We start from the raw sequence: 72,089 nt of genomic DNA, 5'->3' as shown, positions 1-72,089 counted from the left end.
CCAAATTCCCAATATCTTGTCAATAAAACTCAACACTTTCTCATCAACCCAAGTTTCCACAATTTTTTCACACTTAGTTAACACACAATCTCTATCTTAAGCCAACCAAAAATTCAATGAGATAATTAATTATTTTTTCGCTTAAGGTTAGTGATGTGGTAAAATATAGAACAAATGGGGATAAAAAGGCTCAAAGTGGCAAACAAAGGTAATTAAAATGGTAGGCTATTTGGGATAAGTGAGCTAATATTAAATGATAGCCTCAATCACATATAAGCATGAATATATTAAATAATGGACATATAGAATGGAATAAAGTAAAGATTGCAATCATAGAGAAGAAATACATAAGAATAAAAATATTTATGGTTAGATAATGTAACCATGCAATTAAGCTCAAAAACTCACGGGTTGTGTGTTCTTGACTCAAGACCATATTCCAATTGTATATATGTCATGCATGTTTCAAAAAGTTTTAACTCAAATCAATGTGAATCTTTAATTGCCTGTTCTAAGAAAAAGATATATTCCTTAAAAATTTCATCAATTGACCAACATTTTTTATTATTATTATTATAATGAGAGGTTGTGATTATAAAAAGCTAAAATATTTTAGTTTATCCCTATTTTCAATCAAACCAAATGCTCATATGCAAAATGGTAAACTAATCTCAATAATCCACATTTTTCCATATCACAACTAATAGACTAAAAGTGCAATTCAAGCTAATTATCTAAGATATATACAAGCCTAAAGTGCATAATGCAACCCAGTAAAAATAACCAAGAGTACAATAAAATATAAATGTGCAAGTACTATAAGAAAAAATAAAATAAAAGAAAATAAAGCAAAATACAAAATAAAGCAAAATAGGATGAAAAGTCTGAAATGGTTCACCAAAATATAATTCGCCGGAGACGGCGACCTCCCCACACTTATATCATAGCATCGTCCTCGATGCTCTAGTCAAGCCGGGTGTGAAGGGTCATTGCCTACTGAAGGATGTGTTGGTGGCTCTGTGGGCTCTGGCTGTGTAGTTGCCTGAGGCTCTGCAGGCTGCTCAAGCTGAGGCTCCTCGTGCTGTGCCTGCAGCTAGTCCTCCCCCTGTGCATCCTGCTGCTACTCATCCTCCTCCTCCTCCTCAGAGTGCTCCGATGGTGTGTCAGGCTCGGAGGGGATGTCAGTACGCCCAGTAGTCACAAGCAGCTTCAGATGGGCATAACGTCGCTTGTTGCGATGCTCATACTGCTTAATACACCGCTGAGTGCGGTGCTCCATCTGATCAATGCGCTCAAAGAGGCGGTGCACAAGATGGTAGACTGGCAGAGAAGCGGATAATGGTGCTGTGGATACGGGTGGTGCGGCAGGCACTGAAGGTGCTGCTGAGGATGTGGCCGCATCATTAGAAGTAGTAGAAGCAGGTAAGCTGTGGCCTAGAGGTCTGAACCGCCTGCTGTGCAGAATAACCTTCTTCCAGTCGACAATCAGTGGCCTCTCATCCTCTAGCTCCCAAGGCACCTCAGCTCGGCGAGCCAGCTGAGTAATCAGATAAAGAAATGGTAGGGTGCCGCGAACATGAACTCTAGCCATGTACTTTCTGATGAACCATGGAAGGTATAGTTCCTTGCCTTCCATAACGCACCAAATGAGGATGATCATAGCAGCTGGCACCTCTAACTCGTGAGTGCTAGGCATAACATAGTTACTCAGTATTTGCTGCCACAACCTAGCCTCATCATTTAGATAAATAATCTTGATACCCCTGGGAGTTAACTTCGACTTTCCCATAGCCCATGGAACGTCAGGATCAATGGCGATGATACACCTGACAGCATCCCAGTCAAAACTCATGAATTTGATGGACTCCTCAGCCTTCTGATAACCATTTGCATCGTCTGGTTTAGGCTAGAAGTGGAGGATATCCTCTATGGCCTCCTCTGTGACCAAGATTTGCTTGCCTCGAAGCTGCACAACATCAAGGGTTGTCTTGTAGTAATTACAATAGAATTCAAGGACCCATGATACGTTTACCTCTGTCAGATTCCTCTCCAAAAATACCCAACCTCTCTGTTTGATCTGCTCTTCAGTGTACTTCTTTAATTCAATTGGTATTTTGAGCGTCTTTTTCAAATAGAGATGCCTCTTTTCCGCAAAGACCGAAAACTTGAGTTCGCAGTAGAGATTTCCAAATTTAACTGGGTCATTGGCCGACACAATCTGATCAACCTTTTCTTGATTAGTGAAGTTCTTTTCCCGCCAAGATTCATCTACTAGAATATCCGCTAGAGCAACGGACGACTATCCTCTTTTTCTCTTACCGGTGCTGGCCTTAGCCTTGCCTTTTCCTTTCAGATCAGACATCCTGAAAAGCAGAAATCTAGGATACAATTTATCACTAAAGCAGAGAAACAGAAAGGCAAACAATATGCAAGCATAACAAACAGTAGATAGGCAAAAGAGGGATGAAAGCCAAAGCATGAAGTGAGTTATAAAGAGATAGAATCTTGGAATGAAAGAAAAGTAGGATTCACATAAATCAATCAGAAATCACAATCCAAGAAATTATACAATGAAATCTATAATGCTTGTCTGTTAAGAAACAACAATTAACATGCCTTGAAAGTGATTAAAAGAGTTAGTTTGAAAACTAAGAGAAAATTTAGAAAGTTAATGAAGTCAAGAGTTAGAAAAGTATGTTAGAAAAGTATGTTAGAAAAGTATGTTAGAATTAGTGGCATGGTGATGTAGTTCCTAACTAAGAGAAGTTCAAAAGGTTTAAGGACAAGCAATCTCACATTCAAGCAGATAATGCAGATTATTGATAATAAATCATGTAATGATAGAAGCACAGAAAGAAATAAAATCATCAACAATGCAATTCAAATAAGAAGGGAACCAAAAGGAATGGAAATGCTAACCCCTCATCCCATGAATTGGCCTCGGTTTAAACCAGATAAATCACAATTTAAAAGCACTTAAGGCAATTCATGAGTGGCAGTTGAGGAAAATAGTTTTCAGAAAAGTTGGGCAGCATGCCGGCAGTAAAATGAACGTTCCCGGAATAAATAAACACCAGCCGATCAACAAGTCAAGTCAAGCTCATATGAAGTGCAACATTTGTCAATTAGCATGAAGAACAAGACAATTCATATGATGCAGGCATCATTAAGCAGAACAAAGCAGCTGGCTAATCCCCAAACTCAACCAATCAAATTGGATTTCTTATGAATTCATTAACAATTAGAAACACCAAACCAACTGTAAATTCATAGGAATTAAACAAATGAGCCAACAAGACAGCAATGAGCATTTATTTCCTAATCAATCAAGCATAAGCAGCATTGAAATCATGACAGAATATCAACATCATCATCACTGCAAACATAATTCAGACCTTGTGTATTCCAAAAAGCAGCCAGTAGCATCAATAAATCGATTAAGCATAGGGTCAAATCAGTGGCATAAACAGAGAAGAATTAACCAGTCTCAGATAGCAAGAACAGAGCAATTATCAAACCTAAATCCACTAACCACATCCTAGCTATCTAACCACCTAAAATCCACTAAGACATGCATCTCTAACTATTCTAATCAAAATTCAAACGAAGCTAACTTAACGTAATTGAACAGACGAAGAGTTGAAAGGCAGAGATGGATACAGGGAAACCTGGGGTATGCAGAAAGGGTATGAGAGGCGAATTGGGGGTGGCACAAAGTAGTGCTGGCCCGAAGGTGGCAGTAGCACGGCGGCGCAGTGGAATACAGAGCAGGGAAGTGTGACTTCTGCTCCGGTTGCAGCGACGGGAGGGAGGAAGGGAAGAGAAGTAGGAAAAGAAGAAGAAGAAAGCAGGGAGAGGGAGGGGTGATCGGCGGCAGTTCTGGGTTGCCGGAAAGGGGCGGTGAAGGGGCATTGATGGTGGTGGTGATGGAAGTTTCAATGGAGGGAAGAGAGAGAGAGAGAGAGAGAGAGAGAGAGAGAGAGAGAGAGAGAGAGAGAGAGAGAGAGAGAGAGAGGGAAGAGACATTGGAGGGAAAAGAAGAAGATTGGGCGACGCGAGGAGGTAGGGTTCTCGCGTCAGGGGTTAATGAAATCAAATCCACGCATACGCGTGGATCACACGTGAAACTAAGTTGGTGGGTTGTCTCCCACCTAGCACTTTGCTTTTACGTCCTTAAGTTGGACGTCTTCAGCCTCATTCTGCTTCTGTTGGTGGGTCTTCCAAGAGGAAAATCTCTAGTTCTTTGTGATCCTTCGTCTTCTCTCCATGATAAAGCTTCAGGCAATGTCCATTGACCTTCAGGAATTTGGAGCTAGAAGGGTGACGCAGGTGAAAAACTCCGTATGGCTCTGCCTTCTCTACTCTATAGGGACCTTCCCATCTTGATCTTAGTTTGCCGGGCATAAGCCTCAGTCTGAAGTTATAAAGAAGAAATAACTCCCCTGGTCTGAATTCTCTCATTTTTATGTGTTTGTCATGGACAGCCTTTATCGTCTCTTTGTATCGCCTGGAATTGTCATATGCTTCTAGGCGAAGATTCTCTAATTCTGCTAGTAGCAGCTTTCTTTCAGCACCAGATTCTTCAAAATTCATATTGCATTCCCTTACAGCCTATAAAGCCTTGTGTTCCACCTCTACTGGGAGGTGGCAAGCCTTTTCGTATACTAAGCGAAAGGGGCTCATCCCGATGGGTGTTTTGTATGCTGTTCTATATGCCCAGAGTGCATCTTGTAGCCTGGCACTCTAATCCTTCCTATGAGGCTTTACTATTTTCTCCAGAATGCGTTTAATCTCTCTGTTAAACACTTCTGCTTGTCCATTGGTCTGAGGATGGTAAGCGGTTGCTACTTTGTGAACTATCTCATACTTTTTCAGTAATCCTGTTAGTCTCCTGTTACAAAAGTGAGTGCCTTGATCGCTCACGATTGCTCGTGGTGATCCAAAGCGACAGATAATATGGTTTCTAACAAAGGAAACAACAGTGTTAGCATCATCCGTACGGGTAGGAATTGCTTCCACCCATTTAGAAACATAATCTACAGCTAACATTATATAAAGGTAGCCATTAGAGTTTGGAAATGGACCCATGAAGTCAATGCCCCAAACATAAAAAATTTCACAAAAAAGCATAATCTGTTGAGGCATCTCATCCCTCTTGGATATATTAGCAAATCTTTGGCATGGGGAACAAGATTTACAAAATTCAACAGCATCTTTAAAAAAAGTGGGCCACCAGAATCCACAGTCTAAGATTTTTCTAACTGTTCTTTGAGGGCCAAAATGTCCTCTACTCTCAGAAGAGTGGCATGCCTCTAAAATGTATTAGAATTCTGATTGTGGCACACATCTTCTAATTACCTGGTCAGCACCACACCTCCATAGAAATGGGTCATCCCATATATAATATTTAGACTCGCTTTTCAACTTGTCCCTTTGATGTTTAGTAAAATTTGGAGGGAAGGTATGGCTAACTAGATAATTAGCTACAGGTGCATACCAAGGAACTACTTCAGATACTGGATGCAAGCTATCAAATGGGAAAGCATCATTTATAGGAGTGGAGTCATCCTTAATGTGCTCAAGGCGACTCAAGTGGTTTGCCACTAAATTCTGGTTACCACTCCTATCCTTAATTTCTAAATCAAATTCTTGCAGTAGCAGTATCCAATGTATTAACCTTGGTTTGGACTCATTTTTAGCTAATAAATATTTTAGAGCTGCATGGTCTGAGTATACTACTACTTTAGTACTAAGTAAATAGGCTCAGAATTTATCCAGAGCAAAAACAATAGCAAGAAGCTCTTTTTCAGTAGTAGTATAATTAGATTGAGCAGCATCTAATGTTTTAGATGCATAAGCAATTACGAAAGGATCCTTACCTTTGGGCTGAGCCAGTGCCGCTCCTACTGCATGGTTGGAGGCATCACACATAATTTCAAATTGCTGGCTCCAGTCTGGTCCTCTCACAATCGGAGCTTGAGTCAGGGCGATCTTTAGCTTATCAAACGCTCTCATACAATCCTCACTGAACTCGAACTCAATATCTTTCTGTAGTAGTCTGGATAAAGGTAATGCTACCTTACTGAAGTCCTTAATGAATCTCCTATAAAAACCTACATGGCCAAGGAACGAACGGACTTCCCTCACGGAGGAGGGGTAAGGTAAACTAGAAATGACATCCACCTTTGCTGGATCTACTGAAATACCAGTTTTAGAGGCAACATGTCCTAGAATAATCCCTTGTTTTACCATAAAGTGACTGGTACACGAAATCATGATCGCATACTTTTCACACAACTCCATGCAACTGACCAGCAAGTGCACTGGGTCGTCCAAGTAATACCTTACGTGAGTAAGGGTCGATCCCACGGAGATTGTCGGCTTGAAGCAAGCTATGGTCATCCTTGTAAATCTCAGTCAGGCGGATTCAAATGGTTATGGGATTTTGATAATTAAAGTATAATTAAAACAAAAAATAAGATAGAAGTACTTATGTAATTCATTAGTGGGATTTCAGATAAGCGTATGAAGATGCTTTGTTCCTTCTGAACCTCTGCTTTCCTATTGCCTTCATCCAATCATTCATACTCATTTCCATAGCAAGCTGTATGTTGGGGGATCACCGTTGTCAATGGCTACCGTCTGTCCTCTCAGTGAAAATGGTCCAAATGTATTGTCACCGCACGGCTAATCATCTGTCAGTTCTCACTCATGTTGGAATAGGATCCATTGATCCTTTTGCGTCTGTCACTACGCCCAACACTCGAGAGTTTGAAGCTCGTCACAGTCATCCCATCCCAGATCCTACTCGGAATACCACAGACAAGGTTTAGACTTTCTGGATCTCAGGAATGGCTGCCAATAATTCTAGCCTATACCACGAAGGTTCTAATCTTAGATTAGAAACCCAAGAGATATGCATTCAAGCTCGTTTTCAGGTAGAATGGAAGTGGTTGTCAGGCACGCGTTCATGGGTGAGAATGGTGATGAGTGTCACTTGATCATCACATTCATCATGTTGAAGTGCGAATGGATATCTTAGAACAAGAATAATCATGAATTGAATAGAAAACAGTAGTAATTGCATTAATTCATGAGGAACGGTGGAGCTCCACACCTTAATCTATGGGGTGTAGAAACTCCACCGTTGAAAATACAGAAATAAAAATAGGGTAGACATGGCCAAGTGGCCAGCCTCCCATGGAGGTCTCATAACGTAAAAGTTACATAATGTGTTTCAGAGATTAAAATACAATAGTAAAAGGTCCTATTTATAATGAACTAGTAACCTAGGGTTTACAGAAATAAGTAAATGATGCAGAAATCTACTTCTGGGCCCACTTGGTGTGTGCTTGGGCTGAGCATTGAAGCTTTTTCGTGATTGGGCTATTCCTAGAGTTAAACACCAGCTTTTGTGCCAGTTTGGACGTTTAACTCCAATTCTGGTCCCAGTTTGGGTGTTTTACGCCAGAAATTTTAGGCTGACTTTGAACGCCGGTTTGGCCCATCAAATCTCGGGCAAAGTATGAACTATTATATATTGCTAGAAATCCCAGGATGTCTGCTTTCCAACGCAATTGAGAGCGTGCCAATTGGGCTTCTGTAGCTCCAGAAAATTCACTTCGAGTGCAGAAAGGTTAGAATTCAACAGCATCTGCAGTCCTTTTTCAGCCTCTGAATCAGATTTTTGCTCAGGTCCCTCAATTTCAGCCAGAAAATACTTGAAATCACAGAAAAATACACAAACTCATAGTAAGTCTAGAAATGTGATTTTTATTTAAAAACTAATAATTATATACTAAAAACTAACTAAATCATACTAAAAACTACCTAAAAACAATGCTAAAAAGCGTATAAATTATTCGCTCATCAGTGACATTTTTCAAAATTCAATATAAGGTTTGAACTAACACACCTGTCTAATACTCTAGCTAAACTATCCAAGCAAAGGTCAAATGAATCACCATATATGCTAAAATCATCCATAAATACTTTCATACAATTCTCAATAAGATCTGAAAAGATACTCATCATGCATCTTTGGAAAGTAGCAGGTGCATTGCATAAGCCAAAAGGCATTCTTTTATAAGCATACGTTCTAAAGGGACATGTAAAAGTGGTCTTCTCCTGATCCTCAGGAGCTATATAAATTTGAAAGTAACCTGTATAACCATCTAAAAAGCAATAATGGGATTTACCTGATAGGCGATCGAGCATCTGATCAATAAATAGCAAGGGGTAATGATCTTTGCAAGTAGCTTGGTTGAGACGCCTATAGTCAATGCAAACCTCCATGAATTCTGCATGCTCATTCTTTATTGTTGTGACTCCAGACTTCTTGGGCACCACTTGTACTGGACTAACCCATTCACTGTCTGAGATGGGGTAAATGATATCTGCTTCAAGTAGCCTGGTCACTTCTTTCTTGACAACTTCCAAGATGGTTGGATTCAATCTTCTTTGGGGTTGACAGACAGGTTTCGAGTCCTCTTCTAAATATATTCTGTGCTCACAAACTTGAGGACTGATGCCTACTATATCCTCCAAGCTCCACCCAATTGCTTTCTTATATCTTTTCAGCACACTAAGCAGTTGTTCCTCCTGTTGAGAAGTGAGTTCCCTTGCAATGATAACTGAAAACTTCTGATTATCCTCAAGGTAAGCATACTTGAGGTGTGGAGGAAGAGGTTTTAATTCCAATTTCTGCTCATGGCTAGGTTCTGGATCATCCGGGGCTAGTGGTAATGATAAAGTGTTGACATGATGTTCAGAAGGTGTCCCCACACATGGACCTTGCTCTATGTGCTTCTCTTCTAATTCTTCTTGGTGAACTTCAGCTATAGTTTTATCAATGATGTCGTACTGGAAGATAGAATGATCTTCTGGAGGGTGCTTCATAGCTTCATTTAAACTGAAACTTACTGTTCTGCTATCTATTTCAAAAGAGTAAGTTCCTGAGAATGCATCCAGCTTGAACTTTGAAGTTTTCAGGAATGGTCTTCCAAGCAGAATTGATGATGGTCTTCCTGAGTCATTAGGGGGCATTTCCAGGATATAGAAGTCAATGGAAAATGTGAGCCCCTTAATGCTCACTAATACATCTTCAGCAATTCCAACTACTGTAATAATGCTTTTATCTGCTAACACAAAATGAGCTGCCGACCTTTTTAAGGGAGGGAGCCTTAGAGTATCATATATAGACAATGGCATTATACTAACACACGCTCCTAAGTCACACATGCAATCAGAAAATATTACACCTCCAATGGTACAGTTAACCATGCATGGACCTGGATCACTACATTTTTCAGGTATACCTCCCATTAAAGCAGATATAGAACTACCTAAAGGAATAGTTTCTAATTCATTAATTTTATCTTTATGTATGCATAAATCTTTCAGAAACTTTGCATATTTAGGTACTTGCTGAATAACATAAAAAAGGGGAACAGTTACCTCAACCTTTTTGAAAATTTCTACCATTTTGGGATCAAGTTCCATCTGCTTTCTGGACTTCCTTGCAAGGTGTGAGAATGGGATAGGGATGGCGCCACTTGTAGCCTCTTCATCCTTTGGTGCTCCATTCCTTGGCTGAGCCGTTTCTTCTTCAACCTTTGTCTTGTACTTTATCTTCCTCTTCAGCATCTTCTACTTCTATCACATCCTCAGCTGAGGCATGTTCTATTGGGCTTAGCTCCTCCTGATTTCTCTCTGGAAGTGTGGTTCCAGACCTCAAAGTGATGGTATTGATGCCACCCTTCGGGTTAGGTAAGGGTTGAGAAGGAATTCCACTGGAGTTTAAAGGTTGGTTAGTGGAAGTAGGTAATGAATCTATCTGGGCGGCGAGAGCTTGTAAAGTGGCGTTCAGACCATTTAGAGTAGAGTTCAGTGTAGTCTGCATATCTTGTTATCCTTGTGCAAGAGAACAAAGCATCTCGTCATTTGATGAGGAAGTAGGATAAGTGATCTGTGGTACTTGTTGTTGGTTTTGCTGGGGTCCTTGTGATTGTCTTAAGTGAGGAGCTCTGTAAGGTTGGTTCTAATTCTGCTGCCTGTTGTTGTTATTCCACCTCTGGTTTCCATAGTTGTCTCTGCCTCCTCTGTTATAGTTGTCCCTCCATCCATAGTTGCAAGTATAGCCCTTAACCAGCTAAAATCCACCTCACCAATTTAAAAAGGGTGTCACAAAAATTTAGAATAAAAATACTGGGAGTATGAATCCCAAGTCGTCTCCCAACGAGTTGCAGGAAAGGGTGCTATTTTATTAATTAGGAATTTTCCAAGAGTTTTGAGAGTTGAATAATGAGTAATTAAATAATTGTAAATTTAAGCAGTAAAAATAAACTAAGAATAATTATTGATATTCTAAATAAAAAGCCTTGACTGGAGGAATGATTAATTGGAAGTTCTATCCTTGTTGAGGTCTCTTAAATGTAGTATTAAAAAGGTTGTTGTTTTCACTTAGTTAACCCTTACTAAATAAAGGAAAGTCAAGTGATTAAGCTAACCCTTATTCGCAAATCCTAGTCCTCTCCCTTAGGAAAGTCTAGCATTAGTAAATACAGAACTAGCCAACAACTTCCTGTTTAATCAACACCTAAGCCTTCCAACTCAAGTGTCTCATTTTAATCAAGCCCCATGTCAAGTATGGAGTCTACTCCATTGACATGAATATAAAACTCAGAAAAATATAAGAAGACATATTAAATTAATTAAGATAAAATAGAGACTGAAAATTAATTAAAAGTAAAAGTAATCCCTTTATCAACAATCCATGAAAATAATCCAATTAGAAATCTAAATAAAATAAATAAGGATATGGAAGAATAAGGGACAGAGTAAACAAACTAGAATAATGTCTTCAACGGAGGTAATGACTTCTTCAATATCCCAAAGCATAAACTAATTAACTATGAATGTAAAGAAAACCTAGAGGGGAAGTAATCCTCTCTAAATTCAGATCTAAAAACCTAAAACTATCCTAATGAGAATATGTGAAGTTGTGTCAAGTTGCGTAAAGAGGTGTTTTGAGTCTCTGTATGTTCCCTGTCTTTATTCTGTGTTTTTGGGCTGAAAACTGGGTTAAAACGCGGCCCGAAATTGCCCCCAGGATTTTTTGTTAATTATGCAGATCGCGCAGGTCACGCGTACGCGTCGTCCATGCGTTCGCGTCATTCAGGGATTTTCCTTGTCACGCGAGCGCGTCGTCCACGCATTTGCGTCATTCGTATAGACTCCACGTGCACGCGTCGCTTCAATTTTTCCATTTCGCGCGTTCGCGTCACCCATGCACGCGCGTCGATGTTCGCTGGTCATCTCCTTAGTTTCTTGTGTTCCTTCTATTTTTGCAAGCTTCTTCTTTATTCTCTAAGTCATTCTTGCCCTATGAAGCCTGAAACACTTAACACACAGATCACGGCATCGAATGGTATAAAGGAGAATTAAAATATACTAATTAAAGGTCTCTAGGAAGCAAGTTTTCAACCATAAAACAATTCTAGGAAGGAGTTATAAAATCATGCAATTAGTATGAATAAGTGGGTGAAGACTTGATGAAACCACTCAATTAAACACAAGATAAACCATAAAATAGTGGTTTATCAACGCGTGGCTCGAATTGTGCCTCTAGCACACTAGCCGCACGATTCCATCACAACTTTCTGTTCGTTAGATGGAGGCGCCGAATTGGTATCGACGCCCACGCGTGGCCTACGCGCACGTGTGGGCTATCTTGCATTTTTTTTATGTAGAATGCAAAATGCAAAATGCAGATGAATATGCAGAAATTATGAATGACTATTGTGGAAAATAAAAGAAAATAAAACTAATAATAAAAATGAAAGACCGTATCATGGTGGGTTGTCTCCTACCTAGCACTTTTAGTTAAAGTCCTTAAGTTGGACACTTGGTGAGCTCCTTGTCATGGAGGCTTGTGCTTGAACTCATCCAAGAATTTCCACTAATGTTTGCAATTCCAATAGCCTCCGGGTCCCAAACTTGGCACATAAAGCCTTCAAGCAAGTTAAAGCAAGTGACAATGCCCCAGGAGTGTTGATTGGTAGAATGAATTTCGGGGTCCCAAACCTTGCTTTTGCACCCGTTTTCGCATTGATCATCATTGTTCCAACCGGGTGGCACGCAATCTGAATTCCCACTAAGATACCCAAACAACTTCCTAGACCCATTCAATCGAGCTCTGCACCAATCCTTGCATTTCAACTTAGAGCGTGCAACCATATTGAACCTTGCAGGACAACCCCTACCACTAACCATCTCCCTTTTACTCTTAAAGCCACAAAGAGCTCTAAGTTGACCATCCGTTTCCAGTAAACCATATTCAAGTCGGAAAGTAAAGGTTAAGGATGAGAATTTTACCCACTTGAATATTGTATTGGATGGTAATGGCTTCGGGAGAGGTGGTTCCAATGGTCTTGCAAGCTCCACTCCCTTGTGCTCTTCTTTGAATTCTTCCACCTCCTTGCAAACCTCTTCGACTTCAACCGCAACTTCATCAAATTCTTCTAATTCTTTCCCGTCACTCAAATCATAAGTTGGAGGTTGAGAAAAGTCCACCTCTGCATCACCTTCAGATTCACTCGGAGAAGGTTCTTCAGAATCAAGGGGTCCAGTCGCGGATGCAAGTTTATTACTAGGGGGTAGTAATGTGGGAACTTCATCACCAAAGGGATTTTTTTCGTGTTCTATTCCATCCAATTCTTCATAAGGGACATGCTTTGGAGGTTATGCGATGTCCTCCTCAACATCAATTTCAAGCTTATTGGAGGAATACTCTATAACTCTAGATTCCCATGGAGGTTCAGCATCTCCTAAGTCTTCGACCACTTCTTCCTCTTCAAAAATTATAGCTTCCTCCAGTTGTTCCAATACAAAATCTAACTCCTCCTTGATGTCTTCCTTCACTAATTTTTCAACTACTCCTTCATCTTCAAGGGTCTCTACTTCCACATTTTGGGCCTCCTCGTGCTTCTCTTGGATTGATGCATCCACATGGGATATAAAAGCTTGGATAGTAGAGGTTAGACTAGTGAAAGCAGAGGTAATTGTGGTTTGAAGCTCTATTTGCCTTTGGCGAATAACATTAAGGGTGTTGTCATCCAGTGGAGGTTGGGGTGGATAGGAGGGTTCATTATTTTGGAGAAAGGGTTCATAATAGGAAGGTAGTTCTTCTTGGTAAGGGTATGGAGATGGTGAATATTGAGGTGGTGGTTTTGGGTATGGCTCATATGGTTCGTATGGTGATTGGTATGGTGGAAATGGGTTAGGGTCATATAGAGGTGAATGGTGGAAAGGGGCTTGTGAGTATGGTGGTTCAGAGTTATATTGAGGAGGTGGTTCATAAGCATATGGTGGGGCTTGTTGGTAACTACAAGGGGGTCCACCATATCCATTGTCTTGGTACGCACCCTAGAATGGCTCTTGACCATAATAATTTGGTGGAGGTAGGTTGTCACGAAAAGGTCCAGCATAACCATTGTCTTGGGATGCATCGTAGAATGGTCGTTGCCCATGGCACATTGGAGGAGGTTATTGCCGAAAGGGTTGATCAAATCCTTGTGGCTCCTCCCATCTTTGATTGTTCCGACCTCGATGCATGTTCTCATTATAGCTTCCATTCCCTACAACATAATTGGAACCAAACTCATAGCGAAAGGGGTGAGAATTCATAGTAACAAAGGAAAGTAAAAACAAAAACTAATAAGAAAATATTGAGAATAAACTCCTAAAACTAGAAACACTAACAACGAAACGAAAGAAAAGCAAATTTATTCACAATATTCACAATAACCAATAATAAGGCACACATTTGTAATTCCCTGGCAACGGCGCCATTTTGATGAATGGATTTTTGCTAGTAAAGAATTCACAATAAATTCTCGTTGCTAGTATAGTTTCTAAACCAACAAAAAATCCTTTCATACAAAAATTTGGTTGTCACTAAGCAAACCCAATAAAATTAAACCGAGTATTCAAACCTCGGGTCGTCTCTCAAGGAATTGCAGGGAAGTGTGTTATTATCGATTATTAGATTGTATCTTTTTGGGTTTTTGAAATAGGAAACAAGGAAAGTAAATGATAAGAGAATAAACTAATAATTAAGAAAGCTCTTGGCAAGGTATGAGAATTAGAAGTCCTATCCTAGCTATCCTTATCAATTGTGATGAGAATTGTCCATTGTTCCCACTTAGTTAACCTCTAACTATGAAGAAAAGTCAAATGGATGAATCAATTTGATTCCTCAAGTCCTAGTCAACTCCTAGGGAAAGACTAGCTTTAGAGGGATCCAAATCAACTAGCAACTTCTCAATTATCAATCAACAAAGGAGTTTGATAACTTAAGCGTCTCCAATTACTCAACCAAAGTCAAAAGGAGAAAAATATATTCTAAAATCTAACCAAGTATTTTATCAAACACTTGGAAGGCATAACATAAAAACATAGAAATTAATAATAGAATATAAGATCTAAAACCAATAATTGCAAGATCAATGATAACAAATAAAGGAAGAAGCAATAAACATGAAATACCTCAAATTGTATTAATAAGGAAAATCAAATCTAACATGAAGTTCATAAACCAAATTGGGGAATAAATAAATCAACAAGAGAATATAGATAAACTAAAGGACTAGAACAAATAAGAGTAGAAGAGAAACAAATTAAAGCAAAGTAGAAATCTGAATTTAAGAAAAGCTAAACCTAAGAATCCTAAAACCAAAGAGAGAGGAGAGAGCCTCTCTCTCTAAAAACTACCTCTAAAATCTAAAATTATGTGAATGAATGTATGAATGATTCCTCCCACCTGATTGATTCCCCCATTCTGCAGTCTCTATTCTGTGTTCTCGGGCTTGGACTTGGGCCAAAAAGGAGCCCAGAAATTGCTCCCAGCGCTTTCTGCAAATTCTGCACGTGGCGCATATCACGCGTACGCATAGGTCACGCGTACGCGTCAGTCACGCGTACGCGTCAGTCACGCGTACGCGTCGCTTGTCTTTTGCGCTAGTCACGCGTACGCGTCACTGCCAGCTTCTCAAAACTTCATTTTCTTGCGTTCCTTCCACTTTTGCATGTTTCCTTTCCATCCTCTAAGTCATTTCTGCCCTATAAAGCCTGAAAATATTTAACACACAGATCACGGCATTGAATGGTAATAAAGGGTAATTAAAATTGACAGTTTAAAGGCCCAGGAAACATGTTTTCAACTATATCACAGAATTAGGAAGGATTTGTAAAATCATGCAAATTATATGGATAAGTGAGCAAAGGATTGATAAAAACCACTCAATTGAGCACAAGATAAACCATAAAATAGTGGTTTATCATACTCACCGAACCGAAAAGTTACACACAATTACTCACAGTTAGTCACAGTTACTCACACTCACAATTACTTACAGTTACATATTATCAATTCAATTGAATTCAATTCAGATGTAGATCACCTCAGTCCATTCAATTCACTTCAAATAAAATTAGCTATTTCATTCCATTAAATTCGATTCAGAATTCAATAATCCAAACCTCATTAAATTGATGTGTTTCAGAAGAATCATCCAAATCGCAGTCATTCAACTGATTTGAAGTTAATTCATTCATTGTCTCAATTCAAAAGTGTAGATCGAAGAAGAAAACGAAGAAGAAGATGAACGACGAAGCTAATTGCGTTGAATCAATCTAGATCTATAATGCACAGAAGAAAAATATAAAAGAAGAGAACAACGAATTTAATTAGGTTAAAGAAGAAGAAGGAGAACAGGAAGAACGTGAAGAAGAACGCGAAAGAGGTTTATGTTGTATGAGAAGGTTTATGTTGAGAAACGTTGATAAAACAAAATAAGAATTCGTTATATAGGTTATAAGTGACGCGTGTAAAATAAACGAGGGTGTGGGGCGTGGAGTGAAAGTTACATGGATACCATCCATGTAATTTTTACATGGATGTAGAGCTTTTCCAAATAAATATTATGAGTAAAAATTATTGAATTAATTATTTTTATTATGAGTATAATATAAATATTTAATAAAGAATTAATGATTGATTTATTATTGTATGTATGTTGTTAGAATAGAATAGAATAGTTATTTGAGTATTAGTATATAATATAATAGTTAATTAATTAACGTATTGTTATTGTTATTATTATTATTATTATTATTATTATTATTATTATTATTATTGATTGTGGATATATTTTACTGGTTATTTGATAATGAAAATTTTATTCTGTTAAATTTAATTTGTTAATTAATTAATATTATGTTTGTGTTTAGGGTTCTAGAATGTTGCAATGTGACCACTACTTGCCGCTAGATCCGTACAATCAAGTAGTGGAGGGACATTTACGGGACACTGGCTTTTATCATGTTTTACAGATTGGAGTTGTCCAATGTCAGTCAGCATTGGTTAATGCTCTGATCGAGAGATGGCTCTCTGAAACTCACACATTCCATTTTCCGGTTGGTGAGTGTGCCATAACGCTTGAAGACGTGGCGTTAATTCTTGGTCTTCTGACGAATGGTTTGCCAGTCACAGGACCGACACTCAATAGTTATGAGGCATTAGAGGCTGAATGCTTGGATCAGTTTGATGTTGCACCTAGGAAGGCACACTGTAGGAAAAGTTTCATCAAGTTGATGTGGATTCGAGGATTGAAAGATCGTTTAGTGTTGGTTGATGATATTCAGATTCAGAGGTATGTGAAGTGCCACATAATGCTATTGTTTGGGACCGTTGTGTTTGGAGATAAGTCTGGAATAAAAGTACACTAGAAGTTTCTGCCGTCACAACAGTATAAGACTCCCCAAAGTTTCATAACCCAACATTACACCAAACTTGATCTCATATAAAAAAAAAATTAGCCCCCAAAAGGATAATAATTATTTGGAATATTATATGGGGATAATAATTATTTGAAATATTACATGCAAACTGCAAAGCACACTTTTCCTCTCCTTTCCAAGCAGGTCATTCTAAAAATTTCGTGCTTTACATAAAATTAAATTTGTCCGTAAGTTACCAGCTACACAATAATATTTTATTGAAAAATTGATTGTACATAGAACATTAGAGTTTCGCTTTTGTACAGTGATACATCTGATAATTTTTCTAACCTATATTCAACTCTCACTTCTCTTATTCACTAAAATATTTTATACTTTATTCAAATTTAACATATAACATGTTTGGATCCAAATTTTATTTTGAAACTCTGCCACTAGTAACGATTTGTCATGCACTTGTTTTAAATTAAAAGTAATAGTTGTGGAAAAGATTGTACATAATTATAAAAGTGTAATTGAACTAAATGCTTCTTTTGTTTTTCTTATTATTTATGCAAAAAATTTTATCAAAATTTTACACTTAATTTACCTCTTTTTTGAGTATTTATGCAATTATGCATATCGACTAACAAGAAATAAGAAAAAAATAGTATAAAAAAACAAAAAAAAAAAGAAAAAATAAGAGGAGAAGAAAGAAGAAGAAAAAGAACATGAGAGAAAAACGAAGAAAAGAAAAGAAAAGGAATAAATTTTATAAAAAAAATGTTAGTCTTAATAATATGAAAAAAGGAAGAGATTGAGAAAGAAAAGTAGGAGAAATAAAAAGAGAAAAAAAATTGTTTAATAAATAGATAAGAAAAAAATAATTGTTTCGATAATTACTTGAAACTAGATTGTTTGAGTCTGAACGTGAGGTCAAGGTTCTTTGTGAGCAGCGTTTGACTTTTGTTGGTGTTGAGGTGCCGCCGTCCGAGTTCCTTGTGAGAAGGTGGGAGTGGTACTTGTAAGGGACTCCGATGTTTAAGTTAGCAAGAGTTTAAGCAGTTTTTTTAGTAGATTGGATTCTGAATATACCTGAGAATATCAATGTATTTATAGTAGAATAGATAATCACTTTTTAGTGTAGTTTCACCTTTGATGGCAGATAACCACTTCCTTTTTTCTAGGGAAGTAGTTGAGATCTCCCTTCTAGATAAATAGGAGATAGCTTAGGAGTTAGTTACTTATTTAGGTAAGTAGAGTTGAACTGTTGTCATCGCGTCCAACTTCTATGAAGTCAGGTAGATATAGTGGAAGTATGATCTCTTACTTAGACCTTTATTTATTTTGGAGAGTGATTTCAGATTTTTTTTTTGTTGTATTTTCTATTTTGTATAATATGTCTGAGAAGCATCTCTTACTAAGTTGAGTAAGCACTTAATGTGATGAGTTTAGATAATTGCATAGCTAAGTCAAGTTTATATTGAAACTTGTGTGTCCAGTGAAGACTAAATGTAAGTTGCATTGCATAAGGCAACTGAACCAACCATATATGACTGTGTCACTTTTTTTTCTCTCTGTTTTATTTCTATTTTTTTGTTTTTATGAGATAAAGCAAAATTATCTCCTGTATAATTTGCTGTGCAGATCAAACAGTAGCCAAGTTTAATATCTGATTTTAAAACCAACTTATTAAAAGTTAAAGAAATCATAAATTCAACCCTCTTTTTCTAAATCTTCCGAATCCTTTAGAAATATATATATTTTAAATTTGTTAAATATATAAAAATTTAATTCATTTACAGAATAAGTAAAATATGTAACCAAAAAAAATAATAAATATACTACAAATTAATTGTATTCATAAATAAAATATTTAAATTATTTATTTATAAAAAAAAAATCCCTCGTGCCATTCATTTTTTAATAATCACAAATCAAAAAGAAAGAAACTCCCTCTCTGGAAAACTCTACTCTCTTTCTCTGTAAACCAAAAATCAGGAAAAAGAAAAAATGCAGAAGCATAAAAATCCATTGGCACTGGATTCCGACCCACAATTGCCGCAAATTAAAATCCACCATCCGACCTCCCCCCGCCACCACCCCTCCTCCGCCGTATCCACCGCAACCCCAACACCAACCGCCGGCGCACGACGCAAAATTGGCGTAGCCGTGGACCTCTCCGACGAGAGCGCCTACGCCGTCCGCTGGGCTGTCCAGCAATATATCCGTCCCGGTGACGCCGTTATCCTCCTCCACGTCAGCCCCACTAACGTCCTGTTCGGTGCCGACTGGGGCTCCATCGACCTCGCCATCAACACTGACCCAGCTTTAGACGACGAAGGCATTACCACCACCGCTTCCATCAACGACAGTTCTGGCGGCGGCAGTGGCGACCACAACAAGCGCAAGCTCGAAGACGATTTCGATGCGTTCACGGCGACAAAGGCCGCCGATCTCGCTAAGCCTTTGCGTGAGGCACAAATCCCTTTCAAGATCCACATCGTGAAGGACCATGACATGAAGGAGCGCCTCTGCCTCGAGGTCGAGCGCCTCGGTCTCAGTGCCGTCATCATGGGAAGCCGCGGATTCGGTGCCGTGCGTCGCGGCAGCGATGGGCGCCTTGGCAGCGTTAGCGACTATTGCGTGCATCACTGCATTTGCCCCGTTGTTGTTGTCCGCTATCCCGAAGATAAGGACGGCGGCCTCGCGGCTGGTGCTAGAGCTGGGGATGCCGTGGTGGCAAAGCAGGGCGGCGACGGCAAGGCTGTGATCAAGCCTGTGACGGCGGTGCAGGATCATAAAAAAGGTTAGGGATTTGAAGATATTTTTTTTCTTTTTGTGACGGAAATGGAATTGATGTGATAGTTGATATATCGATTGTGCATTAATAAGTGTAATATCAATAGAACATGCAGATAAAATGCTAACTTGAGAACATAATGTTCTTCTTCTTCTTCTTGAGATAAAATGCTAACTTGAGATAATGTTCTTCTTCTTCTTATTATTGTTGTTGTTATTATTATTATTATGGTAACTTGGGTAGTTGTTTAAGAAACCTGGATATGGGAGACACTACAAGCAACTAAATGTAAATGTTAGGATCAAATGACATTGTGTCAATTTAAGCAAAAGCTTTTATAGGATATATATTTTATTAATCTAACCATTAAATTGTAACAACATATAGTGAAGATCATTTATACCAAATTTCACTGAATTCGAACATCAATACCCATGTAATTGAATAACTTGTTTTTGTATATTTTGAATAATTATATTACGTCAATTTTTAAGTATATAAAAGGTGTAGCAAACGATTTTGGATTGACAAGAAATTTTTTTAGAATGATGTATACAAAACATAAACTTCTAATCCGGTGGTTAGTTTTTAAAAAATTACTTGAAAAAAAAAGTTATTAAATGTTATAACATTTACTTGAAGCTACGCTAGTGTTATTTGATCCTTACCAAATTTGGGATATGTCTTATCTGATTGGGGAATAGCAAGATATTGTATATTAGGTGGTAGAATTTTGGTTGAATGACAGCGGAGATAAATCCCAACATTGAACACTGTGTCGCTAATTTTGTTTTAAAATATGATGAAAACTTGACAAGGGCTTCGCCCTAATGTATTGATTGGGCCACTTTAGGCATAGCTCCACTAATAATTGTGGTTGGGATCTATGGTACTATTGTCTATTGCCATTTTTCCGGTCCATCTCCCCTCCGACGTCATCTGATTTTGGTTTTTATCGTGTTAACTTGGTTACTTGGTATATGGTTGACTTAGATAGGCCATAGTAGGATGCTTTATGGGCAGATTTTTTTTATTTTGGCTTGAGGTTTACATTTTCTTATCCATGTTAGTAATGATAGGTCACCATTCACATTAGTTGAGGTTTACATGTTTTTTATCCATATTAGTAATGATAAGTCACCATTCACATTATTTAAAGAAGCAACCTAATCTTATGCTGAGTTGGATTGGATTTTGAAATTGCATCCAATCCGTGATAAGTCACTTTATGAATATGTTCATTTCTAAACCTTAGGATATGGTTTGCCATTTGAGTGATATGCAAGTGCATCCACTGGTTAAGCCAGGTTTCTATTAAATTTAAATCCTGGCATTCACAATTGAGATGCCTGGCAATTTTATTCCCTAAGGTTCGTGACATGCTTAACTCTTATGACTAGCCTTGAATATCCTTGCCTTCCATGGCTTCATTTGCATTCATTCTTTGTATTATGTTACACTAAAAGTGATATGAAATTATAAGCTATTAAGTTGCCAGGCTTCTTAAGGTTTCATTCATTTTTTATGCTTGATCAACCATTAATTGCTGCCATAATTTACACAGTAAATGTAATTTGGAGTCGAATTCAAAGTAAGAATTTTGTAATAATGTAGATTTTTCTATTTTTCTGGGGGAAGTCCTGATTATCAATTTAAGTTTGGTCACCTATTTTCTTTGACCTGTGATATTAACTATCAAAGACGGATGAAGTATATTATAGAGTTGTAGAAAATTGGGTGCATAGTTCCAATTCATCCTGTTGTTTTATTGTTTTTCCTGTTGGTTTTGTTATGGATATGCAATTTCCAATTTGCATATTAGGATTATAGATGAAAATTGTATACTAGATAGCATCTGACACTAGGAAAACATTAATTAACATCCTTGCTTACGTTGAATGTTTGATTCCTTGAATGACATTGAGCTAATTGAAGTTTCCTTTTCAAAATCTGTTTCCCCTCCAGCAATGCTCTATTTAATGATGATATGTGATTTTATTTTCGTAATCTCTGAGCTAATCAATCTGATTTATACATTACACGTTACTGTGTTTTAGACCTGAGCGTTACATCTTAAGCTGATATTGATTTTGCTGGCATTCTTGATGTTTGGTTTTCTACCTAATTTTTTTCTTGTTGCGGAATTAAAATTTGAGCTTCTAATTGTCGGTTGATTTGGAGCAGAGCATTAGCTGAAGCCAAGTTGTTGGCCAAGTCGTTGCTTCAATCTTTTCACTGCAAGTGTGCTCTTATGCCTTCCTTCGCCCCCTCTCTATCATCTGCAACTATAAAGAAAAAGAAAGAAGCACATATGTTTTCTTGATATCAGTGGTCAAATGGTATCCCCTTGTACCATGCTTCTTATTGGGGTCAACAATGCTTGTATATAAGTATATCAGATGTTACATTTTTTTATGCTGTTTAAAATTTTAAACTTTGTCATGAGATGCTTTCATTAATACATGTATCTTGATTTTTCTCCTGTGGTTTGGATTTTTTATTGGATTGCAGAATGTATTTGATCCGAAAGGGATTGGTGGTAATGGTTATAGAGTGCTCTCTTTCTCTTTCTGTCAGGTTGTACTTAGTGCATTTCCTGCATATGAACATTGAAAAGGATTATGGCTAGTTTTTGTATGGATTAATATGGTAGCGAAACCTTTTTTGTTCCCAAGTTGTATATACTATATACTCTTTTCACGTAGATACATAAGTTTCACTGAATGGTTTTTTGGGTTTACTGTTCGCATTCTATATGTGGAAGTTTATAGTTATACTATCATGATGAACGCTTTATAATTTACAGATTACTGTAGAGGTTTGATGATTTCTGCCTCTTAGTTGAACTATGAAACCCTTATTATTGATCACATAGAATGTAGTTAGTCACAGGATAAAAGTTGGGGTAAAGTTTCATTTAAGTAAATTTTAATTGTAATAAATACCCAAAAAATTTAAGTGTAATAACCCTTAGCATCTTGTTCTTCGTTGGAGGTGGGTTAGCTTGGCAAGTCACTGTATATTATTAGTATGGGAATGGGAACACAAAAGTGTAGTTGTAACTTGGAAGTTGGAATTAGTGCATAATATATAGATATAGATAATGTACTAAAATTTAATATTTAATATATAGTTATATAAAAATGTGAATATCGACTATAACATGAAAATAAAACCTATTTTAAGAGTATATTTCGTTCATAAAATAGAAAATGTTTTATTTCTTTTTTTTTTATTGTAACAGATTAAGAATATTTTTTATCCTTCAAGATCTTGGGTGAAAATCAAATTGTTTCTAAGGTTATTTTGTGTTAATCGTCCCTAACATTGAGTTTTGTATTAACTGAGATTGACAACATACATTTAGTTGAATCACTAAATTAGATTTTTGTTTTTATTTTATTTTATTTTTTTACTCTTTTTTTATTTTTCTTTTCTTTTTTTTATTCTTTTTCTCTATTCTATACCGTACATTTTATTTTATTTTATTTTATTTTATTTTTTGTGTATGCAAGAGAATAGTGGAGTTACAGCATGGATACAATCCTAACATTCAATAGATGCATGTTTCAATAAATCTCCTCGCTCACAAAACAAGTGGAACAAATGTACCTTATTATGTTTGACTTATGTGGAGAAGCACATAAGAATGAAATATGTGAGGGATACAATCCTAACATTCAATAGATGCATGTTTCAATAAATCTCCTCGCTCACAAAACAAGTGGAACAAATGTACCTTATTATGTTTGACTTATGTGGAGAAGCACTTAAGAATGAAATATGTGAGTTATTTCAATCCATCACTGAGTAAGTAAACTACATGGGATGTTTCTCAAGTCTAGGAGATAATCTATTTTTTCTTAAATGGAGGAATCACCCTAATTTTAGTTGGGAGAATCAAGGACAATAATACTTCAACGTTTCATACCAATATCAAGTAAATCCATTGCAATTCCAGAATCTTCAGGAACCATCACCCCATAAGCTTGTTATAGAAAAACTATCTCAATCTACTCTTAAACTTGTTGTAGAGAGACTATCTCAATCAACTGCTGAGTTTGTTCAACAAATCCAAAACTTCATGCAAGAGACAAGAACAAACTTCAAAAATCAAGAAATCTCCTTCAAAAATTTAGAGATACAAGTGGAGCAGATTGCCAAGCAATTGGTAGGGAAGCCAACAAATTCCTTCTTGAGTGAAACAATGCCAATCCTATTGGAAAAATGTGAAGCAATTAATGTAAGGGGTACACACTACAAGAAAAATATTAAGCACCGTCAGATTTATCGTCGAATTTAGCGTTGGACGTTAGCAGCGAGATTTTTTTTGGATTTATTGGCGGTAATGTCGTCAAATTCGTAAGGTTTAGTAATTATCGGCAGATTTTGGGATCCGACGGTAAATTCACCTGTAATATTTGGAGGGAAACAAAAATAAAATGGCGCTTTCTTTACCATCGGATTTATCGGCAGATTTTTCCGACGGTAAAGCCAAGTAGTGAAACGATGCGTTTTGGTGACCCGCAAAGTTTTACCGTCGAACTTTTTCGACGGTAATTGGGACGTAAATTCAAAACGCAAACCCTCTTCCCCCTCATTCAGATTCACTCCCTCTCTCACTAAACCACCAAAACCACTATCTCCTTTTCTCTCCCTTCCCTCTCCCCAAAACCACCATCTGCCGCTGTTGACACCGCCACCACCACAGCCCCCTCTTCGTCATTGCCAGCCCACCCACCCCCGAGACCCCTTCGTTCTTCTTCTTCTCCCTCTTCTCTCCTTGTCACTTCACCGTTAACCTTTTCCATTCTCCGAACCGCCGGCCGCACCACAAAGCCACCACCGTCGCTCCCCAGCTTCGCCTCTCTGGTGTCTGCTTGTCACTGCCACCACCACCACCACTACCACCGCCATTGCCCAGCTTCTCCTCTTCGAATTGGTTTTGCCTTTGCAACAATAGATAACAGATTCAAATGCGAATATTAAAAATAGAAGCTTGTATGCTTAATGCTAATGCATGTTGAAATTCAATTAGATTATACTTTGTTTTGTTAATTGAAATCTCTATATTAGGTAAAATATTTTGTTGTAAATTGAAAAAATTGTCATGCTGTCTATTTTAACAGATCCAAAAATGATTGAGAAATTAAGTTATATTAAAGCATATGTTGCTTAATAAGGATACATAGTTGAAAAAAAAAAACTATTTTAACCTGTTCTTCTGTTTGATGAAAGTGGAAATGGGTGTTTATGTCTGGTTGTTTATATCCAACCGTTTTTCTTTTAATAGAGTATATCTACATGTATGTAAACTATATATTGAATGAAACGTTATCCTAATAGATTTTGCTAGTAGAGTAAAAAAATCTTTGTTTTCTATTGAATTATTTTTTCCTTTTTTTCTATGAAAACCTGGTTAGGTGATGTATATGATGAGTATAGAGACTACGCTTTTATATATGTTTGAAGATGGCTGAATTTGAATTTATGAATATGTTGAGGTTTTGTTGATTGTTGAATTAGTTTTTATTATTTTGATTTTGAATTTGAACTTTGAAATTCAACCTTGAAAAGTGTTTTGATTATTGAGTTAAATTGCTGAATATTATTGCTGGAGTTGTTTGACATTGTCTGAAAGATGTGCATTGACTATGTTCCTCCTGGTTTCGATAGATGTAGACATGATGACAAGAAGAGGTTTTGCGGATCAGGCCGCCGGTCGTGGTTGCAGCCGTGGATGGGGAAGAGGGAGGGTTTCTTCTGGTACCTCTGGAACTTCTGGATCCTCTCCCTCTACTCCGATCACCCTGGTCACGCCACAGGATGCAGGTTTGGTAGACCAGCCATTCATCATGGTCTCTAACCCCAACTACATGCTGCCATCCACGATGACAACGACGCCTCCTACTGCTTAGCAGCCTGCATCCACAACGATGCCAAGTTTAGCGACGGATTCCGCGGCCCCGGAGTCCAGCCACGACAATGAGGCAGCAACTGATGGAGCTCCACCACCTACCATCAAACAGTTGTGCATTTGACCTAATGGTGGCATGGGGTAAGTATCACGTTCAATGCTCATGTATTTTCTGTTTATTGTTTTCTAGTTTTATTGATTATGATTCCCGTTGTTGCTGAGATTTCCTAAAAGTTGATTCATGTTTAGTGGATTTAGGTTGATTTGGAATGTTTCTGGTTATTATCCTCTAGTTTTATTGATTATGATTCCTGTTGTTGCTGAGTTTTCTTGAAAATTGATTCCTATTTAGTGGATTTAGGTTGATTCTTATTTGTGGGTTGTTGTTAGATTTTTGTAAAAACCTGAACGCGCGTATTCAGGAGATGACGAATGTCATCAAGCTGATGTACGACCAGCCTTGGCCTTGCTACATGAAGATTTCCGCTGAGACCAGGCAATGCTGGTTTGAGAAATGGGTGGTAATTACTTTTATTATTTCTGTTTTAATTCTTTTTATCTAGTTTATATCCTCTATCTTGTCTAAATGAATATAAAGCTTCATTGTTGCAGCTGCACTTCATTTGAGATGTTGAGCACGACCTGGCCATCCAAAAGATATTCGACTATAGGATGGGTGCTCCAGCAGATGCTGGACGATGTTCGCCACGGCCGGGACCAACGGACGCGCTGGCTCCAACCGGAGGTAAATAAGGGATTGTTTGCTCATTAGGAGAACGATGTGGGGTTCAGGCATTGGCATCACACCAACCGAGCTAACAGTGCATCGGAGAGGTCATTAAAGAAGGGCCTGTTCACTCATTGGGGGTCGTTTTTTGCCAACAGCCTCCGCACCTCGACGTTGAGGCCGTCATCAGGCTCGACCACCAGTTGAGCCGTCCAGCCCGACGAAGGTGTGGATTTGAGGCTCTAGGTGCAGGAGCTCCAATGCAGCCTTCACCAATAGGCTCAAGAGCTTAACGACTATTGGGAGAGGTATCAAAAGATCCTCACCCGCGTGACATCTACAGATGAGCTCAGACTGGAGTTTAGAGAGTTGCTGGAGCAGATGCAGCATATGGAGGCTAAGATGGAGGTGTACCAGTCCCAGATGCGCGCCGCCAACATCAACCCTGCTGGTGGCAGCACCGCTGTTGATGGCAGCGGTAGCTGGTGGTAGACGGACATCGTCACCGCCTCCTGAACCTCCGACTCAGGACCACGGGACTGACGATGACGACGACAATGACTACCTGGATCTGTAGATATTAGGTTTTAATTTTATTGTTTCATACATTTATTTGGTGTACTTGACTTTTATTTAATTTGCACATTGTATTATTTATGAATTGATCACTAATTGTGTGAAAAAAAATTAAATTTAAAATTAAAATTGACCATTTATTTCAAATTTCAAAAAAAAATAAATAAAATGACATTACCTTCAGAATTACCGTTAGAATAATCTGACGATAACATGGTGCAAAATATGTTTTGGCCCCAACATTACCGTCGAAAAAATCCGACGGTAATCCTGAGCTGGTAATCCGTTCTAAAATCCAACGATAATTACCAGCGGAAGAAATAAAATCGACGATAAGCATTTAACGGCGAGGTTTATCTCATATAATTATTTCCGATGGTAAATCCGACGGTAAATTGATTACCGTCGGATATACTTGAAGAATTCAACGGTAAATTAAATCTAACGGTACTCAGCATTTTTCTTATAGTGACATACCCTAGTAAATCAGAGAGATGTATGAGAGTTGATTTAATTAACTCATTGATCCAAGAAGTTCTTGATAAAGGGCCCTTGTGAATTCTCCATAGCACTCAAGTTTTGAAGAAACAGAAGAGTCGAAAGATGAGTTGCTAATAGAGAAAACAATTTCAGATAACACCACGGAGAAAGAGGGATTGCTGCAAGTATTGAAGGAACGTAAGACTGTTATTGGATGGATAATCAGTGATCTGAAGGGAATAAGTCCAACAATGCGCCTGCACAAAATTTTACTGGAGGAAGATTCTAAACCTATGGTTCAAGCACAAAGAAGACTTAATCCAACAATAAAGAAAGTTATTCACAAAGAGGTAATAAAGTTGTGGGATGCAATCCAATCAGTGAGTATCTTTTTCTTCTCTTTTCTATAAAAGTCTTTTCTTTTAATTAATTAAAAAAAAAGAGAGAAAGAGAGATGGCACCTAACTTCAAAAATTGAAGTCTGGCACCTTCGAGGAGGCAAGGAAGTTAGCGCCCAGTGCCTAGTGCCCATGTATTAGTGGCACCCAAGAGTCAAAGTTTATGATTTATTCCCTCCAAGTGTCTCAAAATTCTTGTTCAAGATTACATGCATGCTTATTTTTATTTATATGATCATGCCCACTAGTATTTTGTTTGTCACTTCCCACTATTTTTCATCCTTCTTGTCCAAGAAAACACATGCCTCCTTATACCACTTAAAACATTTAAACTTAGAAATTTGACAAATATTAAGTTTGGTGTAGTGGTTAAAGGAAAAATAAGAGTTTAGAATGCAACAAGAATACAATATGAAGAAAGCCCAGGACAGTGATGGAGACTGAAAATGGTAACCTTATTCTTTTTGGTAGTTAGTCATGTGTCTTACTCTCTTATCTTTTTCTTTTGCATCATATTTTCTTTGTGTTTTTTATTTTCTTTTTTTGTGAATCTTAGTTGTTTAAAATTCTAGCTGCTTGTTTCTTTAGTAAATTGCTTATGTAAAAAGAGAATATTTGAATGAGAGCAACTGATAAAAAAAGATCAAAATAAAAGTGGTGGTTCTTAGAAGTGTGGTTACATATAGACTTAAGGTATCTGAATGCGGAAGAAGAAATAGAATTTTCAAAATAAAATTCTAGAGAAATATTATGAGAATTCAAAGTCCAGCCCCTTAAAGTAGTGGTACCATGAAAAAAAAGGGGAGATCGAAAAACAAATAATGATAAGACTCTGAGTACCAATGACTTGAACCCAATTATGTGTCGGTGGTGATTTTGTGTCAAGGAGAGTCTTGGGTATAAGTAAATTCAAGGGGTGCCTCATCACCCGATAACTTGAGTCGACTATCTCCAGATTATTGATTGAAAATCTATATTAAGAGTTGCCTTGAGACAAAGCATTTAGAGTCCATAGAGACTCTCGGCACCTATGTTTGGATGAATAGAAATATTTCCTAGTTATGTGTTTGTGGTGTTGATTGTGTCAAGGAGACGCTTGGTGATTAAATCCAAGAAGCGCTTTATCACCCGATAACATGAGCCAACTGGCTCGAGATTATTGATGAAAAACCTGTTAAGAGCTTCCTTAAGATAAAACACGTAGAAGTCAAAGACTTCAAATATCTTTCCCCAGTTAAATTGTTAAATAACTGCTTCTAAGGTCATACAATTCAAAAAGAATTATCATAATATAATTTGGAATTGAGTTTTGAATATTCTGAATCCTTGAGTATGCAAGATTCATAAAGATAAGATAATCCCACATGTAGCTATGGAGATTGTCATAAACCCCATTTTCACTTTTATTTGGACTTAAATTTACGAACTCTTCAATTCTTCTCACTAAGATAAACTCTGTTTACTCTTTTTTTTTTTGCTTAAGGACAAACAAAGTTTTAAGTTTGGTGTTGTGATACCTAGACATTTTTAGCAGTTTTTATATATCTTTTTTAGTAGTTTTCTTAGGTTTAAATCAAAGTTCTTATATTTTTTATGAAGTTTTCATAGCTAATAAAATAGTTGAATTTGTTTTATTGTATATTCATAATTATTATTTAAAGAAATCAAGAGAAGAGAAGCAAACAAGGAAGTCTCCAGTTGAACTCTCAGAAAAATGGGCGCCAGAACGCCTAGAATTCAACTCCTAGGCACCCAACTTCACTCCTAGCGCCCAAACTTCAAGGCTAGCATCCCTACTTCAAGCCCAACCGCCAAACTTCAAGCCCAGTGCCTTTGATGGTATCTCAAGGGCGGTGCCTAGCTTGGAAGATTCATGCCTAGCGCCCATGCATTTTTGCACCTCCAGGGAGTCTAAAGTGAACCTGACGCCCAACGCAAGTTCCGGACCCCGACTTCAAGTGAATTTTCACTTCGAGTGGCTCAAAAGTGCATTCAAGTCAAGCGCCAATCACCCAAGCCCAGTGCCAAGTCCAATGTCCATCCCAGGGAGCTTTCAATTCAACCAAAGATTCAAGATTTAAATGATTAGTTAACATTAACTTCTTCTAAAAAGATGAGATTTGGTTGTTAGGATCTAGTTTTAGATTATTTGAATTGTCGCTTGCATTTATCTTATCCTTCAAAAGATAAGATTAGATTATAAATAAGTGAACACATGGTTCACAGAGATCATCGAGGATCTTCGAATCCCAAGACCGAACTAGATCCATCCAGCACCTCATTAGTTTTAGGTTTTTTTTTCTATCATGAGTAATTAAACCTCGTCTGCTAAAGGTTATGAGCTCTATTTGATTTTATGGATTAGTAATACAAGTGTTTTCTTTATTTTAATTCATAATTTTTTACTTTTTCAAGATTGAGTCTCGTTCTTCATCTTTAATGGTTAGAAATATTTGGAAATATTCTAATTTTGTCTTGGATTCTGTTGTTATTTTGAGAAATTTAATATCGGAATTAGCTTGAAACTCTTTCTCATGATTTTCAACTTGACTAGGAATAGTATTTTGAAAGTTGTGTGGCTTTAAATTAAAACCGTGCTTAACCTCTTCTTTTAATTAGTTGACCAAGAAATTGATAATTAATTAAATTAAGAGAAATTAGATTGCCTAGAAATTGAAATTTGATTATAAATAATTTGTCATGGAAAGATTTTTACATGAGTCAAAGTAGGAAAACACAAGTACTGCTTTTTCTAAGAATTAAACACTTCTGAAGCCTTTAACATCCCATTCTTTGATTACTTCTCCAAAGTTTATAAGCTATCTCTCATTCACAATCAACAACCTTATTTACTATTCTTTTTTTCTACTACTTTAAGATTCATAATCTTCTTGCCAAGGTTTGATCGATCTAATTAAAGATTTAATTAGACGTTGCTTGATTCAATCCGTTAATCCTCGCGAGAACGATATCTACTGACTGTAGTATTACTTAGAGTGATTTGATACACTTGCCAATATCCGAACGTATCAATTTTGTATCATCAACCTTTCTAGTATTTATTTTCCAAAGACATGATATATCCCTGATTGTCCTCTAGCTTCTTCAACAAAAATACCATCAAAATCTATCCTATCTCTGATAGCACTGCATTTATCCCTACTTATGTGGGTTTACAAAAGAATCACAAAATGAGCATTATATTCTCTTTTCAAATCTCTAATGATAGTAGAGAAAGCCTTTATCCTGGCACCACAACAATTCCATGAGATAATATTCATTGATAACAAAAATAGCAATGGAGTCTTCATGAACCAAAATCAAACTAAGAATGACATGAGGCATTTGCCCCTACCTCCACCGGCGGCTGTATCTGGGCCATCTAATTCTCCATACTCTAGTCATTGGTGTTGTTCCTATTGGTGAGGCCTCCCAATTCTAGTGGTTTCTTTAGCGAACCCCATCTTTCCATGCCACTACCACTTTGCTCGGCGGTGGATCAGCTATGCTCAGAGGAGTCCACAACGAACTAGGTGCCAAAGGGTCCCTGTACATAGCATTCATTCTCCTTGAAGCTTAAAAGACCTCCCATTGTTGCATCACCGCTCCTCTCATACTCTCCATCGTTTCTTGCTCCATTTCCTTCAAGTGCAATTTCTTAGAGAGAACTAACATTTTATGTGAGTTTGCTGGAGAAGCTTCTCATGAGCCAAAATTGATATGCTCATATTATTGGCAGGTGCATTAAATCACATCAAGTAATATCACAGTGAGTGGATATCGTTCTCACGAGGATTAACAGATTGAAGCAAGCAATGTCTAATTGAATTTCTATTTAGATCAATCAAACCTTGGCAAGAGGAATTCAGATCGTAAAGTGGAAGAAAGAACAGTGAAAAGAGAATTGATTTTGGTTTGATTATTGGGCGAAAGAAGACTTAAAGAATTATGAAAAAATCAAGAATAGGGAATGTTAAAGGCTACGATGATAATAAATTCTTAGAAAAAGCCACGAGTGTTTTCCTACTTTGACTCATGCAAAAATATTTTCACAGCAAATCATTTATAATCAAATTCCAATTTCTTGGCAATTTAATTTTTCTTAACTTAACTAATCGTCAATTTCTTGGTCAATTAATTAAGAGAAGAAGTGAAGAACAGTTTCAATTTAAAGGCACACAATTTTTAAAATATTATTCCTAGTCAAGTTAAAAATCATGAGAAAGAGTTCAGAGCTAATTTTAATATTAAATTTCTCAAAGTAATAATAGAATCTAAGACAGAATTAGAATATTGTTCAATACTTCTAACCATTAAAGATAAAGAACGAAACTCAATCTTGAAAAAGTAGAAAAGTATGAATCAAAATAAAGAAAATACTTGCATTACTAATCTATAAAAATAAAACAGAACTTCTGTAAATCCCGCGTAATTAATGAAAAATTAGCCAATAAATTAATTATTATTCAAAGAAATTAGGAAGTTAAATTTTATTAATCTAGAGAGGTAAAAATATTAAAAATACGAAATTTGACACTAATTTTAAATGTTTTGACCCAAAAACGAACGGACCAAACTGATTGTACTAGAACCAAATCAGGCCCATGGCCCAACATATAAGACACCAAAGCAAGCCCTCTTCCTTCTTCATTCCATGGATGCACACTGAAGAGAAGAGAAAAACTCAAAGAACCCCATACCCTTGTCTCAAAAATTTAAATCCTTCTAACTTTCTATCCGGAGCTCCGATCGTCGCACTGTTTGTGACCACTGTGTCGAGCTCTACAAATCTATCCGAACAAAGTGCTAAGAACTTTGCTATTTCTCACCCAGCCTTTTTTCCCCAATTTTGAAAATTTTTGGGGTTTTGGTATTGAGGATTTGTGTTTTGGTGATGTTAGGTGTGAATTAGCTTTGAGAATTTGTTGGGTCTCATTCCAAACGTCCGTTTGTAAGGTGAAGAACCTCTAACCCTTGTAAAATTGTCAAAATGGCAAATCCTATTGTTAGTTATGGTGATGTTGTGTGCAATTAGATTAAATTATGTGAATTGGAACCAAATTGATGGAGTTGGAGGCTTGAATTGAGTATTGGGCGCTGAAAATCCATTTAGTAGAGGCTTGGAGCTTGTGAATTGTGAATATTTGAGGTGCTCTGAGCTTAGAGAGGAATCAGTCAAGGTATGGTTTTGGTTTCTCGTAGATAATGTATAATGTAATGTGAAAACGTAGGCTAGTTGACCATAGGATTGGTTGAATTATATAAACTTGTTAAGGTTTAGTAATTTTGGTGATAATCTTGAGTTTATTTATGAGAATGTGTTGTTTAATGATGATTGTGATGATGATAGATTGATATATGAGAATATAGTTGTTGTTTATTTGGTTGAGGAAATTGTTGAATGTATATATGGGATTGTTGAATAATTGAAGAAAAATTGGGTGTTGGTACGAGGTGAGGTGGTTAGAAGGTATGTGTGTATATTTTAGAGAGTTTTGGTGTTGTTTTGGTTATAGAAATTTTCTTTAAATATTAAGGATTTGGAAAGAGTAGAGGTTTTGGTATTTTTGGTAAAACTTGATTTTTGACCAATTTCAGCGGGCCATAACTTAGCTTCCGGACCCTCAAACTTTGTCAAACTTATTTCAAATAAAAATTGGGTCTGTGAAGTTTATGCCGTTTGAAGAACAGACTAAAAATAATTTTTAACGAAAAAGTTATGTGCGTTTGAAGTTTGGTGTGTAAAATTAATTTCTGCAGACTTAGCAGCTTTTCTGAAAAATACACGGCATGCGTACACAGACACATGCATGTGTACGCGAGAATTCTTTCTATTTCAACACCCTTACGTACGTATGTGGTGGATGCGTACGCGAATTTGGCAAATTTTGCTATCATGCATACGCAAGAATGCCTAGTTATGAACTTACGCGTACACGGAAATGTGGATGCATACGCGAGACTCCCCCTCGGTTTGGAGAACCTGCATAGGTGGGAGTTGCTCACGTACGCGAGTTTGCCAAAATTTATATCCATGCGTATGCATGACAACATTGTTTTGGAAAACTTATATTTTTTTAATTAAACCTATTCTCTAGCTTTCTAGTGCTCTATAATTACGTTCTAAGGTCTGACACTAGTTTTTAATTATAGGAAGAGGGGTGAACCTAAAGAGGGAGTTAACTTGGTAGTGAAAAAAGATTATAAAGTGATGATTTATGTTTGAGAAGTACGAAAATGATGGATATGAAATGAATGAAGGCTGTATTGATAATGATTGATTGATATTGAATGATTAATGGCATATGCACTTCTATTATATGAGATACGAGTTTTCTTAGGTAGACACAGTGGCTTGTTACCACTTGCTCCAGTTTGAGATTCAATATTCTGTTGACCTTACGTCACAAGATGTGGCTGGGCACTTTAACTCCGCAAAAATTCCTCTAATGAGATGATAAATGAATGATTGTGATTATATGCATAGACTCTTGGGGATGCGTGCATGAAGGGACTATCCAAGGTTAGCAACCGAACATGTCAGGTTTGGCTATATAACCGACAGATGAGACTCATCAGCCATAGGACAGTCATACATCATATGTATTTGTCTGTTTTTGCTTGAGTGTGCATTACTTGGTTTGCCTAATTGATTAACCATGTTTATCTGCTATTTGTCCTACTTGCTGTAATTGCATTATATCTGTGTTTTCTTTGTCTGTCTTGTATGTCTTTGCAACTGAGAGACCCTTTATTTGGCAGAGGCATGACAAGGGTAGTTCCATCGTTGATTCGGAGGGTTGGAGAAGACGAAAAGTGAAGTGTTAGGTTAAAGTTAGATCTAGAACTAGAATACCTTAGATAACTTACCAAATCTCTGGTTTAGTATACTTCTTAAGTTTAATTTTGAGTGTCGGAGTTTTAGGATTGCCTCTGCCTTTTTCGGGACCTTATATATTACCTATGTTGGCACATTTACCATGCTGAGAACCCCTGGTTCTCTTTCCATACATATATTGTTATTTTTCAGATGCAGGTTGAGAGGCACCTCGCTGGGCGTCTGGAGTTTCCTATGCAAGAGAATTTGCTGTTTTGGGATGTTGTATTTTGCACTTATGCTATGTATATATGTATATATTCTCCTCTGTATATATTTTATGTTTGTCCCTCTTAGAGGTTGACTTGGAGAAACAGGTTGTTAGTTTTTTATTTTGGGATATTTTGGGTTGTATATATATGTATATATACTCTGGTTGGCTTTGGCTTTGCAGGTCGAGTCTGGAGCTTGATATTCTGTGTCTTTTGGTATTCTGCACTTATGTATATAAGCTTAATCCTTTCTTTTTATCTGGCTATCTGTTTACGTGTGCGATACGCTTTTCTTTTTGCGGTTTTTGCTTAAGCTTTTCTTCAAAACTCTTAGTTACGAATTCCTTCAACCATATCTATGTATATATATTTTATCTTAAAGGTCGTAATACCTTACCACCTCTGTTTTATGATTTAAGTGTAAAGCTCTATGTGGTAGGGTGTTACGGCTTCTACCCTTTAACAAGAGAGGTTTAGTTACTTATGGTAGAGAAGAAAACAACTAAACTAAAGAAAGAGATGCTAGATGATGATCAGGATCCGAGGATCCTAGATCCTGGATGATCCTTTTGTGAATCATACGTTCACTTATTTATATCCTAAGTCCCAACTGGAATTCAAATTCAAAAACTAAATCTCATCTTATCTCTAGGATGATGAGATAACGACTTATTCAAATTGAAAACAATAATTTAAATCTAATCTAATCTAAATCTTAACAACCAAATCTTATCTTTCTCGAAGAGGTTGTTGCTAACTAATCATTTAACTCTTGAATCTTGACTTGAATTGAAGCTTTCTGGGAGTTGGTTTAGTTCTTGTGAATTGTTGGCGCTGGGCGCCACTCCCTGGAGTTAGGCACCAACCACTTTGCCTTCCCCCAGGCACTAAGGCGCTAGACTTGAGGATGGAGGAGTTGAGCGCCCAAATTAGGTGTTGGGATTGAGGATAGGGCGATGGGTGCCACTTCCTTGGAGTTGGTCTTGGAAGTTGGGCATCCAACTTAGAGTTTAGGCGTTGGACTTGACTTCCTTGAGCCTTGCTCCAACTTCCCTTGAAGTATACATGTGTTTTCTTTTAAATTTCATTCTGATTTGCTTAATTATATATTGAAAACACAATCGTTCTAACACAACTCTAAACATATGATTAGTCATTAAAACTTCACTAATAACATAAGAAATTTGATTTGAATATGGGAAAACAAATGAAAAAAAAAAACTAAAAATAACTAAAGATACTTAGGCATCAACTTCCAAAATCATGGGCCGTTATTAGCATTCTTTTGTTTCCTCTTGAAGCCTATTTTGGCATATTGGCCCAATCTGTAGTCGTAAGGTCTTTTTGGTATGTTAGGAATTTTTGCCAACTCCTTTTGAGCACTCTTTTTTAGACCATGCTGCTATGTTTTGGATCAGTTTGAGTTTCTCTTTGACAAGCCCATTTTGCATGTTATTATTTACATTCACATCTTCATTTGGAGGGAATGGATCCTCTCAATTGTTAAAAAAATTAATAGTGTAAAATATGATCTCTAATCTTTCATTATTTTCTCTCTTATATTTATTTTTGGTCCCACTTATAAAATTAATGGTGGGAGGTCTCAATTGTTACACTTTACATTTTACTCCCTCAATTGTTAAAAGAATTAAGAGTATAAAGTGTGATCTCTAATCTTTCATTATTCTCTCTCATATTTATTCTTGGTCCCACTTATAAAATTAATGGTGGGAGGTTACACTTTACTCCCTCAATTGTTAAAAAAAATTGAGATGATCCATTCCCTTCATTTGAATTACTTGCATGCTTAGCTTCCACCTCCGTATCACACGCATCTTCTGGATTTTCCTCATCCAAGATATTACATCTTGATCTTGCCTCATGATTTTTATTTGGGTTTCCATTATTTTGTTCCCTACTATCAAGGGATTCATTCACCAAAACGAGACCTTCCGTTGGTGGTATCAATCTCTCTTATTTTTTCTAATTGGTCGTCTCACCATCATCCATGGCCTGAAATTGGGTGGGTCTTGATTAGCCTTATGTTCACCCATCGATCCTAACTTTTCTTGAATATCCTCGGGGTTGGCAATAGTATTAGTCGATGCTCTTCCTTCGACGGCCTCCACCACTCATGTACCCTCCATCTACGATAGTCTTTCAAAGCCCATCACCGGTTCAGTGCATTCGTCACTTCTATGACCATATTTTTCACAATTAAAACAGATGAAATGAAGCCTTTCATATTTAATATTATCAATGTAGTTTTATCAATCTTTACTATAGTTCCTCTCACCGAATCCACATGCCACAAGAAATAATGATGGTTATAGAGCTCCGTTGGAAGATTAGGAGTCTTGATCCATGATGCAATCTTCTTTATTTCACTCTCAGACGTCAAGAAAAATGATCTCTATCTCTGAACTATCAAATAATGTCCCACAACCATCCATGGTCTACCAAACAAGACGTGCGAGTAATAGTCTTTACTTGAAAAATAAACCAAAAAATAATCACGGTCTATATTAATAATGTTAATCTTATATTTTCTCACCAAATTTCTATTGAGTCATTATTTCATGAATCCTAAATAGATTCTCTTGCCAAGAATCTTGACAATGAGAGCAGCGTGCCACGGGTTGCACCACTCATCAAAATCTGCTTTAAAAATTGGAATGATTGGACATGGGTCAAAGGGTTTATCCCCTTGATACCATTTGTCTTTCGGATGCACATCAACATCTTCAATAGAATCCTCTTTCTCCTTCAACATGATCCCTAGTGAAGAGAGAAAGAAATTCTTATATGACACTTTTGGTATGTTCTCCAATCAGCTGGTCTTATTCGCCACCACTTTCATGCAATTTCTTTGTTAGTTTAGATCGGGATTCAAGTCTTGACTTTTTATCGTGTTTTGTTGCATTAGATCCATTTCTTGAGGTGAAACCCTAACAAAATTTAAGAGACATTGCTTGCGATTTTTATTTTATAATAAGTTAAAAGGATATTTTAGTATAAAATAATATATGATATATTTTTTAAATTAATAGTATTTGAGGTGAAACTATAAAAAAATATAATTATTAGTATTTAAAGTATAATTTAATTATTTGTTCAAATATAATCTTAAATTATTACATGTTTGATTTTAAATAATATCAATTAAAAACTCTAAATTAATTGGGATATGGAAGAATGGCCTTCTTAATTTCTCATAATAGTGAGAAAAAAAAGGGAGAAAATTAAACCAAACTTTTAAAAAGTGAGAGAACTCACTAAATACCCACATATTTTTAATTAGTAATTTACACCGGCAGTTATACGTATAGACATACAAGATAATACTTTTAAAGTCCCTATTATTATTCTTTTACATACAAGCATAGATTTAATTTACAATAAAATTTTTAAATATTTTTAAAATATCAGTATTTTAATTATTTTAACTGTTGATTTTAATTAATATATTTTATATTTTATATAATTGAAATCAACAATCAAATTATTAAAACACCGATATTTTAAAAATATTTAAAATTCTTCTTAATTTATATATAAAAAATATTAAGAGACATTAAAATTTATTATTTTTAATCATCACTTAATCGTTAATATTTAATTTTTTATGTAGTTATTTAATTTTTAGTAATTCAACAATATACCTTATTCTATAAATTATGATGGTACTTTAACATTTTACTTTATATATCTCACTTTTTAGAGGAATCAATAGTAACTTCGATTAACACTCGACACAGTGAGCATCATGCAATAACACGAGACTTGGGGCGGGGTCAATTCCTCTTAAGAGCCAACGCAGAGAGTGGAACCAAACACATGAAGAAAAATGCGGCAACAAAGGAAAGCACCACAGACTCGCTAGCAGTTTGGCAGAAATTGGCGTATCCTTGACATATTGCTATCCAATTTGCATGTTGACTCCCATTATGAGATAAGTACACTATGCCACCACCAGCTGCAGCAGCTGTTGTGATTAGACCCATCATTACCTGAATTAAGTTCCAAATTCACTCCTAGTTATTTTCAATTTCTTTCTAGAATAATATTACAAAAATAATAATCTAAAATTATTTTATTTAATTTAATATTTATATTACAAAATATTTAATATTATATATTATTAATTTTAACAGTATTTAATATAAATACAAATAAAAAAAATTATGACTACCTTTAGCCTCAAATTTTAGCCCCAAACATTTTCATTCCTTCAATTATACTGATAGAAAGATTACATAAATGCTTAAAGAAGCCGTTGTTGCCGCGCAAGTATGCAGACATAAAAATAAGAGAAGAGAATACACCTACCACATACTTAGTCAATATAGAAATATATACGGTTTTGTTAAGGGGTATTTACTAGTTGAGTTGGTTTGAATTTAGAAAAAATGAGAACCAAATTGATTAAATTTTAATTGGTTCGAATTGATTTAGATTTGTGATTTTTAGTGAGTAAATTCGAACTGATTCGAATCGATTAAATCCAAATTAGATCGGTTCGGATAATTAGATATCCGATTGAAAATTAAACTAAAAAAATAAAAAAAAAATTCATTTAAATACTATAGATATATAATAATAATATAAAAAAATAATACATTATCGATTCAAACTTAAATAACTATCATAATTTAAAATATTTTATAATTAAGAGATAAATTTACATATATATTATTAGATTATATTTATTTTTTAATTAATATTAAACTAATTGGATAATTAGATTGTTTGGTCTGAGTTTCGTAATTTTATAACCCATATTCGAACCAATTAAAATCGGGTTTAATTGCGTCAGATCCAATTTATCCATCAAGTTTAAAATTAATATAATTGAATCAGAGTAGTATTCGAGAGATAATCAAGTTAATATTCCTAGTCTTACTAACTTGTGCCCTAAAGATGTAGGTTTTATAAAAATTATTATTACAAAAATTAATTTGTTTTACGTTTTTAATGTATTGAAGTTTAATGTATTGAATACATCAAAAATATTAAAAAATTTCTATTATTATATTTTTAAAAGGTACTTTTAGAACACAAGTTAGTTGAATCTAAATATATTGTCTCATCCAAACTTACTAAAGATAACAATAAAAGCAAGGGATAAAACCCCAAGTAATAAACACTATATGTAAACACACTTTTGATTAATGTCCTTTCGAGAGAGAAAAAAAAACTTTGAATAGACTTTAAATTGTGTTGTTCATTTTGGTTTTAAACAATTCTCTATTTATACAAACGAGTATGATAAAAGTTCAATATGTATGAATATAATTATCAATTATACGTATTTCACATTGAAATTTTAATGTGTATTACCACGAAACTCTTATATTACATCAAAATTAAGAATCTCTGATTAGAATTGAATTACTAAATTGATTAAAAAAGAGAGTAATATCCCAGATTGACTCTTAAAAGTTTTGGTTCGCATAAATTAGTTTCAAGCGAAAAGGTTGAGATTTTATTTCTGATTTTTGAAATATATTATAGAAATTAGTCTCTGATAAAATGACAGCACAAATTAGTCTCCATCCTTTTTTTAAAGTGAAAAATTAGTTTTTAATATTTTAAAATATATTATAATTGAATGATTAAATTATCTAAAATTTTAAAACATAAAAGATTAACTTATCTGTTTATTTTGTTAGATCTAATGATATTCTAAAAGATAAAAATAAAGTTTATCAATTTTTTAGATTAAAAACTAATTTGTTCTTTTGAGTATCATTTGGATAGCCACTCTAAAAACAAAAAATAAAAGCTACTTTTAATATAAATATTAGTAAAAATTCATGTGCAGTTATTTTTGTGTGAAATTGATAATTAAAAATCGTTAAATAACAATTTAATCAAATATATTAAATTATCTAATGGTTCTTAATTATTAATTTAGTTCGAAGACAACTGCTAATTTCTACCAAAAATGTTATTAATAAGTGCAGCAAGCTGTTCGCTGTTCGCTAGGATATATACTAAAGTTTAGTTCGGTAAAACTTTTACTTTTTAAAAGTAGTTTATAAAAGTTAATTTTTAAAAGATGACTTTTTAAAAGTTATAGCATTTATGTTTGATAAGTTAAATTAAAAGTTGCTTTTAATAAACACAAGCAACAACAATTGTATTTGGTAAAATAGGTTTTAAAATTTAAAAATACTATAATAAACATAAATGCAAGCATTAAAGTTGAAAATTAGTTAACATATGAAGTTATATTAGACTTCTAAATTTTGAAAAACACAAGCTAACATTAAAAAGTTCTATTTTAAGTGCTTTTAAAAGTATCTCGATCTTTTAAAAACTGCAAGTATAATTACGTAATTTTTTTATTTATCAAACACAAAATAAGGAGATTGAACTTTTTAAAAACACAAACATCTCTTCGAAAAACTTTACGAAACTGAGGCTAACTGATTCCACATATATAGGAACGGTCTAATTCCAAGAATTTTTTTAGGCATGTTTGAACTTTGAAGCTTACTATATCAAGGATCATAAGCAGAAGCCTTAGTCCCAAAGCATATGGTCGAACAATGCAAACATACGAGAACGGAAGGCAAAGAACCGCGTATCCACTAATTACCCCGGTTGCTACCACAAGGAACCTGCACATATATCAATGAAGCTTAGTTTTATTACCGAGATGCCATAAAATCTCTTTACTTTAACAGGATTTTCTTAAAGCTATACTGGTATATTAGAAAATCAATACATTTTTTATGCAAGTTATGTTGAAATAAAATTAATTGCCAAAAACATTTAAACCACTACATGTAATTGTAATATCACCTGAATTTAAGAAATTAAAGATCGTATTATTTACCTTCAGAATATAACGACTTAATCAATGTAACAGAGAGTAACATCCACACATAAGATGATGAGATGAATATATACATACTGGAACATTGGAAAGTCAGACCATTGAGCATGGAACTGGAGAAACTGTGTGAAAAATGGAAGAACCTCCTCATTGTTTCCCATCAGAACTGTGGCGCCTATAGCAGCTCCTATGACACCAAGTCTTAAGACAAAGTCTGCTATCGCGACGCCTTTTCTCCACCTTGCTGCTGGTGATCTTGGCAACGCGGCAACAGACTTTGCGGAAACTGATGATGAAGATTGATCTGTGGAAATAGGAGCACCCCATTTAACACTTTTCCCTTTGGCACTGTCCTTTGGTTTTGTTATTGCAACTGTAGCTACCTCATTTTCTTTATTGGAGTCCATTTTTGAAGGCTCTTAAGTATCTATCCGTGAAGTGTAAGAAAATATGTTATATAAAGCTAGTTCTGTATTTATATGCAGCTTAGTTTTGTAGGTTAACATTAGCGTGCTTGCGACTGTATTTATACCTATACATTAGTACACATCAGGGGATTCAAAATTAATTAAGGGACATTAATTAATGATGGAATTTAATGAATGGATTAGTTACTTGTGTCATTGTGTGAGTGCTCTATGGTGTGGGAAATCATGGCATTGTCTGCATGTCAGGTTTCAAAACCTACTCCACTCTACAAAAAGAAAAAGGGTGCCCTTGTACGAATTTTTCATTTTTTATTTTGGACGAGCAATTTTTCATTCTTTTTAACTAAAATATCTTTTCTGATCATTTGGGCCGGGAGCCTTGCTTTCTTCGTTATTTTTACATGATATATATATACTAGAAGACATTGTGAATGGTTTCATTTCACATATATATACTAGAAGACATTGTGAATGGTTTCATTTCACATTTTCACCTATGATGCGCGAATACGGATATCAATACGAGACTTGATACGATCTAGGACAGGTAAACACACAAATTTTAAAATTTTACAAGATATGAGGATACACGTATATAAAATATAAAATATGTTTTACATAAATTATAATAATATTTTTATATTTTATTGATATTAAAATATAAAATAAAATTTTAACTGTTTTTAATATTTTTTAATTATATAAAATATTTAAAATATTTTTTATTTTAATAAATAATAATATATATTAATTTTAAATTTATTTTAAAAATATATATTAAGAATAAGATTAAAACACGTAATGATATTTTAGGTGTATCAAAATATATCTAAAAATTTTTTTAATTTTTTTATTAAGACAGATTTAAACACATACAGCAGACAAGTATTGATGAGTATCGTGTTCAAAATATGTTCAATATGTGAACACCACAACTCAACAAAGTGTTCCTATTTCATAGCATCTTACTCTGTTTTTGTCATTTAAATGGGCATAAACTCTTAACAGTCTAACCCAACTAGTGAACTAGGCTTGCTTTAAGATTGACCAATATAGCTAAGCCATTGGATCTACTTTACTTCACACCACAAATGTCACCATTCTTTCTCTTAATCTTTTTTGGGTAATGTTCTTTCTTTTATTTTTATTGTTTCCTTCTTCAACTTAGCGATTTACTCGCACTGCAAGATCTGCTGTACTGGCATTTATTGTTGGAAAGTCTACCAGGTTCGATTAAATAAAATGCATGTAAAAAAAGTATGTGTGTTATGGTGTAATTTGACCAAAAAAAAAATTAGAGGTTTTTCTCTTTTTTCAAAAAAGAAATTTAACCTCAATATTCATATAAAATCTGATATTTTTTATTACCAATATATATTTCACTAATTAAATATCATTTAAAGACATAATTGCTAACATTTCTATTCTTTGGGGATCAAATTAGTGTTTATCACTTTCCTTAAGCAAAAAAATGTGTATATTCTATCTTCACTGATAAAACACCTTAACTCTTTGACCCCAAAAATAAAAATTCTAGATCCACCCATCGTGTTTGAAAAGGTTCTTCAGAAACAAGAACGAATACAATACATAACATAGCCAAAAACAGTAGAGATAGAGACATAAATTAAGATTGAAATAGAAGTGAAATTTCTTTCTTGACTCTCGATGTCTTAGTTTCATTTTTTAATTTACAAGTTTTAGAAGGATAATTTTTTATCCCAAGTTGGTTATTCCAATTAAGGACAAAGGTAATAAGGGAAAGTATAATGAGCCAATGGAATACTTGTACAATGTGTACAATGGAGGTTTATAGAGTATTAGAGATATAACCATTAATGTTACATTTTTTCATCAATTGAAGTTTTTGAGATGAGTGGTATCATAATATGATATTAGAATGCTAGATCCGAAAGGTCAAGAGTTCGATTCTTGATGAACCCAAAATTAATTTAATCTTTTAAAAAGATGTTTATTATCTCTAGTACTCGGATGGTTATTCTAGATAGTATGAGAGATGTTCATTTTGTAACTCAATAACTCATTGTACACATTGTATGTTGTATAACTAATGATATAATTGAAACAGATTAAAATGTTAAAAATAAAATCAAAACCAAATATTAAGAATAAAATTGTATAAAATATAATACTCTGAAAACATATCACTTTACTAAGATTCACTTTAATATAGTAAAAATTTGTTATTGAAAATAAAAATTATAGTAAATATCATATATACTTATTACTAAATTATATAAACATGTTTAATTTTTTAAAATATATCACTTTTATTATATAAAAATAATTTGATACTTTTAACAATTTTTTTATATAATTTACAAAAAAATATATATAATCATGATAAGTATAAAAAAGTATCCTATATCTTATGACTCATTCTTAAACGTTCTTATGGAGTGCTGCACACCTTGTTAGTTTGTTAAATTTAAATTTTTTATTTATTATATTTTATTTGAATGGTTTGAATTTAAAAAGGTAATTTATTAATCAGGTTAACCACTTTTTTTTTATAAAATTTGGATTTTTTCTGTAAATTTTAGATATTGGACTGAAGTCCAAAATAAAAAAATAACATATGAATATTAATTATAAGTTATAACATGTCTGTACAAAAAAAAAATTACTGGACTTTAGAATTAAAATGATTAATACATAAGAAATAAGTTGAAAATTCACATACCAAATCCAGAAAAAAAGATATATTAGAATCTTAGAAAAAATAATATTAAATATATATTATGTATATAATATTAAATATGAACACAATAATAAAAGATTTTGTGTTATATATATATATATATATCACGTAAAAAGCAAACAAATATATAATAATTTTATTTTGTACGAAACAAAATTATAACATTAAATATGAAGACAATAATAAAAGATTTTGTATTATATAAATTTAATTATATATATATGAAGGTTGTGGTAGGCTTAGAGAAGGGGGGTTGAATCTATGCCTTCCTTTTAAGTTGCTGTTATTATCCTTTTAAAACAAATTTTCAATTCTGATTCTGTTTGTACTCAGCAGCGAAAATTTATGAGACAATTTATTTTTGTCTCATGAATATCAGAAAACAGAACACAGCAGAGAAGAGAAAAGCTAATACCAGCATATATCCTAGTTCGGTTGCCTTGTGCTATGCAACCTACGTCCAGTCTCCTCCACAACTATGGAAGAATTTCACTATAGTTAATAGTATTACATACACCAATTTCACAGGATTGACCCAATCCTTTCACACTCAAGTTCTAACCTAACTTGACATTAGCTATGCTAATACCTAACTATTCACTCTTAGTGCTAATCCAACTAAGAAAGGGATACCCAACAGGTACAAGATACAAGACACTTAATCAACCTATAGAAATCTGAAATAAACTCTAGGCTTCTCTCTCAAGTGTTTCTCTCAGCCTTTTTTCACTCATGGCTTTTTCATAATCTTTCTCACAATGCCTTTTCTCACAAGAAATTACAGAAAGATAAACTTAGAAAAGCACATTACAATCAGTAAAACATGAAGGAGATTGACTTCATCAGTAGCCTCTTTGCTATGTGCAAAACCAGATTCACAAACCTTAGCTTGAGTTCTTCAGTATTGGCCGAATGCTTTTTTGAAAGAAAGCATTATCCAAGTAGAGGAACTTCTTTACAGAACACTGTTCTCACACTCTGGTTTTCTCTCCTTGCATTCTGAATGAACAGCAAGCTTCATTTATCTCCTTGCATGTTGCTGGGTTCTTCTTCCAAGGTCTGACCTTGAGCCTTGAGCTTCACCAACCCACAGAATCACTTTTTCTCATTAAACCTTAGAGTAGAAACTTTGCTTCTGACTTCTTCATCTTGACCGAAAGCCATACAGCAGCAACCATAGAAATCTTCTAATGGTCAACTTGATCTGAACCCTTGAAAACCAACTTGGTCCCCAAGTCATGTTTAAGACCGTAGATACACAGCAGAGAAGAACAGAAATCCTCTTTCCCTTGTATCCCATTTCGAATAGAGCAGAGAGTTGGGAAGAAGAGATGAAGTCGAGTTGCATGTATGAGGAAATGATTTACCTATAACCTAAGCTTTATTTGGTTTGGATTTTCTGATTTAGATTTCTATGTTTCAAGTTTAATCCTTTTCTCTCTTGCTTCTTTGGTGACTAGCTTGGTGAAGAAGCTCTCTCTCTTTCTCTTTCTTATTTTTCTGAAGTTCTGATTTGACTTGGTCAGAGAGGAGAGGAACATTGCACAATGAAAGAGTGAAGACTTCAATCTTACAAGAGAAGCTTTGTGGGATGGATACGGGCTTGGATCGGTTTGGTTCATGTAACCCGTTTGGCCCATCCGATTCCTTTGGCTTCTTTCTTTGCTTTTTCTTGGGCTTCTGATTTTTGCTTTCAGCCCATCATCCTTGCTGATTTCTTTTCATTCCATTTGGGCTATAGAATTTTGGCCTGCAACAATAAACAATTAGTAATAAGTAAATATAATTAATCAACACTAATTATTTATTTTGCCCAAAAATAATGTTTGTCATCACTAATTAATTTAGTTAATTTCTTAACTCAACAAAATATATATATATATATATATATATATATATACTCACTTAAAAAGCAAACAAACATATAATAATTTTATTTTGTGTGAAACAAAATTATACTATTAAATATAAGGATAAAATGTATAATTAAACCAAACCTAAAACAATATTACACAATTCACCAAAAAAAAAAACATTATACAGATCACCCAAGTATATATTTCTATATAAATCGAATGAGATACATACATTCGAATTTTAAATCTCCATTGTAACTGATTCGATTTATTGGGTGGCTGACATGCATGCATAAAATCGACTCTAACTAACGTTTAAATTTATCGCCGGCCAGAACAATAGTGAAAGTACCAACAGTGAAGATATTTGAAGACATCACATCGTTAGTAATAGAGTAATAGAGGAATTCCATCAAGTTTTTGAGTACTTTTCTGGTGTTTGAAAGAGGGGATTAGTTTTTTTGTCTGTATCAATTTGTTTGTTCAGCTCACGACAATAAAAAAAATAATAATAATAATAAATAAATTTAATTTATCTGATAATTTTTAATAATAAGTTAACTCTTAAAGAGTGTTGCACTCTCTACTTTATTTAAAGTGCACTAGGTTTCGCCAAAATAAAACAATACTAGCATGGAAAATTTTTAACGTGCTAAAAAAAAAGATCCTTCAGCACTTGCTGATACCCTGTTTGAAGTCATATTTTATTTATGGATGAGTGTTATCCGATCGTTGTAGCTAGGGATCTTTATGGCCCGGTTCGACCCGAAGATTCGGCCTGGCCCCAAACTTTTTAGGGGCTAATTTGATGTGATTTCACCGGATTTAGGGTCGGATAAGGGTCTCAAAAATAGACCCGGTCATTATTTCGGGTCGGGTCCAAGCCATAGCTCGGGTCACCCGAACTCGACCTGGTGGCTCGGTCATTGTTCCGAGGGTTACTTGAAACTGTAGGTCGATCTCGGACGAGATCTTCTATGCTGGTCGGAGATGACGTGTCCGACTTGTGGGCGGTGGCTGGAGCTGTCGTGTCCGACTTGTTGAACTGGCAATGCTGCTGATCCTTTGTCACCGGAGGGTGGTGGTACCTGCAAGGGACTCCGATGCTTAAGTTAGCAAGGGTATTAAGCAGGGTTTTAGTAGAATCAGAGTATGAGTTATACCCGGGTGCTCTAGTGTATTTATAATGGTGTGGAGTGACCTTTTCTGGAGATAAAGTAGTTATCTTATCTTTGAGTGAAGTCATCCTATCTTTTAAAGGAACCGCCCTTATCTTTCTAGGCTTTGGCTGCCTTTAGATTTGGGCTGTGTTCCTTCGTTTGGGCCTTCTTGGGCCTCTGTAGTGATTTGGCCGAGCTCTTGGAGAAGAGGTCGGATAGTCCTTACCTGAAGAGGTCGGTTGGCTTGTTGTCGATCATCCCGAGTCGGACATCTCGACCCAGGGTATGAACAGTCATTATACATAATTAATATTTTGTGTTATTAGTGATGGATGATGGCTATTCTTATGTGGAATTTAAGTATTGTAAACCTTAATATTTTGTGTTATTAGTCCTTATAAAACTATAAGTTAATGTTTTATGTTTAAAATGCATAAGACTTTAGACTAATGCATAATATTGTGTTATTTATATTAATTTAAATATTTGGTATTATTAGACAATATTAGTATTGATTGTAGTTATGCTTTAATTTTAGAAAAGAGTTGATTCTTGTTATATTTTTCTAAGTGAATTTTACCATGTTAAATAATATTTTTCTAAGTGAATTTCACCCAATTTTTACTCGATATAATCGTGGCCCAAAAATGTGTAAGTTTTATCGGGTTTAGGGCTGAGTTCGGGTCTAATAAATAGACCCAGTATATATTTCGGATCAGATCTGAGTCACATCAAACCCGGTTTCACCCGACCCATAAACACTCTTAGTTGTAGCTTGTACCAGGAGAGTTCTGTTGTGGGTCCTCCAATTTTAAAAGATGTGTATTATAAGTAACACTAATGATTTTAGTTAGCCAAAGTAATTATAATAATTTTTATTTTAAGTCTGGAGGATCTTATGTTTTGGTTTTGAATTTCGGACCTGGGCAAATTTTCTTGATCAACAAAAAAACAGGCCGGGAAGAATTTTGGGTTATGTCTACAGTTTTGGAATAATTTTTGTATGAAGAAAAGATAAAAAATAAAGATAGAAAAAATTTACTTACCAAAAAAGAAAAAAAGATAGAAAAAATTTAGGTTGGACCAAATTTATTAAATTTATGTTCTATCTAAAGATGTAACTGAAAATGTAATGTAATTAATATATTTTTCTTTCATACCTATATATATATATATAGTCTAATAAATTAAAAAAAAATTACAAAATAAAATATAGTTAATAATGGGAGTTATAATTACAAGTACATCAGCCATATGAGATGGTAAAATATGGTTTCGAAATTTTAGATATTAAAAAATTAGAAATAAATTATTAGGGTTTTTATGTATTATTTTTTTAATAGTTATTAAAAATAATTGTAAGAAATTGTAAAATATTATATTCAAGTGTAATAAAATTTTAAAATTGTTATAAAATATAAAATGTCATTACAATAATGTTAATAAAATATTATGTGAAATTTGAGATGGAAATATTTTTCGATATATAAATTAAATGTAATTTTCAATTATGAAATATCATTAGAAGGACCATATAATAAGAATATACTGTTCGGGACTGTTATTCTTTATTACTGGATTTTTAAACATTAGTACATATTTTAAAAAATTTAAATTTCTTAACTCATTTGTTTTTTTTAAATATTGGATTAGATTCATTTCTTTTTTGTCATTCAAAAAATTACTTTTATGCTTCTTAAGACAACAATGATCCAACATTTTTTAACTTGCGCAACTTTGGCCCATACAATGTCTTGACATACGTGATACGTCCATTTCGAATAAACAAACAAAAAATGTCATTATCATATTAAATTTATTTTTCTAAATCAAAGTTTTCATTATATCTTAATATATTTCTTACCACAATTTATGACACACTATGACTAAATGTGAGACCCGATACTGAATCATCTGCCACCAACTGCAGTTTCAAAAATAATAAAACACTTCAATAAAATACGTATTTGTCCCACTAAATAACATTAGCGTCAGCCGTTGTTGAAGGATCTTTCTTTCAACTAGAGTGATACCCGCGTAATGCGCGGAGAAATAGATTATTTATATTATATAGTATATTTTAATAAATATTATATTAAAAATATTTTAGAGAATATATTATAAATAGATTTTAAATTTATTTATTTTTAAAAAAGACAGATTATTTATATTAGAGTTATACAAAACTGCATTTTCATTTTTTTTTCATTTTTCGATTTGCATTAATGGCTACACTTTGTCTTTTTTACGATTTTTTTGTTTGTAAATAATTAAAAAAATAAATAAATAAGAATGAAAAATATATAAAAATATTATATTAAATTTAAAAAATTTTTGACAATTAGTATGAGAGATTAAGAAATGAAAAATAGTAAAGTCTTAATATGTATAAGTTGTAGAATTTGAATATTTGTAAGTGAAATTTTTTACAATTATTATTATTATGACACTTTTAATGTATGTTTATTGCATTTAATTAGTACTTGATGTTTCAATTGAATAATAATAGTTTTTTTTTATTTAAAAATAAAAGTTGATTTGGCAAGATTTGAGTGGTGGATTCTAAAATTTTGCCAAGTAAGCGATAGTGTTGATATGACGTAAGTAAAAGAAGAGAAATAACTTAGAAGTAATGTGGGTAAACCTATGTACCTACTTTTATATATTAAGAATAGATATCATAGAAGCTCCCTACTAACATACACCATGTAAACCCAAAAAATAATTCTAGAAAGCATAGAGAGATTTTTTCCATTAGAAACACTCGCTAAAACCTAACTAAATCTATACTAACTATTTTTTGTCCCTTCGATTTCCTTTCAGTGTCGCAGAGCCATCCCTTCTCACAATTTGTGTAATGAGAATTAAAGAGTGAGGGTGCTTTAAAAGAGATAGCATAAATCAAAAACATAAAAAAATTGTATTAAAAATGTGAATTAAGTTTAAGTTTAATAATAACCTGACATGCCTTATATAAGAAAGATTAAACCACAAGAATTACGTAAGATTCTAACAAATTTTTTAAAATTAATCACTAACTAATTACAACTGGACTAACAAACCTATACATACATAAGACTCTAACAAACTTACACGTTGATCAAGTTATTACTTCATCTTGATATATAGTTTTTTCAATTAGTTTATTATCACATTTGTCTTTCTTACGCTCCCTCAAATTCAAGAAAATTTTGGAAATTATCTTGAGTTTGGACTTAAATTTTTCAAAGGGATTAACTGTCAACGGCATAGTAAATATGTTAGCCACTTGATAAACAACATTTATATGCACCACTTTTAGTTGATTTTGGTTAACTCTATCTCTCCTTAACAAAATGTAAAATGATCTCAAAATACTTAGTGCGGCTGTGTAATAGTGGGTTTGCTGCAAGAAGAACAATGCTAATATTGTCACAGTAGAGAACTGGAATGCTTGATGATGATATGTGAAGTTCTTGGAGAAGGTTTTGAACCCAAATTAACTCAGTATCCACAGCAGCTAGTCCCCTATACTCAACTTCAGTACTGGACCTACTGACCGAAGCCTATTTCTTACTCGACCAAGCTATCAAATTGGAAAAGAAATAGAGAATGTGGGATGTGAGAACTGAACTTTAGAAGAATTTGGTGGATGAGAGAACATCTCAGTGTAACGGAACCTACTCTCATCAAAGATAACATGTCTTGTGATTACTAATTTGCCATTAGATGTTAAACACTTATATTCCTTATAGTTGGGCGCATAGCCTAAAAATATAGAAAGTTGAGATTTAAAGTCAAGTTTATGCACATTATAAGGTTTAAGAAATGGAAAACATGCACATCCATAAATTTTCAGAAATGAATAATCAGGAGAGACTTTATGTAACAATTCATATGGTGACAAAGAAGAAGTATTAGTAGAAAACAAACGATTAATAAAATAAACAACATTGAGAAAAGCATCATCCTAATATAAGAGAGGAATAAATGCATTTGCTAACATAGAAAGACATGTTTCAATAATGTGTCAATGTTTTTCTCTGCCTTATCATTTTGTTGGTGTATGTTTGGGCAAGAGAAATAATGGGATATGCCTTGTGCAACAAGATATGAGGTAAATTTATTAGAAAGATACTTCCTTCCATGATCTGATTGTAAACTCTTAATTCTTAAACCAATGTAATTTTTCATCTGTGCTTTGAATTGTAAAAATGCTGCAAAAGCTTGAGATTTAGTTCTGAGCAAGAAATTGAAGTATATCGAGTAAAACAATCAATAAAAGTAATATAGTATCAAAAACCATGATAAGAAGTAACAGAGACTGGCCCAAATGTCAGTGTAAATCATCTCTAACGGAGTAGTATAATTATATGAATCTAATTGAAAATGGAGTAAATGCATCTTAGCCATATAACAAGAATCACAAAGTTGTGTCTTTATTGAATTCAAAGTGGGTGGAGACAGATTACAGTGTTTCATCATAGATATTACAGTTTTTGGGACTGGATGTTCAAACCTTGTATGCCATAAGAAATACTCATTACATTTAGCAACAAAGGCTTTAGAAAAATTAGAAGTTGAAATAGGAGCTGATTGATTTTTTTGTAACAACTACATTTTCAAATTCATAAACGCCATGCCTAGGAGCTCCCTTGAGCAGAATCTTATAAGTTCCTTGAGATTTCACATAGCACACGTTAGTATAAAACTCAAAGTAAACATCATTATCAACTGCAAATCTTTGGACACTAACAAGATTTTGAGTTATATCAAGAGCATGTAATAGGTTATTTAAAATAAATGCATCATGATTATCTAAAGAAACAAGAAAAGATGAACCAACATTAGAAATCTTGGTACCTGAACCATTACCTAAGAGGATTTGATCAGGACCATTATATTCCGAGATTATCAAAAAATTTGATGAATTGGCTGTCATATGATAACTTGCACGAGTGTCAGGGAACCAAGTAGAATCTGAGAGAGATACAGAAGTGGCAAGGTAAGCTCGAGGATTGTGGAAGGTAGAAGGTGGTGGCAGGGTTGATGAAGATTGAGAGGTGGTAGAGGGACTCAAATTGGCTTGAAATGCTTGATCAAATATGTGAAAATATGAAAGAGCAACGTGATCATGTTTACCACAAACTTGGCATTGAGGGCGCGAGTCTTGATTTGAATTTCGTCCACCTGTGAAGAATTTTGATCCACGACCTCTTCTTGGCTGGGAAGTTCCACAAAAATTTTCTCATCCGATTTGAATAGGATTTGTAAAATTAGCTTGCACAAGAGGGCTAAGTTGAGATTTTCTAAACCTTTCAGACATATTCTCATGTGCTAGAACCAAGCCTTCTGTCTCAATTAGTGAAATTACACCAAATCTTGTCATGATTGATGATATGTACATGGCATACTCATCACTGATACCATCAGTAATAACAGTGATATGCTCATCTAATGAAGAAGATGTTCAATACCAGCGAGTGCATTAACTACCTTGCGGATTCTTTGAAGATATTCTGTAGCGGTCAATCCATGCATCTTCATGTTCTTGAGCTATGCCTTCAGTAGTTAAATCCTTATCTTCGAAATCTGGAAGAAATAGTCATTGATTTTGTTCCAAATTTTATAAGCAAAGTGGCAATCAAGCATTCTGTTCTTGAATGAGGGATCTAAGAAGGTGAGTAACCATGTTATTAGATTATGTACCAGTTTGTTTTAATGCTTTGCTATCAAATTTATGCTAGGATCTTTTCTTCAATCAGGTGATCTCCTAAGCTATTTCCATTAATGACATGTAAAGCTAACTACTGTCAGGTACGGTGGGTATTCTCATCAAGTTTGTCTAAGATTGGATAGGAGAAGGTGTTTGAAGAAGATTGAAAATGAATAATAGCGTTGGCCATGGATGCAGAACCAGCGGCTCTATGATACCGTAATGAGAATTAGAGAGTGAATGTGCTTTAGAAGAGAGAACATGAATGAGAAAGATAGAAGAATTGTATTGAAAATGTGAATTAAGCTTAAGTTCAACAATAAGTTGACATGCCTTATATAAGAGAGATTAAACCATAAGACCCACGCAAGACTCTAACAAACTCTCCGAAACTAATCACTAATTAATTACAGCACACTCTTTAGCGGATTTCGATTTCCATGACTACCGTCCTGCCGTCTTAATCGACCAACACCCTTTGTGGGGTCTAGGTTCGCGCGTAATTGGGCACCGGAACCCGATTTCCGGTTCATCCTGCATCGCCAATTCTATTTACTAAAAATGGCCCACTTGAACCTCTCGATTCTGTGGCACGGCTCAATAGGACACGGACCAATAAATTTATATATGCATAAGGCTTTAGCAAACTAAATCAGAGACACTCTAACAAACTTACACGTTGATCAAGTTATTACTTTATTTTGACATGTAATTCTTTCAATTAGTTCAGTATCACATTTGTCTTTATTATTATGAAATATCCTATTTAAAAATTAAAAAAAATTATTATTTTTATCTCGCAAGATGCAAGTTACATTTGAAAAAAGAAAAAAAAAAATTGTATGTTTCAAAAATGTATGTTTCTCGAACTATACGAGAAGCCTCGTCTCATAATTCAGCATTTTTCCACCAAACCCCATTTTGAGGCGTTACCCCTTTGAAGAGTCCACAATCAAATTTTTTAGCCATGAATTGTGTTTTCTCTCTCTTTTTTTTTTTTTAAACCTCTTTTTATTAACACAAATTTTGCCATTGTTTATAAAAAATATTTCATCCATACGAAAAGTTTGTCATCAAAACAATTATTATATATTGTATTTATTTTATATATTTTAATAAAATAATTAATTAACGTAAAAAATAATTTTTTATAATAAAATAATCAAATATATCTTAATAGAATACTTAAAATTTTTAAAACATCATAATTAAATTTGTTTATGAAATCAAACAAGTATTCATATACAATGGCTAGTTAGTAACTAATTTTTAATATATATATATATATATATATATATAAACATAGTTATTTATTTGTATTATGTTGGTCGCATATATATTTCAAATAATTTCTGGCATAGTTCACAATATTGTCTGGGAATGAAATGTTGAGTTTATGGAGTTTAGCCATTTGAAAATTAAATTGTGACATAAAAGATGAGCATTAATCAATCAACCGTAAAATAGTATATATAAGAATACAAAATTATTACATATGCACATCTATATAGTTAAGCCATTTGAGAATTAAATTGTGACATTAAAAATAAGCACTAATCAATCAACCGTTAAATAATACATATAAGAATACAAAATTATTATATATTCACATCTATATTTAAATTTTACAAATAATACAATTAAGTTAAGACAGAAAAAAGAAAAAAATAAAATAAAAAAACACGAGGTGGTGAAATTTAAAACTAAGGTCCCACCGAGATTTGAACTCGGGTTACTGGATTCAGAGTCCAATGTTCTAACCACTAGACCATGGGACCGCAGCCATTAAATGCTGAATTTATTTGTTATATTACCTATATATCAAATTTCACCCTTAATTTAATATATTAACTTCCATAGACATTTGGTGCTTTCCATTTCAAAACACCATCTTATCAGAGTCAGACTAAAGTAAATGAGGCAAACTTCATCAGCAGGTTATGTCTGATGACGTGGCACGTTGGGCTGTTCCTTTGCATCACTTTTGGGCAAATTGGATCCGAAACGAAAGAGGCAGGTCTACTTTTGAATTTCTAATTTCGATGGTCTCTGATATATTTTTTTGACTGTCTTGTAATTTACGATGATGAACACTTGCTATCTTTTTCTCTTGCTCGAAAAAATGTGGAGTATCAGATCCCATAATGTTGTTTATCATATCATTATTATTGTACTTTGTCCCCTTATCAATGCCTCAACTATATTATATTATTGTTAACTCAGCAAATAAAAGGCAATCCTTGATTATTATCTTGGTACTATAGTATATGGTGAATATATGTTTTATTCGGATAATGTTAAAAAACAAAAAAAAAGGTTTAATTTTATGTTGTTTAATATTTATTAGAATTAATAAATATTTTAAATAAAAAAATTAATTCTTTTTAATTACTTTTTTGTTATTAAATATTTTCGGTTTTATTCTTAATCGATAAATTAAAGTATTAAAAATGGAAAGAAACATAACGCAGGCACATTGCTTGCCTTGTTGGAACATGGATTCACGAGAGGTTGAAAAAATGATGCAAATATTTTATTTTTTCTGTGCTTCAATAATTTGAGCGGCTTCCAATAAATTATTTGTTACTATTTTAGTTTCTTATCTTGCCATACAATAATGCCCGCCACCAACTACGTACATGAACTAATGTCAATGCTCTTGCTTACATGGGGGATAAAGTAAATTAAAATGATGTTTCATAGGTAAGAGTTAATGAACAACTTGATCCTTAAAAAAATAAAATATTTAAAAGGACAATTTATCAAAATAAATAATTTAACTTTCAATTTTATCAAAATACACATTTTGTAAAATAAATATCAAAATACATTTTTTTTTATAAATTATGTAAATCACGACAGGAGACCTACGGTTTACCGTAAATTACTACCCGCGATAGTGGTGTGGCAGATTGTGTGTGAATTGTATGTGAATTACAAACGTCCATAAACCGTTACACCTGTGCTGCGGTTTATGTTGATATGCAAGATGGTTAGAAATAGCGGCAGAGTCTCGCGGTTTATGTGTATATGTGTTTTTTGCTTCCAGTTTTTTAATTTGGATCTTCAACTTTAGCATAGTTTTTACCAACTTTGGTGCTTCACTCATGTCTGACATCTCATTAGTGGAAAGCCCTGACACTTGACGACCAAGGTGTGATTTTTGCTTTTTTATATAAATAAATAAAATAAAATGATTATTTCTATAAATACAAAATGGAATTGCGCATCATTTCAGTCATGGTGCTTGCGAATTGGAGATTGAAATCATCTTTTTATATCTGTCCACTGACACTTGCGAAATGAGACGCCTACAAAATAGAGTAGCGGCCATCGCAAGCAAAATGACTTCCATTAAAATATTAGGATGGATAAGGAATGATCATATTGAATCTTCCTACTTAAACAATAATAAGTTTGGATGTTTCACAAAGAGAGAGAAGGGGGTTGACAATTTATTTTTATATAATATCAAACATGAAATACATTTGTTGAATTTATAGTCAATTTAGTTCTAAAATTTAGGATTGAAAAAGTATATTTGTTAAATTTTTTTATTTAGTACTGAGTACGTACGTACTACCTGAATTAAAAGAGTTATGGTGGATAATAGATTAACTTACTAGTCTTATTTTTTAATGGTTGATCTATATAAATAGAGTGAATGCCCCATCCGACCCCTGACAATTATCTCGAAAGGACAATGAGGCCCCCAAGAAAAAAAACACCCAATCCGGTCATTGATATTTTTTTTTGGGATTGATTAGCCCCTGTGCCAAAAAAAATAACATTGATTTTTTTTTGCACAGGGACCTCGTTGTCCTTTCGAGGTAATTGTCAGGGGTCGGATTGGAGTTTTTTTTCAAGGGCCTCGTTGTCTTTCGAAGTAATTGTTAGGGGCTATTTTGGGTTTTTCTCATATAAATATCATTGAGATTTCCTTGATCAAATGACAGAGAACTTAGCCAATGAAATGAGCCAATAAAATAAATAAAATGAAAAAAAACTAAATAAATAAACACAACATCCCCAAAAATTTGATCTTTTGATAAAATTGAAATAAAATAATAAAAAAGGTCGTTGAAAAAGTCAACAAATATATATATATATATATAAAAGCGAAATAACCTGAGAATTTGTAAACCGTGGGTCCTCTATCGCGGTTTACATAGTTTATAAAAAAAATGCATTTTAGTATTCATTTTGCAAAATGTGTATTCTGGTAAAATTGGAAGATAAATTATTTATTTTAGTAAATTGTCCTATTTAAAAGATAATTAAAATAAATTTAAAATAATTTAATTTTTTATTTTATATTTTTAATTATTATTAAAATAAATAATTTTAAATATAATAAACATGTATTTATAATGTTATATATATAAAATGATGATGTTATATATATAAATATTTTTGTAATTAAATTAGCATAAGTCTAGCAAAAAAAAATATATGCATCACCACTTTTTTCTTTTTCACGTTCTTCTTATATAAAAATTTTTGTTAGAACAGTATAAAAAATTTGTATATGGTACAAAAATTTTTGTACATAATACAAATTTATTGATATAATATATAAATTTTTGTACATAGCATAAAAATATTTATACATAACACAAATATTTATAAGTACATAAATTTTTACTGAGAATTTATTTTGTTGGTTTGGTCGGTGAGTCAACATTCTAGCTAAACATGTAGTTATTCAAAAATTTATGTGCTATGTAGTAAAATTGATGTGTTGTGTATATTTTGTTGGTTGGTTGTCAATATTTTAGATATGTGATTCTTTTAAAACTTCTGTGCTGTGCACCAAAATTTCTATGTTGTGCATCAAATCTTTTGTATTGTATATTTTGTTAGTTGGGTGTCTATATTCTGAAAATGTGATCCTTCAAAAACTTCTGTAATGTACATACACCAAAAAATTTGTGTCGTGCATTAAAATTTATGTGTTCAATAGTTTTACTGAACATATATAGAAAAAGAAGAAAAAAATGGCACAGTGATAATGATAATGAAGGAGGATTGAAAGAAAAAAAAGGAAGAGAAGAAATAATAAAAAAAAAAGTGCAAGGCGACAACGACAACAAAGCGGGTGTATAATAATTAATAAGTGAGACTTGATTGGACTTGGTTTAAAAAAGACTTGATTGTCTAATTTTATTGATATATGAAATTATAGATGTTAAATTAAATAAGTTAAAGTTATTGTCTCTCTAAAAGATGAGATGTCTTAAATTGATTTTTAAAAAATACAATAATAAATAAAATTATTTTATTTGTTAATTAAGTGATAACGTATCACAAAATTTAGGGCAAATCACTTATATAAGCCAAGGGGGGGGGAAATTATACGAATCAGCCAAATCAAAAATTTGTTCATGAATCAACCAGTCCACATTTCTATGTAGTTCGAATCACCCTACTTCGAACTTTATCTCCATGTAATTCGAATCACACTGATTCGAATTACAGACACGCACACACCCACTAATTTGAATCAACCTGATTCGAATTACACACACTGTAATTCGAATCAGGGTGATTCGAATTACACCCACGCACGTGTTCCTAAGTAATTAGAATTGGTCTGATTCGAATTACTCAATTTTTGTCTCCAGTAGTAATTCGAATTAGGGTGTTTCGAATTACTCTTGCTTCGGCTATAAAAGGAGTTCGAACCAACCTCATTCGAACTACATTTCCATTATCAAACCCCACCAAATCTCAGAGAAAACGACCCATCACGACTCTAAGAAAGGCTCGAGCAGGATATTCAGCCCATGGGGGATAATCCGGACAGACTATATCGTTTGGATGGAGTAGCTCATATAGCCGGGGTCATCAACGAAGAGGTTAGTACGTAATCTTTTTTATCAAGTAGGATTAGGTAACTTATTCGTTTGTTTATATACGTTATGTTAGTGGTTCTGATGGTAAATGACGTTGGTAACTTTGTATGTGACTAATTTTTTATGTTTTGTTAGTGATAATATTTCTGGTTTTGTTAGTGGTTTTGCAAGTGGTTTATGATAGTGGTTTTGTAACTGGTTTTGTTAGTGGTTTTGTTAGTGGTTTTGCTAGTGGTTTATGTTAGTGGTTTTGTTAGTGATTTTGCAAGTGGTTTATGTTAGTGGTTTATGTTATTGGTTTTGTTAGTCGTTTTGCAAGTGGTTCAGTTAGTGGTTTATGTTAGTGGTTTATGTTAGTGGTTTTGTTAGTGGTTTTGCAAGTGGTTTATGTTAGTGGTTTTGTTATTGGTTTTGCAAGTGGTTTATGTTAGTGGTTTATGTTATTGTTTTTGTTAGTGGTTTTGCAAGTGGTTTATGTTAGTGGTTTATGTTAGTAGTTTTGTTAGTAGTTTTGCAAATGGTTTATGTTACTGGTTTCGTTAGTGGTTTTGTTAGTGGTTTTGCAAGTGGTTTATGTTAGTGATTTATGTTAGTGGTCTTGTAATTGGTTTTGTTAGTGGTTTTAATTGTCTGGTCCATTATATGTGCAGCCCCAGCAATGCATCTCGAGCATGTGACGGCAGCAGGGCAGCGACTGGACGAGAGATACGTTCCGTACTTACAGATGGCGGGATTATACCATCTTGCGAGGCTGAATGAGAGATGGTTCAGATTGGATGAACCCCTTGTGAGTGCTTTCGTCGAGCGGTGGCGTCCGGAGACGCACACATTTCACATGCTGTTCGGGGAGTGCACGATCACACTGCAGGACATGGCATACCAGTTGGGGTTGTCGGTCGACGGACGTTATGTCAGTGGTTGCTTGACGGATTTCCAGACATACATCCAGGGTGGCCGTCCAGCTTGGGTGTGGTTCCAGGAGTTGCTTGGTGTGTTACCTCCTGCGAACCAAATCCAAAAGTTTGCAGTGAACTGCAGCTGGTTCCAGGAGACGTTTGGAGAGTGCCCTGAGGGAGCCGACGAGGAGACAATCATGCGCTATGCTCGGGCGTATATCATGATGCTGTTACGCACTCAGCTCTTTGCCGACAAGTTTGGCAACCGTATTCACATTAGGTGGCTACCCTACGTGGCTAGGCTTGAGGATATGGGTGGCTACAGCTGGGGGTCGGCAGCTCTCGCGTGGTTGTACCGGTGCATGTGCCGAGTGGCCAACAGATATGTGGTGAAGCTAGCCGGTCCGTTACAGCTACTTCAGTTTTGGATCTTCTGGCGCTTTCCTGGGTTTAGACCTGCTAGGTATGACACGTTCAGCTGGCCCTTGGCCTCGAGGTACTGTTATCATTTTTTTCTATTTCATCTAAATTTATTCTATTCCGTGTCCGCTTATAATGTTATACTATGTGTGATACCTTGCTTTCTTTATACCACCGATGTGAGTTGCAGGTGGTCAGGTCACAATCCTTCTGCTAGCGAGAAGGGACTACGAGTGCAGATATGGAGACTGAGGATAGACCTTTTACGGGCTGGGGATGTAAGTATACGAATCACGTTTTTTTAATTAAGTAACCTTTCATAGTTCGGCCTGCTCAGATCCGCATCGTCCATAGTAGTCCGGATCCTGGTGAACCTAGGACGTCCCTCACTCGCATGCCTCTTGGTGGGGTCCAGTATCACTGTCGGCCCATCGTACGGTGGCCAAAACCCTCAGGAATGGGAGGTGTGAACCCCATCCAGTATACACTGAACACCGAGCTAAGATGATACACCTGGTGGACATACGACTGCCAAGTAAGCCGTGAACAGGCACAACATGCCAAGGCGTGAGGACACGGGTAATGAAGTACCTGAAAATATCCACAGTCACATGTTTGAAACCTGAGTGAGACTCTGTAGCTACCAAGTGAGAACGAACCAGTAGGAGTCGTCTCCGAGACGGTGAACTCCGAGTTATCTCTGTTGTACAAAGTCACCGTGAAGCACCTCGCCGTCTTCAGATTGGCCTCTATACACTTCACCAGATGTTGACTGAATTGTTGTCTGGTGCCTAACTGGGCCTCTGCCTCTCTCCCCTTGCGAACGAATAATTCTGCCAACCTCCCATAAGTAGCTTTCACCAGCGAGCACACCGGGAGATTCCTGACCCCCTTTAGGATTGAATTAACACACTTGGAGATATTTGTCGTCATGTGACCGAATCTCCTACCCTCATCCCGATGCTGGGTCCACAATGAATAATCGATCCGGTTCGCCCACTCACACATGGCAGGGTCTTCAGATCGCAGAATATCAAACCAGTAATCGAATTCCACCTCAGTCTTAGCATAAGCTGCATTCACAAGAAGCCTTCTTGCGTCCTTGCCCTTGAAGGTCAGGGCGAAATTTGCTGCCACATGTTGAATACAGAATGCACGGTAGGCAGCAGGAGGTAGCCAGCCTCCGTCGGGAGCCTCAAGCGCAGCCTTGATGCCGTTGTGCCTATCTGATATAACCAGCAGACCCGGTTGCGGGGTTACGTGCTGTCAGAGATGGGAAAGAAAAAAGGACCAGGACTCCGTATTCTCACCCTCAACCAGTGCAAATGCAACAGGCAGTATGTTGGAGTTCCCGTCCAGTGCAATCGCGACGAGCAACGTACCCTCATACTTACCATACAGGTGGGTGCCGTCAATACTCACCAATGGCTTGCAATGCCAGAATGCCTCAATACATGGTGAAAATGTCCAGAAGAGCCGGTGAAAATAAGCCTGCGAATCGTCGACCTGGCCCCCAACTCGAACAGTACTCGTCCGAAGGACTGCAACAGTACCAGGCATCGTCAACTGAACTCCTAACACCCACCGCAGGAGCTCGTTGTACGACTCATCCCAATCACCATAGATGTGGGCAACGGCCTTCTGCTTCGCCAACCAAACCCTCCTATACATCGGCCTGAACCCAAAGTGTGCCGCTGTCGCATTCAGGAGCACCTTGATGCTGGCGATGCATCAGCTCTAACCATTGGCATGATGAATTCTGAGATCACATGATAATCCAGACTCCTGTGATCGCTAGAGATGGACGTCGCGAGACACGTATGTGGTCCGTTTTACCTCCCAAATATCCTTGCGCTGCCGAAGACTTAGCCTAATCAACCATGTGTACCCATTCCCAAAATCAAAACACTTCCCAACATACCGGCGATAGTCAGACTCCACCACTTTGTACTGTGCCCCGCATCGGATGCTATACGTCTTCACACTTAACACATCCTCATCTTTATCCTGAAACTGCTGACCAACCTGAAACTCTGTGAGACCTGCAGACCCCTGGCCATCTCTAGCACCAAATCCAGTAGGCTCCCCAGGAACCCCCACCTGTGTCATGGCATCCAAGTCCAAACATGAAAAGTGCGGAGGGTACTGTAAAGAAGTCGGCACAACATCCACTATTCCAACCTCTCCACCTCCACTACAGTTGAGATCAACAGCGAACGACGGGGAGCGACAGGCTTGACCGGAGGTTCATGCACAGGGACGTACGAAGATGCACCAACAGGTCTGGAGCTAAAACCGGCTACCGTGCCTATAGTTTGGGTTTTCTGGTTCGAACCCCCCGAGCTAGATACCACATCAATCAACTTTGCCAACAACTCAGGTGTCCTAACCTTGGAAAACTGCCGACGACAATGAAACAGGACCTGCAAGTCCTCATCACTCCCAATCGTGAAACAATCATACTTCACTATTGCAGCACTGAGATCGGAATGCGATAGAATAACTTGTGAACCCGTTTCACGCCTTGCAGACCAAGTTTCTGTAGTATAGAATTCACAAACTCATCATAGCTCATCGTAGGCCTGATAAAAATACTGAGAGGATCCTTATCAGTGAACTTCACACCAGATCATGTTTTCCTCTTAATCGATCATCTGTGATGAACCAACACTACAAAACTCTCCTCACTAGCCATTTTCTGACTTTAATGAGATCAATTCATGTTCACACCATATTTATACACGTCTGGCCCAGTATAATTCGAACCAACCTAATTCGAATTATACCTTGTGTAATTCGAATCAGCTCACTTCGAATTACTTAGGAATGCGTGCATGGGTGTAATTCGAATCAAGTTGATTCGAATTAGTGGGTATGTGCTGTGTGTGTAATTCAAATCAGTGTGATTCGAATTACATAGAAATAAAGTTCGAGTTAGGATGATTCAAACTATATAGAAATGTCTCTTGGTTGATTCATAAACCAATTTTTGATTTGGCCGATTCCTGTAATTTTTTCCTCCCCTTAGCTTAATTGAGTAATTTGCCCCAAAATTTATGCCAAACAATTGTATCTTTCAAAAATTAATTTTATACATTTAATTTTTTAAAAAACGAGATACGTATGATCTTTTAGAAAATTATTTGATTATTAATCATCCAAGATAGTTACAAAAGCATTCAAAATTCATGAAAAATTTAAACATAAAAATAACAATAAATTCTTATCTACTATTAATAATTGTTCATGTCATAATTAGGGCTGGCAATTTATACCCTACCCGCAGATACCCAATCCGGTCCAACCCGTTTGGGTAGGGTAGGGTACGGTCCGGGTATGCTGCGGGTAGGATAGGGTATGGGTTTAGAGTGTATCCTACCCTATCCTACCCGTACCTCATATATAACACATATTTTATTAAAAAATAGGTATATAATAATGAGGAAAGTGAGAGTTGAACCTACAATCTCCCTTATGTAATGACTTATAATAAGTAAACAACCACTAAACTAGTTAGTTCATTTAGTAATTTAAAGCATTAGTTTTTTATTTTTTATGTTATTAATATGTATAAAATTTGAAATGATTAAATTTTATATTTACTTTAAAAAAATTTGATATTTCTGCGAGTAGGGTAGGATAGGGTAGGGTAGGATTTATAACTTTAGTGTGCGGGTAGGATTAGAGTTGAAAAATTCTCAACCCGCGAGTAGGATTAGGGTAGAGTCCAAACCCTACCCTACCCTACCCATTACCAGCCCTAGTCATAATTCAAATAAGTAAACTCATGGTCTAAAATGAGTTGATCTTTTAATAGACCCAATGAAATATGTTCATACAAAAAAAAATTAGTCTAAAAACTACATGGATTAACCTACTCGACTTATTTGGGTATAGGTATTATGACTCTGTCCGACTTAACTTTTGCAGGAACCAATAGCTTGTCAGCCCATTAAGCTATTTCAGATATTATCAACAGATGAGTAACCACTTCAATGTGTGATAATTTTTTATGCACTACAAGAAGAAACTATCCACTCAGTTTAAATGTGTACTATGAAAGTAATGACTAATCCGTTACCTTTTTTTTATAAATACTTTATCAAATATAGGTATTTTTCATTTTTCAATTCTCATAAATCTACTTAAATCATTACTGACTTAGGTATTAAGGTAATATTTAATAGAGAGACAGAGACAGAAAAATTGAAATTGAGAGACAGAGACTAAGAAACAGAGATTAAAATAAATCTCAGTATTCTGTTTGGTACAAAATGAGAGACAAGAATTAAAACAAGAATGAAACTCTAATTTAATTTGTACAAAGAGTAAAATTAGAATTAATTAATTGAAATGAAAGTATTTTAGGTATAAAATATTATTAAAGTTTTAGTCTTCATCTCTAAAAATTTCAGTCTCTTGTGTTCCTATTTTTTAGAGGTACTGAAATACTGAAATTTTAGAGACAGAAACAAAAATTTTAGTACCAATCTCTGAACCAACAAATACAATATTAAGTCTCAATCTTTTAGTCTCTGTCTCAATACCTCAAAACAAACACTACCTAAAATCTTTTACAAGTACCTCCAATCGTTGTTTCAGACTTTACCTGAAGACACCTCAAACACTTTTTCTACTTACTCCCACATTTTTCCGCAAAGCCTATTTGTTTTGTCAATTCATTTCAAGTATGCCTTTAAAAAAAAAAAATTTAATCATATTTTCAAAAAGGTAAATTCACCTTTCACTGTATAAAAAGTAATAATAGTGACTTCTTTTTTAAAAAGTTGACGATATAAGTATAGAAGAATATGTCTGTTTTTCTAATGATAAAAAGCAAATTTGTTAAGTAAGTAAATAATTAATTTTTTTATTTTTAACGTTTGAAGGACTCTTTGTCCTTCAAATTTTAGTCAAAGACTATATTGCGTTTACTATACGAGAATTATTCATAAAGAATTTACATTATTTACTCAACTAGAAGTATAATTCTTTTTTTGTCTATATAAAAATTATCAGAAGTCGAACTCTTCATATATATGGGTTAACTATTTTGTTTCAATGCTATGTTTTTTTTTTCTTTTTTTTTTTTTAGGTACAAGTAGTGTTCTACGTAGATCAACTAAGGATTAATTATAGCTGAATATGCTACACTTTTTTATGGTTACCCTGTGTGACTCTCTCTGTGTATGAATAATTTGTATGGATCTGAAGTATATTTTCTAATTTTATTTAATATCTTTTTCCTATAAACAACCATTCACTAATTTTCTTCATATCTTTTTATCTTAGTATTTTTATACGCATGTTTTTTTTATGAGTTTTGCAGGTAAGCGTCCAACCACCAAAATTATACACCTTAAAACAAGAAGATAATAAACAAGGAAAATTTTCAAGTGTATCGAAAAACACCATATTTCAGTTGTTTTAATCGTTGATTTTAATTAATATATATTATATATATTTTTTGTAATTCAGATCAACAGTTAACACAACTGAAACACCAGTGTTTTCGATATACTTAAAACTCTTCCAATAAACGATAACTTTATATCTTTTACTCTACATCCTGCTAGAACCAAATAAAGTTTAGTTATACTCTCACCCAAAAATGTTAGTTTCAAACAATATAAAAGTTAGGGATGAATAGGGACGGACATACGGGGCCGAGTGGAGGCCTCGATCCCCGACTTTTTTAAAAAAAGATTAATAGTAATAAATTATCAAGTACGATTTAATTTTTTTAAAATCTATTTAGTATTTAGTCTAATATAAATAAAAGTTTAGTCTAACCTAAATATTAATGACTTTTAATATCTAAAAAAATAAGTAACAATATTAAAAAAATTTGGAAAGATATTATTATTAATATTTTTTAATTAAATAAAATTTTTTAAATCTCATAAAGTAGATTTTTTTTTCTTCTTGTGAGCGTCGTCTTTCTTGATTCATTTGGTATTAATTTTCTCTGTTTCAATTATTACAACTGAGAGATCTTTTTCAGCGATGAATATTGTGAAGAATAACTCATAAATAAAATAAAAGGTTAATTTCTTACTAATTGTCTTTTAATTATATTGAAAAGAAAATTGTTGAAAAATTTGACACAAATTCTATTATCGATAAATTTTATGATACGAAAAATCGACCAATTTGTTAATAAAAAATACATACATATTTTTTGTACTTTAAAATATATTCTCTGTCGATATATTTTTGTAATACATTTTACGTTATATAATTTTTTGTATAATTTTTTAATATTATATATGTTATTGGCCTCTCCAGAATAATATTTCTGCATCCGTCCTTTGAATAACAAATAGAGTACGATGACCATTTCCATCATTAGATATGGACGACCTACTCTTTTCCGTTTTCTTTGGCCTACAAAAAGCCTCGGTTCTGTCCTTGTTGGTGTATCTGAGGAAGGTACTAAGGACAATAATGATAGAAATAAAGCAATAAGTGATATGAAAGCACACAGGCTCAAGGAAAGGAGAAGATAATAACTTGCTATAAATGCAATTGCCGTGCAAGCTCTCACATAAATACAGACATAACGGCCAAATGTGTCCCCAGTGAAACCACACACTCTGTTCCGTTGGCAAGAGGAAAGAATTACAACAATGGCCAAAAGCCAACAGAACCTTTGGTGGGCCACGAGGTTCCTCCATGCAACGGCCTAATGAACTAATGTGTTTTCTTTGTTTTTGATTTTTTAAATTTTGAGTAAAATACACACCTTTTCTTAAGAGATAATATTAAGAGATAAATACGGTTTTCGAATCTAACTTTTAGAGTTAAAATTAAAATTATTTCTAATGTTTCTTTGTTCAAAAAAATGGTTCTGAATATTATATTTAATATTAAAATTATTTTTTTTGTTTAAAAGAGTAAATTTTAGACAAATTTATCTTTTATAAAAATTAATAATTATTATTAAAAAAAATACCATCTTTAAAAATTATTTTTCATCAAAAACTACAAAAAATCTTTAGTCATTTTCTATTCATCTCTATTATTATTATTATCATCCTCCATTGTTATCATTCACTTTTATTAAATTCACCCACTATTACCTGCACTCAATCATTCACACTTACACCTTCATTCCACTAACAGACGTAGATTATAGAGTAGTTGCAAAGATCATAAAGAGAAAGAGAGAGATAGAGATAGATAAAACTAAAGAATGGAGAAAGACGGCAAACGAGAGAGCAGCTCCTCCGTAACTACTGTGCCGTCACTACTCTCGGTCTCCTTTTAAGTTCTACCGATGGTAGAGAAGACGAGCCCACTGAAAAAAGGGAAGAGGAAGCAAACTACCACAATGATGGAATAAACCCTAAACATAGGCAAAAATGACAGCAATTTTAACAATTCCAGTGACGTCTTTCTCTGATCTTGACGGCGACGGCAACAACTTACCTTTATTGTTGCCTTCTCTAGCAACCTCTACCCTTTTTCATTTTCCTTTGAGCATGCTTATTCTGCCTCTTGTTCTCTTATCTTTTTCTCCTCTAGTTTAACCTCATCTTTTTCTTTTCTACCGCTATTCTGCTCAACAAGTCTAGCGATGACTCTTTCTTACGTCGGCACCGTACTATCTTTTTTGTTGAGTTGAAAAAATAATTAATTTTATAATGATGACAAATATTATTTTATTAAGTTAAATATCCAATTGGGTTTGATTGCTTTATTACGTGATACAGGTCCAAAAGAAAGATTGTAGCATCCCAACCATTTGGAACAAAGAAATATAGGTTGTTGGAGAATTGTTGATTAACAAACAAAGCCCAAAGGAAAGGAACAAAGAAATCAAACATGTTGAACAGAAAATTAATTCAAACCAAGCCCAAGTCCTTTCAACCAAAGTGAATTAAATCTAAGCTAAAGCTCACAAGTACTCTTCGGTCAAACACGAGAGAGAGAGAGAGAGAGAGAAAGAGAGCTTCATCCTCAAATTCATGCACTAGAGAAGAAAGAAAGAGAAAGGTTAACCAAGAAAGCAAAGTCCAATCACACTAATCAAAAGCATGTTAAGCTAAGTCAGATGTTAAAAGTGATTTATTTTTATTTGCATGTAAGTTAATTTCTTCATTTCTTCTCCTACTCTCTGCAATGTCATTTTTTGAAAAAATTGAAGAAAATGGTGGTTGATTTTCATTGCTGTAAATCAAAAGCTAAAATTGTTACTTGGGGTCAAAGCACACTCTCAAGGGGTGTGGATTTGTGATCATCACTGAGCAAACCAATCTCTGCTGCTCTGCACTCCTCAGTCAAACAAAGAACCAGATTTAAAATTCTTAATTTTGGAGGTTGATTGAAGAAAGAGAAGGGATGATCTCTGAAAGTCCAAGATTCAAGAAGTTGACTCTAGAGGAACCCTAACTGTGGCTCTGACTAAGGTACAAAAGAAAAGTTGAATCTCATTAGAACTCAAGGAGAGAGAACCCGAATTGAGAGAAGAGTAAAAATCTCACAACATAGTTTGAAGTCTTTGAAGCATTGCACCTACACTAAAGGGAGCACTCCGCCAAGATGAAGAACAAAGTTATGAGTTCAGATGCCGGGTTCAGTGCATAGAGTTAAAGCTGTGATTCATCAATCTCCTTCATGTTTTACTATTTTGTATTTCAGTTTCAATGTATATCTTTTTTAGTTTTCTTTGAGAGGTAAAAGGCAAGATAGAGAGGCATTGAGTAAAAGTCATAGAGTGAAAAAGGCTGAGAGATATACTTAAGAAAAAAGTCAAGAGTGATTTCAGATTTTTTTTGTTGTATTTTCTGTCTTGTGTCATGTATCTGAGAGGTATCCCTTGCTAAGTTGGGTAAGCACTTAGTGTGGTGAGTTTAGGTATTAGTATAACCAAGTCAAGTTTATGTTGAATTTTGTGTGTCCAGATAGGATTAAGTTGAGTTCTAGGGAATTGGTATATATAATACTTGAATTATAGTGAAAATTCTACTAACGTTGTAGTGGAGACTGGATATATGTTGTATTGCATAAGGCAACTAAACCAAGATATATGGTTGTGTCAACTTTTTCCTCTCTGCTTTAATTCTGTTTTCTAGTTTTATGAGACAAAATAAAATTGTCTCCTAATTTATCCGCTGCGCAGATCAATAGAAATCAAATTTAAAATTTTGGGTTTAAAGCTTAATAAATCAAAGTTAAATAAAGCCATAGATTCAACCCCCTTCTCTAAACCTTCTAAAACCTTTAGTTCTCCTCCTTCAATCCACACATACTACATCTATTATTTGTTGAGTGGTTGTTGTTAGTAGATAGTTGAGAAGTTGTTGTTGTTAGTAGATTGTTGTTATTTTAGAGGATTAGAAAAGGTTAGGTACAAGGAGTTTAGAAAATAAAATAAATAGGTACTTTTGTCATTTAAAAAATTATTATATTCAAAAAAATAATTTTAATACTAAACGTAATATTGAGGACCATTTAAAAAAAATAAAAATGATTTTGATTTTATTCACAAATTTTAAGAATTGGATCAATACTTATCCCTAATATTAATGTTATCTCTTCATTACACTTTGATTTTTTTTCCCATGTTTTGATGTTATTTATAATGGAGTTTCAATCTTTCGAATAAATTTTTTTTAGTTTAATTATTTTTAAATTTTTTTCCTAATTAATTTTACCCTAATTCGTTCACCCATGACAAATTTAACAAAAACTAACCAATTTTAACTGGATTTGATCAAAGTTGACCAAATGGATTAATTATTATTCTAGACGGCCATATGTGACTTGATTAATGTTAAAAATTGGTTTAAAAATTTCACAAATTTAAAATTTAAGATTCATTTAGTTTTAAACTGAAATTCAACATTTTTTAAAGTTTAATAAAATTTGTCACAAAATTTTAAAATAATAACGGAAAGTTTAATTTCAGATTTTTTTTTTGGACTTGCAATAAGGTGTATAATTATTAGTTATGAAAATTGGAAAGGGAATTGAGCACAAATTACGAAAATATAAATTGATTAAAAATTAAAGAACAACTAATAACTAAATTGCAAGAAAATAAAATCAAAGAACAACTAAAGGGCTAACTAATCAAGTATGAAATAAAAGAACAACAATTAAAATGATAACTATCCTAAAATATAACTAAATTAAACTAGAAATAATTAAAGTAATGAACTAGTAAAAAAGGAAAAATTCAAGAGCTAAAAGGTTTTAGCTAGTGTTCATATCAAGGCTATTTTTGTCATTAACCACAAATATAGTAATTATTAAGAATTGATCTCACTTCGTCAACTTTTACACATTGAGAAAAGTCAAGTAAACACCTTAATTTACAAATCTTAACTAACTTACTAATTAAATTTAGTAAAAGGTTGGCGTTAGTAAAAATAAGATCAACTAATAACTCTAAATTATCAATCAAAATTGGATGTTAATGACTCAATGTCACCTCATTTCTCAATCCCAAGTCAAGAAAAAAAAATCTACTCCATAAATAATATAAATATACTTGGTGTGAATAAAAGTAAAACATCATAAATTGCAAAAATTAATAAAAGCTACATATATAACCAATGCAAGAATTTAACACTAACAACTTAAATAAACATAAATGAAACATAAAATATGAAATTCATTCATAAGAAACCCAAAGAATTTACATAGTTCATAAGATGGCAAAAGAAAATAAAGTAAACTAACAAAGATCTCGTTTGGGCGAAAAAATCTTGTTTAAGTGAGCTGCCAGACAACTTCTCTTTTAAATTGCTTCCCGAATTCGTATTTTCACTCCATTTTTTCGATCCTTTGAGGTCGTTGATGTACCTTAATCCTAAAACACTTGAAAAAATTTCATCACGCCATCGAATGACATAAAAAAGAGATTAAGAAATTAATAATTAGGAGTATAGAAAAGCATATTTTTCATACTCTTCATTGAAAGCAAAATTCGAAAAACTCAATTAATTAAACCAAAATTATGTAAGTTAGTTGATGAACTCTATAAATTTTAACACAATTTAAAATGATAAAATGATATTTATCAAAATCCAACAAGGGTCATTTCATGGCCCAACCCAAACAAAAGTCAACTAGCCTCAAACATGGCACTACGGTGTTGAACTTGCATCTAAATTACCCTAATCAAACACAACACACATTTAAAAGTTGGTTCTCGTTAAATATCATAAGTTTCTATACCAACATTCTATAATTTTGTCAACTTATCCATCAAAAAATTTAAATATACATCAATTTTTGTTTTAGAGTTACTTAAATTGAGTATGATGCAACTTAGAAGTGTACAGGAATCCTTCATACACATTTTCAGGAAAAAATGCATAAGAACATCGGACCTTAACAAAAATATAACTCTATATGAGACTTTATTTCATTCAAAACCTGATCTAAATGAGCTTAAAGTTTTTTGTTGTCTTGTGTTTGCTTCAACACTTACA

At 34.3% G+C, this 72,089-nt stretch overlaps 4 protein-coding genes and 1 non-coding gene across 5 annotated transcripts; 2 read left to right on the top strand and 3 right to left on the bottom strand.

Moving 5' to 3' along the window:
• Positions 1 to 18,688: 18,688 nt before the first annotated feature.
• On the top strand, positions 18,689 to 22,322 carry LOC112737866 (universal stress protein PHOS32). Its single transcript, XM_025788000.3, has 2 exons — positions 18,689 to 19,588; positions 21,767 to 22,322. The coding sequence occupies exons 1-2, from the start codon at positions 18,793 to 18,795 to the stop codon at positions 21,772 to 21,774; spliced, it is 804 nt and encodes a 267-aa protein (XP_025643785.1). The 5' UTR covers positions 18,689 to 18,792; the 3' UTR covers positions 21,775 to 22,322.
• Positions 22,323 to 38,376: 16,054 nt separating this feature from the next.
• LOC112735848 (casparian strip membrane protein 5) lies at positions 38,377 to 42,097 on the bottom strand. Its single transcript, XM_025785319.3, has 3 exons — positions 41,692 to 42,097; positions 41,272 to 41,395; positions 38,377 to 38,779 (listed from the first exon to the last, which is right to left on the bottom strand). The coding sequence occupies exons 1-3, from the start codon at positions 42,018 to 42,020 to the stop codon at positions 38,564 to 38,566; spliced, it is 669 nt and encodes a 222-aa protein (XP_025641104.1). The 5' UTR covers positions 42,021 to 42,097; the 3' UTR covers positions 38,377 to 38,563.
• Positions 42,098 to 55,180: 13,083 nt separating this feature from the next.
• Positions 55,181 to 55,252, bottom strand: TRNAQ-CUG (transfer RNA glutamine (anticodon CUG)). The gene has a single exon. It is a non-coding gene; the product is annotated as a tRNA-Gln (tRNA).
• A 4,735-nt stretch (positions 55,253 to 59,987) lies between these two features.
• Positions 59,988 to 60,950, top strand: LOC112733232 (protein MAIN-LIKE 2-like). The gene is made up of 2 exons (XM_025782122.1): positions 59,988 to 60,721; positions 60,836 to 60,950. Exons 1-2 carry the CDS (start codon positions 59,988 to 59,990, stop codon positions 60,948 to 60,950), a joined length of 849 nt encoding a protein of 282 aa, XP_025637907.1.
• A 112-nt stretch (positions 60,951 to 61,062) lies between these two features.
• LOC112733231 (uncharacterized) lies at positions 61,063 to 62,205 on the bottom strand. Its single transcript, XM_025782121.1, has 2 exons — positions 61,963 to 62,205; positions 61,063 to 61,908 (listed from the first exon to the last, which is right to left on the bottom strand). The coding sequence occupies exons 1-2, from the start codon at positions 62,203 to 62,205 to the stop codon at positions 61,063 to 61,065; spliced, it is 1,089 nt and encodes a 362-aa protein (XP_025637906.1).
• Positions 62,206 to 72,089: the final 9,884 nt, after the last annotated feature.

Source organism: Arachis hypogaea, chromosome 13 (assembly GCF_003086295.3).
Source record: "Arachis hypogaea cultivar Tifrunner chromosome 13, arahy.Tifrunner.gnm2.J5K5, whole genome shotgun sequence".
NCBI lineage: Eukaryota > Viridiplantae > Streptophyta > Magnoliopsida > Fabales > Fabaceae > Arachis > Arachis hypogaea.
Note: the sequence above shows the minus strand (reverse complement) of the source record. Positions and strands in the feature narration are given on the sequence as shown.

What these genes read in the sequence shown, in the direction of transcription:
- LOC112733231 (XM_025782121.1), bottom strand. Translation starts at nt 62,205, where the DNA reads ATGCCTGGTACTGTTGCAGTCCTTCGGACGAGTACTGTTCGAGTTGGG. An exon ending in TGCCTGTTGCATTTGCACTG is followed by an intron (nt 61,909 to 61,962) that starts GTTGAGGGTGAG and finishes CATCTCTGACAG; the next exon opens with CACGTAACCCCGCAACCGGG.
- LOC112737866 (XM_025788000.3), top strand. Translation starts at nt 18,793, where the DNA reads ATGCAGAAGCATAAAAATCCATTGGCACTGGATTCCGACCCACAATTG.
- LOC112735848 (XM_025785319.3), bottom strand. Translation starts at nt 42,020, where the DNA reads ATGGACTCCAATAAAGAAAATGAGGTAGCTACAGTTGCAATAACAAAA. An exon ending in TCTGACTTTCCAATGTTCCA is followed by an intron (nt 41,396 to 41,691) that starts GTATGTATATAT and finishes ATATATGTGCAG; the next exon opens with GTTCCTTGTGGTAGCAACCG. An exon ending in TGCTTATGATCCTTGATATA is followed by an intron (nt 38,780 to 41,271) that starts GTAAGCTTCAAA and finishes AACTTAATTCAG; the next exon opens with GTAATGATGGGTCTAATCAC.
- LOC112733232 (XM_025782122.1), top strand. Translation starts at nt 59,988, where the DNA reads ATGCATCTCGAGCATGTGACGGCAGCAGGGCAGCGACTGGACGAGAGA. An exon ending in AGCTGGCCCTTGGCCTCGAG is followed by an intron (nt 60,722 to 60,835) that starts GTACTGTTATCA and finishes TGTGAGTTGCAG; the next exon opens with GTGGTCAGGTCACAATCCTT.